The 60,948-nt window shown below is 54.0% G+C and overlaps 2 protein-coding genes and 1 long non-coding RNA gene across 3 annotated transcripts; 1 reads left to right on the forward strand and 2 right to left on the reverse strand.

Moving 5' to 3' along the window:
* Positions 1-13,198: 13,198 nt before the first annotated feature.
* LOC131274371 (uncharacterized) lies at positions 13,199-27,149 on the reverse strand. Its single transcript, XR_009181630.2, has 3 exons — positions 26,925-27,149; positions 14,055-14,097; positions 13,199-13,463 (listed from the first exon to the last, which is right to left on the reverse strand). It is a non-coding gene; the product is annotated as an uncharacterized lncRNA (long non-coding RNA).
* A 106-nt stretch (positions 27,150-27,255) lies between these two features.
* On the forward strand, positions 27,256-36,837 carry CALM3 (calmodulin 3). Its single transcript, XM_004455882.4, has 6 exons — positions 27,256-27,575; positions 31,760-31,790; positions 34,177-34,320; positions 34,460-34,566; positions 34,874-35,009; positions 35,145-36,837. Exons 1-6 carry the CDS (start codon positions 27,573-27,575, stop codon positions 35,171-35,173), a joined length of 450 nt encoding a protein of 149 aa, XP_004455939.1. The 5' UTR covers positions 27,256-27,572; the 3' UTR covers positions 35,174-36,837.
* A 3,206-nt stretch (positions 36,838-40,043) lies between these two features.
* Positions 40,044-46,363, reverse strand: PTGIR (prostaglandin I2 receptor). Its single transcript, XM_058280469.2, has 2 exons — positions 45,063-46,363; positions 40,044-43,742 (listed from the first exon to the last, which is right to left on the reverse strand). Exons 1-2 carry the CDS (start codon positions 45,819-45,821, stop codon positions 43,428-43,430), a joined length of 1,074 nt encoding a protein of 357 aa, XP_058136452.1. The 5' UTR covers positions 45,822-46,363; the 3' UTR covers positions 40,044-43,427.
* Between the last annotated feature and the right edge of the window lie 14,585 nt (positions 46,364-60,948).

The following is a 60,948-nucleotide window of genomic DNA, read 5'->3' on the forward strand; positions in this document are numbered from 1 at the left end:
CACCAGTTCCAAAGGTTAGTGGGAAACTGGGTTGGGTATAGTATTTCCCAGTCCGATGGGCAAAGGTTCTGGTTAGATTATGCGGAAAACTGAGCTAGGCAGAGAGGAGATGTCGATAAATGTTAGATGAATGAATAAATGAATGTGAATGGGCATTGGAGCTATAACCGTTTGTTGTTTGTTTTTGTTTTTATTTTTTGTAATAAAGCTATTTAGCTTTCTGGTGAATTCTAAGCAAAAAACTTGCCTGTAAGAGACCACCATAACCCAGCAATTTTGTGTTGCTTCCTTCTGGAACGTAACGCTTAACCACGGTTCCTACAAATCTTATTCCAAATGTTCATTGTGGGAAATTGTATTTAATTTTTATGCATTTTATAGGAAATAGAATTTCTTACTCAAGTTTGAAATAATTCCTTGACTAAAACATCACTAATCCGGTTATAACTAACTCACCCTGTACAGAAATTGGGGAGAACCTCCCGGAGTTAGGAAAAGATTCATGTGCTTTTTCTCCTTTCATAACAAGTTTATGTAAGTAAAAGTAAAACAAGGTCATAGCAGTGTTGCTTTTAAACAGTGCCGAGCCTGGCGCGGGATGAGCTCGACGTAAGTTGCAGCTACTGCTGCTCTTGATATTTGTATTAATGCTATAACCTAACTTCCTCCTCCAGGGAGCAGCTGGCACCCATGATTGCTGGAAATGAGAGAAGGACCATTCAAATCCAGTAAGATCTGGGGAGGTTTAGAGAGTTGTGGGGTTTTCTGGTTATTTGGGGCGCACTGGAAACCCCGGGCAGAGCTGGTCCACAGGTGAGCTCTCTTGGCCCACGGACAACACTTGAAAATCAAGAGGTGTCCAAACCCAGGTCTGTGTTTCCACTGAACTGCATCGTAGCTCCCCCTCAGAAAGGCTCAACCCCTGCTGTCGCCAGTCTTGGTCCAGCCCTCTTTACTCTGTCACATCGGCCGCCAGTCCTCTGTGGGCATTTAAGAGCACACCCAGCCCTGCTCTAGTGTCAGCTGGGAAGGAGCATGTACCAGCCAGGATATTTTGGCTACAAGTTATGGAAAATCAGATTGATCACAGGCATAAAGAATAAGAATCATTCTTTTTTTTTCCTCAAAGATTTATTTTTTTTAATTTATTTCTCTCCCTTCCCTCCCCCGCCCCCGTTGTCTGCTTTCTGTGTCCACCCACCGTGCGCTTCTCTGTGTCCACCCGCATTCCCGTCAGCGGCACGGGGACTCTGCGTCTCCCCTTGCCGCGTCATCCAGCCCTGTCAGCTCTCCGTGTGGGTGGCGCCACTCCTGGGCAAGCTGTGCCCCTTTTTGCACTGGGCGGCTCTCCTTATGGGGCGCATTCCTTGTGCGTGGTGCTCCCCTATGCAGGAGACACCCCTGCATGGCACGGCACTCCTTGCGCGCATCAGCACTGCACGTGGGCCAGCTCCACACGGGTCAGGAGGCCCTGGACCCAAACCCCGGACCTCCCATGTGGCAGGGCAGATGCCCATCCACTGAGCCAAATCCGCTTCCCAAGGATAATTCTTAGTTCATTAAAATTTCGGAGGAAAGAGGCTTCAGGTTTTACCATCAGGTCAAATATGTTATCAAGAACCACGGGGGGGAAGCAGATGTGGCTCAGGTGATAGGGCTTCCACCTACCATATGGGAGGACCCGGGTTCAATCTCTGGGGCCTCCTGGTGAAAAAGAAGAAGAAAAAGTGTGGGGAAGTGGATGTGCCTCAATTGACTGGGCTCCCGTCTACCATATGGGAGGCCCTGGGTTCAGTTCCTGGTGTCTCCTGGAAAAGACCAGCAAGACAGCAAACTAAAGCAAAGGGCAGGTGCAGCGAGCTGACTCAACAAGATGACACAACAAAGGAGACACAAAGAGGAAACAATGAGAGACACCACAAAAGCAGAGAGCTGAGGTGGCTCAAGCAACTGAGAACCTTCCTCCTATATCAGATGTATTAGTCAGCCAAAGGAATGCTGATGCAAAATACCAGAAATTGGTTGGTTTTTATAAAGGGTATTTATTTGGGGTAGGAGCTTACAGTTACCAGGCCATAAAGCATAAGTTACTTCCCTCACCAAAATCTATTTGGAGCAAGATGGCTGCCGACATCTGAGAGGGTTCAGGCTTCCTGGGTTCCTACGTTCCTGGGGCTTGCTTTTCTCTGGCTTCAAGGTTCCTTTCTTCCTGGGGCTGGCTTCTCTTTCCTCTGTGTGCTGACTTCTTGGGGTTCCAGCTTAAGTCTTCATCATCAAACTCCAACATCAAAACTCCTACATCAGAAAACCCTCAACTCTGCCCTTTGCTATGCCTTTTATCTGTGACTCCCACCCACCAAGGGACTTAACGCCCTAATTATAACTCAATCATGCCCAGGTACAGATCAGATTACAGACATAATCCAATATTTCTTTTTGGAATTCATCAATAATATCAAACTGCTACATCAGAGGTATCAGGATCAGTACCTGATGCCTCCTAAGAGAAGACAAGCAGATACAGACAGCACACAGCAAATGGACACAGAGAGTAGACAGAGAGGGCAAACAATAGGTTGGGGGGGGAATAAATAAATAAAATTAGAGTCTTAATTTTTAAAAACCCAGAATCTTTCTCTTCCTATACTTGTTGGCTTTTGCCAACTCATTGCCTCATAGTCACAAGATGGCTGCTGAGCTCCAGGCACCACCTTCTCATACAACAGGCAAGAAGCAGGGACATAAAGGGGTGGTGAAAGAGTCCTTTCCTCTCATGCCTCTCTTCTACCAAGGAGCAAATTATTTCCCAGAAGACCCCATCCCACCCCTCCACCTCCCACCCCCTGCAGCACACTCACTGGCTAGAATTGGATCACTGCCTGCCCATAGCTGCAAGAGAGTCTGGGAAAGAGAAGATCAGGCTTTTTCAGGTAACAAGTGGGAAAGCAATTAGTTGGAAGTAGTTGATTAACCCATCAACATTGTCAGCCACTGAAGTGAACTCACACCCACTCCCAAGGCTTCACCTTGGCAAAAACACACCCCACACATCGGCTGCCCCTCTCCCTCGCACCCTCCTCCAGAGAGGGCCCAATTGCTCCCCCCGCACAGCCTGGACTCCCTGGACCGGTCATCTCACAGGATGCTGCTCCCTACTCACAGACAGTAGCCGAGGGGTGAAGGTGGGCTGCACCCACTCCCCGACTCTGCCCCTTCCTTTTATGCCCCCCACACCACTCCCCTCAAGGGACAGGGGAAGCCAATGTGCCCTGCTGGGGGTGGGCAGAAATTGGGGGGAGGGGGCAACCATGTGCCAACACCCTGGGTGGAGCATGTTTTGAACTTTTATTAAGGAGAATAACAAACATACAAAGACGTAGAAAGCACAGTGCAATAAACCATCACCAGCAGCCAATCCACACCACCCACGCCACATCCCCTCTCCATACTATTTTGAAGCAAATACCAGATATCATTTTACCTGCAAACATTTCAGTCTGTATTTCTAAAAGGTAAGGACTCTTTTTTAAACATAACCAGAATACCAAATCAGACCAAAAATATTAACAATAGTTCCCTAAAATCCCTCAATATCCACTCAGTGCTCAACTTCTAATTGTCCCATTAATGTCATCAATTCATTGATGTATCTTTCAAATCTCTTCTAATTTACAGAGTCCCGTCCCCCAGTCTTTTCTTTTCCCTGCAAAATTGTTTTCATTAAGTAAATTTCTATTGAGTCCTTTTTTTGCCAGTGAAATTGAGCTCTGGAAGCCTGATTTTTACCAGAGATGCCAATTAATGAAATTTAAGAACCAGCCCTTTAAAATTAAAGTTTTCACCATTAATAAACGGAAAGCTAAAAAAGGATGAAGGAATTTTTTTTTTAATAAAAATTTGTGAACATTAAGCTAGAGAGAGAGAGAGAGGCTGCGACGTAAAACCCGCCCCAGCGCGGGCTGCGAGCGCGTGCGCAGTCGGGGGCGCTCCGGGGACGCCTCGCCCGCCGCGCAGCCAGGAGCCTGCAGCGAAGTGTCCGGTTTCCCTCCTCATCTCTTCTCTGTTCATTGAAGTCTGTCCTTGGAAAGATAATTTGAACAGGAGACTTGTGAGATTCTCTCAGAAACTGCTGCGAGAGCTTAAGAAACTAACCTGCGGAAGAACCCGCCTTTCTGAGGGGTTTGTCGCCTTCGAGCCCTCGTTGCCATGGTGATAAGGGACCCGGCGTCTCTGTATTTTAAAAACTCCTAGGTTTTCGCTGTCGAATCAGGAAAGGATCCTTTTTCTCCTTCCAAGAGCATGATGCAATAAAGGCTTACGACTCTTCTAGATTTATTTTCTAACAAGGAAATCGAGAGTGGCGTCTCGTCTAAAGGAACAAAGCGCTCGGTTCCCAGGCTGCGTGGAGGGCGGCGACCCCGCCCCCGGCGGGCGATTACACGTAACCAAGCCCGCCCTCTGCTGGTGAAGGAGAGAACAGCAGGGCGCTACCTGCCCCAGCGAAAGGGAGGGCCCTCTGCTCCCAGCCCCTCACGTGTGACTTCGTTTAATCTGCCGAATGACAAATGAGGTGTAGGGGAGTACAGATGCGGGTCCTCTCAGGAAAGGTCTGTGTTCCCTTCTCGTGAATCTGGGCTGGCCTTGAAAAACTAAAGATCAGCTTGGGTTGATTACGTTGTTATAGACCAGCGATATTGACCAGACTCAGACTTTTAATAAAGTTCCAATTGAGAGCTTTATTAGCCGCGCGGGGCCTGCCTCATCCCAGCAGAGGAGAGAGCAGCCCCGAGTCTCAGGGAGGGGTGGTTTTATAGCCTTTTAGGAAGGGGGCTGTTTGCGAGCAAGCAAGCAGGCACAGAAGCGGAACACTGCGGTTAGCTGAAGATAGCATATCTATTTTTTTCTTCTTTTTTTAAAAGCCCCTTCTTGTGAGCATCCCCGTGTTATTTATTGGCCCTTTTCTTGGGGACAGCCCTAAGTTATTTATTGGCACTCTCCTTGGGGACAGCCCTAAGTTACTTATTTATCTGAAGGCACTTGCAATTCCTATTTCCTAGTGTAGTTCTATTCCTATTTTCCCAGTGTGGCCTTACCCTTACAAAGTAAAACTGCCCTGCTCCTCGTCAGGTGAGATTAAAGGCAGAATTAGAGAGCCAGCCACGGGGTGAGTGAGAAACAATATTTTTCCCAAGTCACCCCCTTAGCTGTAAAGTAGCCTAGCAACCCCTTCTCTGAGTGACTACTTTATTCTGCACAATTCTGAACGATTAGAAACTTTGCTCTTTAGAACTCTATCTGCAAGAAAGAAATAGCTCGCTCTCGCCTGGAGGATTTAAGTCACCTTGACAAGAGAGGCAGCTTTGATGTTCACCCCAGTGCCAAGCTTCAGAGGTTTCTGGACACAAAGTTTCACATTTCACTTAAATTCATTGTTCCCGAGGAACCAGGATGCGGGCTTCTCTACACGGTCCGGAGCTGAAGAGGCCGCTTTAGATACAGCCCTGCTCTGTTTTGAACCTATCAAAACACCCCTTCACCTAAGCCCGTGATCCTCAAAATCTTATAACAGCCCCATCTTTTCCTTTCTTCGGCGAGGTGCCCCACAGTGCCTCTGGGCAGGAGCTCCCTTGTGGCAGTGAGCCAACACACCTGGTTTTGTGGGATTACAGTTTGCTCCTGGTGGCCACGGGCTGACTGGGACAGGACCTCTGTGGCTGATTTAACCATAGTATGACAGAAGAGACACTCTGCCAGGCCTAATCCTAGGTCCAAGAGATCTGAGCCACCGTGAACTACCCTAGAGAGCACCGTGCTGTGTGAGGAAGCCAGGTGTGTGGAGGGGCCTTGGAGATCGAGAAGCCACATGGACGTAGAGAACGAGCAAGGTGTATGGAGGCTCCAGACACGTGGGTGAGGAAGCCATCTTGAAATGGATCCTCCGATCCCGGCCACCTCAGCTCGTGCTTCCGGGAGTGGAGAGGAACACCCAGGCAAACCGTACCAAATTCCTGACCCACCAAATCATGAGCAAAATAAAATGGTTGTTTTAAGGCCCCGAGTTTTGGAATGGTTAATTGTGCAGCCAGAGATAAAACAAGAAGATAAATTATACTGCCTACTTTACAGAGGAAGAGACTGAGGTTCAGAGAGGCCCATTCAATTGCCTAACGAACAACTGGGAGGTACTGGAATTCATGTCTACCTGGCTCCAGAGCCTCTACTCTTGCCCACTATGTTATTTAGGGAGAGAGGCAGGTTCTAGAGAGGCGAGGGCCAGACCAAGGGCAAAAGGAGCTTTCTGGGCCTAGGAAACCCTTGTCCCCTTCTCTGATTGTGCTTTCTGTGGAGTGGAGTAGAATCTCCCACTCGTCTCTCCTGGCCCAGTTTGTGAGCGCTGAAGACCCAGCACCATCTTGGCCTCAGGGCTCTAAGAACCACTTGAAGACAAAAGGGAACCTGCGAGGAGAAGGTGTCACTCTTTGGAGGGTGATTAAGGATCTGGGGGCTGGACCTCCCTTGCTTTCAAGCGAGTTGCCAAAGATCATCAAATAAATCGAGGGGGCTTCTCGAGGCAGCATGCCCACCCCCCTGTTAAAGGTTCCAACCTATGTGCAAACCCCAGCTTTGCTCCTGACGCTTTGTCTTTGGACAGGTGCAAGTTCAGTTTCTTCATCTAAAAAATGGGATTTCAAAATAAGGCCTATTTCTCAGCTCATTCAATGCCTGGCACAGAGAAAAGTCCAAAAGGACAGTTGCCTTTGTTTTGTATACTGCTGTAGCTCCAGTGCCTGAAATGCAGCCTGAAAAGGGATCCTCAGTAAATAATTTCTGAATGAACGAATGATAAGCAATCTGTCGGTGTTAGCTAAGTTGATAGGGCACTCTCAGTTGTAAGCGGCTTAAATCCAAGTCAGACTACCTGCAGCAGCACAGGGGGTACCCTGCTATACCGGGGCAAAACAGTATGGTGGCTTAAAGGGGAAAAAGGTCAATTTTCTCTTTCTCATAGCAATTCCAGGGTGAATGGCCGAGGGCAGCAGTGTAGCTGCGTATCTTACAGTCATTCAAAGACCCACGCTCCTTTTGGGTTGTTTCTCAAAGTGAAGTCCTCGAGCCTGCAGCATCACCTGGAAACATCACTAGGAATGCAGATTCTCAGGCCCCCTGAATCAGGAGCTCCGGGTGGGAACCCAGCAAACTAGAGTGGAATGAGCCCTCCAGATGGTTCTGGTGCACACTGAGACCCACTGTCCTAGCACGCTGTCATCGTTTGTGAACCTGGTGCAAGGGAGAGGAGAGAAAGTCCAGAGAGGAGATTTCCTTGTAATCAGGGGTTTCCAGGGGTCCCCAAGACCACCCTCAGTTTCAGTGACTCTCTAGAAGGACTCACAGAACTCAGAAATGCCATTACCCTCACAGTTATCGTTTATTACAGCAAAAAGACACAGATAAAATCAGCAAAGGAAAAAGTCACATAGGACAGATTCCAGGAAAGACCAGCACCTAATTATCCCCGTAATGCCATGCGACAACACACACAGAGTATTGCCAACCAGGGCAGCTCACCTGAGCCTTGGTGTCCAGGAATTTTATCGGGGCATGGAGAGCCTCCATGGCTGACCTTAGTCACTTAGCCAAAGGCCACGCTGATCCAGCATGGCCCAGGACCCCCACCAGAAATGACACTGTTAGACTATGTCTTGTGGCCCAGGGTCCCAGGTAAACAGAGTCACTCGTCTCAGGCAGGATATTCCAAGGACTTGGAGGTTACCTCCCAGGGGCCAGTCAAGGGCCAAATCTTTCTCTGAAATGAGCAGGGTTTGGACAACACAAGCCTGCTGAGTTACTCCTTTGTTGCACAGCAGATAAAGTGCAAGTTGCACACACTGCTTCTGCTTGCACACCCTTGGGGAAGACCCAGTCATGTGGCCATAGCAGGCCTCAAGGGCAGCTGGTCAAGGTGGTCTACAGCTAGGAAGCCGTGTTCCTGGGGAGAGGGATTTGGGTGGACAGCCGTGGTCTTTACCACATCAGCTGACAATGTGGGAGGGCTCATGGAATAAAAGAAAATGTCTGGAGACCAGGACACTGCAACTCTTCACTCTGCTTCTCTCTCACTGCAGTCCAACCTCTTCACGCAGGGAATGTGCTGCCAGCTCTAACCTCACAGCCTCCCAGGCTAGCAACTCCCACAGAATGAGGGCATTTCCTTCTAGAGCCATAGCTCAATCCCATCGGAGGACTCTGATTGGCCCTGCTGTGATCACATGCCTCTCTCTCCACCCAATAATTGTTGCCAGGGAAATGGGTCGCTGGATTGGCCATTCCCCAGTCACATGTCCACCCATAGACAGGGTCCTATGATTGACAGCCACAGCATAACCACAAAAGATGGGGACAGTGTGATTCCTCAAATGAAGGGCTGCTTGGTAGACCCAAAAAATGTTTCTAGAGAAACAAGATACCTACTGTTACCATTTTCCTATTGTCACTAATGGGATTTGGGCGGTGAAGAGGGGCCCTCTTGGAGCAGGTGGCATGAGCTGCAAAGCTGCTGCATATGTGTTATCAACACGTCAAATCTGCTGAGCCCTGTGAGGCAGGTAGAGGAAAGGTGTGCCTCCAGATGGCTTACATGACCCAGCAGGAGCCAGGATTTGAACCCAACATACCTGCTTCTCAAATCTTGCACCCATTCAGCAGCCCATCCCTCCACCTCCCGTTTCTCATACACCTTCCTGTCACTGCTTCCCACAAACCATTCCACACCTTTCCCCAGGCCCCAGCACTATGCTTTTGATTGACTGTAGCTGCTGAATAAATATGGTTATATGCGAGTCGTACATAGGAAAATTCAAGCTGATTTTCTTGCTTTTCATTTATTCATTCAGTAGGGAGTAGCCTCTCTAAAAGGCTATATCAGCAATCTCCAAAGATAGGTTTTAGATCTCAGCTCCACCATGTACTCACTCTGGGTTCCTGGGCAATTTACTTACACACTCTTGGGCTCAGTTTCATCCTCTCTGAAATGGAGATAATCATAACAGTATGTTTGTCTCAGAGGGTTACTGTGAGAACTTAGAAACATTGTCTGGAATTCAGTAAGCCTGGTGTAGGTGTTAACTGTTGCTATCAAACACAGTACAGTGAGAATCTATTGTCCAGCTCGAGCTGAACCTAAGGTTTGCTGGCCAATACGGCAACCGCTCACGCAGGTACCTAGTCAGGACTGGAAATGTGGCTGGCTCGACTAGAGATGGGCTGCAAGTATCAAACTCACATCAGGTTTCAAAGACTTACCATGAAAAAAGGAATGTGAAATATCTTATTAAAATTTTTTATATTGATTAGATGTTGAATTGATAATATTTTGGATACTTGGGGCTAAATATATCATTAACATTAATTTCACTTTTTTACTTTTCTCCTTACCTTTTAATGTGTCTGCTAGAAAATTTTAAATTTCCAATGTAGCTTTCATTATGTCTCTGTGGGACAGAACGGAGCAAGGAGGATGGGTAAACACCCCTGCAGAAAAGGAAGACAGTTTAGGAGACACCAATGCGCAGAATGGTATGGAATGGGAAAGAGAGGCAACAGGTAAACTGGGAGAGGGAGGCAGAGTTGAAGGGGAGACCAAGACACGAGTCTGGTAGATTGATGGGGGCCCCACTTTCTAGCCCCCCGCCCCCATATCCATGCCCTTTTGTAGTGCCCCCCACACTGACTCTTGTCTTGGTCTTATGAATGGTTTTAGCCAATGGAATGTGGTGGACATCACACTGTGCTGACTCTGAGCTTAGCCTCAAGGAGACTTAGATGCTTCCACTCTCTCCTGGACCCCTGCCACCATATGAACAATCTCAAGGCAACCTCCTGGAGCCTGAGAGGCCATGTGGACCCAAGCTGAGATGTCCCAGCTGGGGCCATCCTAAGACAGTCCACCCCCAGAGCCACTGGCTAGTTGGCTGCAGATGCCTGAGTGAGCCCACCCAAACTCAGCTCAGCCCAGATCAGAAGGACTAATTAACTGATGCACAGGCTCAGGAGCAAGATCAATGTTTGCCATTTTAAGTCTCTGTTTTCTGGTGGCTTATTGCACAGCAAGAGTTAAACGATGCCGGAAGACTCTCTGACACAGAGTGGCAAGTGGACAGGGACAGTTGTATGCATTAAGGTCTTCATCCCTTCCTGAAATAAAAGGACTCCAGGACCCAGTAGTCCCCGTCGACACCTCTCCAGTGCCTTGTCAAATGAGTCCCTCAAGGCCTGTTACCCATACCCCTGTAGCCACTTGTTGACAAGCGGCCAGAGCTGCCTGTGGATAGGAAGCAGAGGGCATGAAAGGGGGATATTCTTAGGAGACGGCGTCAAGGGCAAGAAGGGTGTACCTAACTTCCTTCCCAGCAGCGCTTTGGCAGGCCTCAGCCTCAGCCTTCTCTGGGTCTTTGTAGATGACAAAAGACTCTTCACCATGCAGCACTGCTGGATGGATCCGTGAAAGACCTGGTGAGGCCCACAGCAGCTCACATCGGATCACTGGTACCAAGGACCACCAGACTCACAATCTCTAGAATCTGCCCACCAGCACCAAACCTAGCAGTGGGAAGCCTTGGTGAGGTCCACCTCCTGTCTGGACAATCACGCATCCCTTCTCCTTCCCTGGCTCAAACTCACACTCATTACCCTGCTCTGCAAAGCTTTAAATGATCTAGTCCCTGCATACCAATCCAAACTGGTGGCAGAAACTGCTTTCGGTTCATTAAAATCCATTCTCCCTCCCTCCCTTTAGCAACAGGACTTTCATGGTGGCCCAGGAGATATGACATCCACCAGCCTCTCTTGTAGCGAGGTGTGGTTGGGTCAGAGTTCAGGCGCTCATGTACTCAAGTGGCATGTGCAACTTCTGGTCATCTCCTTATAAACGAAGACTCTGGCACTTGATTTCTTCTTTCTTCGTTTCTCCTGGCTGAAAGCAATTACAAAGGAACAAGCCCAAAGATAGATGCCATTTGTTGAAAATATCAAAGCCAATTCACCAGTCCGAAGGACCTCATGGTGCAAAGGTGTACTGGCCCCCAAAGAGCTACCTGCCTTTGGACTGAGACTGAAAAATAGTTTTATCTTAGTTGAGCCACGGTACTTTGTTAGACAAAGTGCTTCATTCTGGGTATTATCTAGTGGCCTGACTTCCAGTTCAATGATCCCATCTACTTCTGTGTCTAATCTTCTGTTAAATCCAACTACAGAATTCTTAATTTCAGTTATGATACTTTTCAGTTCCTGAATTGTCTTTTCTCTGGTGAAATTCCCTATCCTTTCATCTAATGTCTCCATTTTTTCCCTCTAGTTTCTTAAGCATATTAAGTGTAGCTATTTAAGGTCCTCGTCTGGTAATATAGATATTTGGATTACCCATGCATCTGTTTATATTATCTGGGGTTTTCTTTCTTGTTTTTCTATCATTTGGCCTTCCTCTGGCATGCCTGGTTATTGAATACTAGACATGGTGTATAAAAAGTTTTATAGGGAAGTGGATGTGGCTCAAGGATTGAGCTCCTGCATACCACATGAGAGGTCCCAGGTTTGGTTCCCAGTGTCTCCTGGAGAAGATGAGCAAGACAGCAAGCTGGCATAATGGGCTGGCATGGAAAGCTGACACAATAAGGAGACACAAAAAGGAAACATAATGAGAGACACAACAAAACAGGGAATGGAGGTGGCTCAAGTGGTTGAGCTCTCCTCTCCCACACGGGAGGTCCTGGGTTTGATCCCTGGTGCCTCCTAAAAACAACAACAACAAGCAAGCAAAAGAAAAAACCAACTGAGCTGATGTCGCTCAGTGGTTGAGCGCCAGCTCCCCACAGACAAAGCCAGGACCCCGGTACCTCAAAAAGAAGGGGAAAAAAGGCACGTTACCTTCAAAGTAGCAACGTGAAGACTGGCACCCGATTTCTCAATGAATCACATCTTTTAAAGCGCTGAAAGAACATAACTGCCAACTTAGAAATACATGCTCAGAGAAAATGAGACAGCCTTCTGTGGTGTCAACTCAGGCGTCATAGCCAAGATTTAGACCCTCCAAGGCTCCCTCCTTCCCAGGTCCAAGGCACCCCAGGAGGAAGGATCCGCACCCCACCAGTGGCCTCTGCTTTTCCAGTAGAGGATGTCCAGGGAGTTGGTCCCACATGACTAGTCTCAAATCTGAGGACAGAAGTGATGTGACAGGGAGACTGGGGTGGAAGAGCCCCTACCCAACGAAGCCCGGAGAAGCACGGCGGTGACTTCTCTGCTAGCTCTTGAGCACCTTCTCTGCCTCAGGCCCCAGAGCTACCTCAAGAGCCAGATGAAGTCCAGACTCTCCTGAGGCTTCATTCTACTGAGTTAAGTGGACACTAAATAAGTAAGTAGGAAACAGTCATTTCCTAGAGCAAAAAGTGCTGGAAGAAAATCAGATGAAGCGATGTGGTAGCAAGCAACCGCAGGGGAAAGACAGCTCTGGGTGGAACGGGCAGGGAAGTCTCTCTGAGCTGGTTGCAGAGATGATGCACAGGAGACGGTCATGTTGGAAGGGAACGTTCCAGAGAAGGAGAAGAGGAAGTGCAGAGGTCTTGAGAAAGAGAAGAAATATTTTATTTTGCCAAATATTTTCTTTTCCCACACGTCTTTGTTGTGTCTTTAACAAACTTATCCCGAAACCTAAAAGCTCTTATTCGTTTATTCCTTCATTTATCCTGCAAATCTTTTTTAACTCCAAGCACAAGTGGGCCCCTTTCTGGGCTGGGCTGGGTCCAAGCACACAGAAGCGACAATGCTGACCTGGACCCTGCCCTTGCAGACGTCACAGGGCAGTGTTGGGGGAGAAGGCTACTAAACGAGTGTATCGGTTATCAATAGCTGCATAACAAATCATCCCAAAACTGAGCTGCTTTAAACCGCCACCATTTATTATCTCTCAGTTGCCCGTGGGGCTGGTATCCAGACGGGGCTTAGCTGGGTGCCTCTGGCCCTGAGCCCCCCATAGGCTGGGGCTGCAGTCATCCCGAGGCAGAAGGCTCCACTTCCAAACTCCCTGGCGGCTGTTGCCAGGCCTCAGGTCCTTGCTGCCTGGGGGCGGGAGACGTGGGATTCTTGCCTGGGCTCCGCCACCCCTCCCCACCCCGGGCCACCCCACCCCACCCCCGGCGGCTCACCGCGTGGCTGCCGGCGTTCCGCAGAGCAAGCAGGCAAAGGGCGCGAGAGGGCGAGGCGGCAGCCAGTCTGTTTGTACTCGAGTCTTAGAAGGGACATCCCATCCCTTTTGCCATAGTCCACTTGGTAGAAGCCTGTCACAGGTCTAGCCTGCACTCGAGGGCACAGATTACACGAGGCACGCGTAGCAGGAGGCCGGCGACGGGCCCGGGGAGAGGTGGCCTCCCACGAGGACATCCGTCAGGAGGGTGACAACGTGACCGCAGCGCCATCTGGTGGGCGTGGGGCAAGCAACAGAGGACTGCGTGTGAGAAGGTGGGAAGCTTCACTTTGCTTTGTTTTTGTAGAACACTCTCTTTTTCTTTTCTTTTTTTTTTATTTAGTTGTGTTTTTTTTAAAGATACATAGATCACAAAAAATATTACATTTCAAATTAAATGAAAAAAACAACTCAGGGGAGCCAACACGGCTCAGTGGTTGAGCACCAGCTTCCCACATAGGAGGACCCAGGTTTTCCTGGCCCGGGTATCTCAAAAAAAAAAAAAGGATGAAGAGGAAGGTTTTGTGTGTTTTTCCTAATTTAATGAAAATAGAAATAATCGTATTTTTAAAATATTATCATTATTTTAAAAAGAGGTGATAGAGGGATTGAGTAGTGACTGCTAAGGGGTATGGGGTATGGAGTTTTTCTTTTTGGAGTAATAGTTCTAAAATTTTTGTGATTATGAATCCACACTGATTATACTAAAAGCCATTGATTAAACACTTAGGATAAATTGTATGGTATATGAATATAGCTCAATAAAACTGCTTGTAAGAAAAATAAATACAGGGGAGTGGATGTGGCTTAAGTGGTTGCGTACCTGCTTCCCATATGGGAGGTCCCAGGTTGATTCCCGGTGCCTCCTAAAAGAAAAAAAAGAAAACAAACAGACAACGAGCAGATAACAAGCAAGAAAACAACAACGAGCAGGCATCTGGGAGGGGGGGTGGGAAGGTGAAAGAGATGCCTTCTTTCCCCTGCAGCTATGGGCAGAGAGATACTGTTTTGCAGCATAAAACCCATATAAAGAATCAGTTGCAATAAAGTAACAAACAGAACATTCACAAGAACACCATCCTGTTTTCCAGTACAATCAGGAGGCTTGAGTTCCTGTCACCACCATCCTGGTCTGTTCATTTAAGTCTGTCCTTGAAAGGATAATTTGAACAAAAGAATCTTACAAGATTCTCCTAGAAATTGTTGCAATAGCTTGAGAAAAATAATCTCCCAAAGAAGCCTGCAATTCTGATTGGTTGTCCACCTTGGTCATTTGTTGCCATGGTGATAACAATAAGGAAAAGGTGTTTCTGATTGGTTGTCTTCCTTGATCATGTGTTGCCATGGTGATAAGGATGCTCTATTTTTAAAAGGACTGAAATGCCTGTAGTTTTTCCTCTTTCTAAACCAGAAGAGGTTCATTGGCACTTTTCTCCCGCAAGCAGGATGGAAATAAAAGCCTGTGGCTCTGCTAGACTTCTTATTTTGAAAGCTCCAGAGCCGCATAAATGGCGGTGGCTGTGGGGACCTGGCGCGGTGAGCTGCGATCTTCCCTTCACAGCGCCCGCTGGTGGCGAGACGGGAGAACCGCAGGGCTGGCCCTGCGCGGAGACACGCCCCCCGCGGCCCGGAGGCCCCACCTCGGCCCCCACCCAGCCGGGTTTGCCTGGAAGGCGGGGCTGCGACGGCTCCCCGGAGAGTCTGTGGAGGCGGGGGCGGGGGCGCCGGGTGGGGGCCCCCTCCCTCTCTCAGCACACACTTATGGATACCTACTCCGTGCCGGCAGCTCTGCTATGCGCTCTACACTCTCCATCCTCCCTGCAGCCTCTTAGGAAGGAATTAAAGCCCCTCCTGTGTATGAGGAAGCCAAAAACAGAGTAGCTAAGTCTCTTGACCAGGGTCACACAGCCAGAAGTGAAGGAGCCACGAGTTACTCAAGCCCAGGTTTTCCCACCTTCGGCAGAAAACTTAAGAGGAAAGGAAGCACCGTGGGACCCGGAAGGTTCCCAGTCTACCCTCGGAGGAATTAGCCAGGATAAATTGGGTTTGTCAACAAGAGGCTTTCAACACCCAGCTATTTAATATTCATAATAAATTACGGCTAATGTTGCTGAGCACTTAGTATGTGCTAGGTTCTGGGCTAAACACTTCAGGTGCATAATCCCACTAAATCCTCCTGACAAATTTAGGAAGGAGAACTATGATTATGTCCATTTCACAGAGGAGGAGACTGAGGTTCAGAGAGGTCCATTCAATTGCCTGAAGTCTCACAACTGGGAAGTCCTGGACCCAGGGTTATGAACTCATGTCTGCCTGGCTCCAAAGCCTCTGCTCCTCTCCCATAACCCATTTAGGAAGAGGGACTGGCTTTGGACACGAGTGTGGACCTGACTGAGGGCCGAAAGTGCCTTCTGGGCCCAAGTAACAGCCCTGCCATTCTCTTGACGAGTTGCTTCTTTTTAGTTTCATTTGTCTATTGCAGAATGCCAGATCACTCCAAAACCTGGTGGCTTAAAAGCAACAAATTACTGCGGTTTCTCTCTGCTCCACATGATGTCGACTGGCTAGCACGAGGTTCTGCGTTCAAGGTGGCTCCCTTGCCTGCCAGCTGTCTGCCGGGAGCTCAGCGGGGGATGAGGGCTGCGGGTCTCCATTCCTCTCCACAGGAGCCTTGCCTCTTGGCTGCTTGAGCTTCCTCGCAGCATGGCAGCTAGATTCCAAGAGCCAGCGTCTCAAGAGAACAATACAGGAATGCATGGCATTTTTATGATCTAGCCTTGGGAGTCACAAAGCATCATATCCACTGTACTCAGCTCAGGTTCAAGGGCAGGGAACATAGACTCCACCCCTTGATGTGGGAGTGGCAAGCTTCTAAAAGAGCATATGGTGGGATATATAGTGGCTAACTTTGGACAATAAAATCTGCCACACTCGCTAGGGATGGTCCATACTCAGGAGACTTGAATCTCTGGACTGCCCATGTGCCAGCTGGGCCCTGAGCCTCAGCAGAGTGGCGACTCCTACTCTCTGGTTTGTTGGTCTTACCCAGGTCGGCTAACAGGGAGGTGAAGATGGTCAACCACCACACCAGGGAACCAAGAGTGCCTACCACTGGAAGCAGAGGAATTGCATCCATCATCCATGTGGAATCTAAGCCCCCTCTTGATCTAGAGGTGGAGGGGACATCACCATCCCAGGGTCCACAGGATGGAGAAATAAAATATGGACTAGAGTGCACTTCCTGGTATTCTACTATAAAACTATTGTGACAAGTAATAGAAGAAATTTTAGTATCGAGGTAGAGAAAGTGGCCACAGTAGTTGCTGAGGGCAGGGAGAGAGAAGAAGAGATGTGATGTGGGGGCATTTTTGGGATTCTGAGTTGTCCTTAATGATACTGCAGGGTCAGATGCTGGACCTCATATATCCTGCCATAACCCACTGAATGTACTGGGGGAAAGTGTGAACTACAGGGTAAACTGTTATCTGTGTAGTGCAGCAGTGCCCCAAAATGTGTTCACCGAGTGCGATGAGTGTGCCGCAATGATGAGGGAGGTTGTGCGTGTGGGAGGAGTGGGGTGGGTAGGGTGGGGGGTATACAGGAACCTCTTATATTTTTTAGTGTAACATTTTTGTGTGTGATGTATATATCTTAAAAAAAATACAATTTACAAAAATAATGTGGTGGGGGGTGGGGAGCGGGTTATATGGGAACCTCTTATGTTTCTTGTTTTCTTATGTTTTTTAATGTAATATTCCTTGTGATCTATTAACTTTAATAACAAAAAAAATTTTTTTTAATCTGCCACACTATACGATTGAAGTTAAGTTGGTCTCAAAGCAAATGAGACTGTTCTAGATCTAGTATGTTTAATTTAAGCCCCATGATAACGACAAAGAAAATACCAGAGAGTATATAAACCCATAGAGCCGTAGAGCACAGGTGTCCAGGGGCGGGGACAGGGATGGGGGGCGAATGCACAGCAGGTGGAGGGTTCTGCTTGGGGAGATGGATAGGATTGGGGAGTGGAAGGTGGTGAGGTACTGCAGCACAGCGGATATGATTAATCCCACAGAAGGGTATGCTTGGGAGTAGATGAGGTGGGAGGATTCAAGTTGTATATATGTTCCCACAATTAAAAAAAAAAAAAAGAATGACAATGACAATACATGATCCTGGACTGAATCTAATAGAGGAGGAGGAAAGGGCCAAAAAGGGTGCTATTGAGACATTTGAAAAGGGCTGTAAGCTTTATATCAATACTAAATTTCTTGAAGTGGACAGCTGTGTGTAAGCTGGTTACACAAGGGAATATTCTTGCTCTTAGGAAACAGACATGGAAGTATTAAGTGTTCAAGGAGCTTGGAGTATCAACCTACTCTCAAATATTCAGAAAATAGATTAGCTAGATGAGAGGTAGATGGGTAGAAAAAAGAAAGAGGGAGGGGAGGAGAGAGAAAGAAGAAGGAAGGAAGAAGGAAGGAAAGGAGAGAGGGAGGGAAGGAGGGAGGGAGGAAGGAAGGAAGGAAGAAAGGGAAGGAGGGAGGGAGGAAGGAAGGAAGGAAGGAGGTAAATGTAAGCAGCAAAATGTTAAAAGTTTGTGGATATGTGTATCTGGGTGGGGTTTGTGTTGGAGTTCTCTCTATGGTATTATTTTTGCAACTATCTTGTATGTTTCAATTATTTCAATATAAAAAGTTTAAAAAAATGTTTTTTGCTCTAAAGGGCAAGATGGGAACAAGTGGCAAATGTTGAATAAGGCCTATAGATTACATAATTGTGTGAATGTTAAATTTCCTGATTTTGATACTTGTACTGTGATTTTGTAGGTGAATGTCTTTGTTTTAAGGTTAAAATGGTATGATGTCTGCAATTTATTCTCAAATGATTCAGAAAAAAATAATCTCTGTATACATATATGTGGATAATAATGCCATTTTTAAATCAATTCTCAGCTGCTTATTTTAACATACCTAAACTCAGACTTCTTTGATCACTGCCAGCCAGGAGGCAGTCAACCTGGAGTTGTCATTCGACCATCTGTGTGTATCAAAACATGGGAATGGGAAACGGACTTTGGCCCAGTGGTTAGGGCGTCCGTCTACCACATGGGAGGTCCACGGTTCAAACCCCGGGCCTCCTTGACCCGTGTGGAGCTGGCCCATGCGCAGAGCTGATGCGCACAAGGAGTGCTCTGCCACACAGGGGTGTCCCCCGCGTAGGGGTGTCCCCCGCGTAGGGGAGCCCCACGCGCAAGGAGTGCACCCATAAGGAGAGCCGCCCAGCGCGAAGGAGGGAGCAGCCTGCCGAGGAATGGCGCCGCCCACACTTTCGTGCCGCTGACGACAACAGAAGCAGACAAAGAAACAAGACACAGCAAAAAGACACAGAAAACAGACAACCGGGGAGGGAAGGGGAATTAAATAAATAAAAATAAATCTTTAAAAAAAAAAAAAACATGGGAATGGGCAACAACAGCAGGGAAGAAAATCCTGGGAACAAAAGCAGAGCATTCTTTTAAGAAATACTCCATCACTAACACCCTTGACGGCACAAAGACTGTTTTCTTGAACAGTAGCAGCCCTAAGCCAAACAGCCAATCAGGGTCTACTTCTAATCCTAGAGCACCAGCTCATACGCCACCAGAACCAAATTCAAGAAGGTGCCTGGATTCAAGATCACTTTGAAAGAGTTCTATCTTTAATACACACCAGGCATTTTTAAAATGTGGGAAATTGGGTATCATACACATTATCAAAAAAAACTTTAAAACACCTGGAAATAAACCTACCTGAAGTTAGTAGGACTTATATGAGGAAATTTTAAATGAGGAAGCATTGACTCTTCTCAAATTAATCCTTAAAGTTAATCTAGAATCAAAATAAAATATCTATAGTATCTGTAGCTCTAGCCAACTCAATCTTAAAGTACATGTAAAAAAATAAAAATAAAAAAATAAAAAATAAAAAAGTACATGTAAAAATGTAAATGGAAAATAAGACATTAAAGAGTCACTGCTCAAAGAAGAAATCACAAGCGAAATTAGAAAATGCTGAGAGTGAGTGAAAATGAAAACACAACATATCAAAACTTATGAGATACAGCTAAAGTAGTGCTTAGAGGGAAATTTATAGCTGTAAATGCTTATACTGAAATAGAAAAAAAGTCTCAAATACATAACTAAACCTCCTACTCTGAGAAACGAGTAATAGGAGAGCAAACTAAACCCAAAGGAAGCAGAAGGAAGGAAACAATAAGATTAGAGTAGAAATAAAAGAATTAGAGAATATAAAGACAATTTAATTTTAAAAAATTAAAAATCAAAACCAGGAAGTGGATGTGGCTCAGCAGATAGAGCATCTGCCTACCATATAGGAGGTCCAAGGGTTCATGATCCCAGGGCCTCCTGGCTCGTGTGGTGAGCTGGCCCACGTGCAGTGCTGCTGCGCACAGGAGTGTCAACCCATGCAGGGATGTCCCTGCGTAAGGGTGACCCCTGTGCAAGGAGTGGCCCCCGCGCAAAAAAGAGCTGCTCTGCATGAAATTGCAGCCCGCCCAGGAGTGGCACCACACACACAGAGAGCTGACACAGTAAGATGATGCAACAAAAAGAGACAGAGATCCCCAGTGCCGTCTGATGAGAATACAAGCAGACACAGAAGAACACACAGTGAATGGACAGAGGGCAGACAACTGGGGGGTGGGGGGAATAAATAAATCTTTTTTAAAAATCAACAAAACCAAAAGTTGATTCTTTGAAAAGATCAACAACATTGACAAAACTTTAGTTAGAATGCCCAAGGGAAAAAGAAAAAAAAAAGAAACAGTCAAATTACTAAAATCGCTACTAACCTTTCAGAAATAAAAAGAATGATAAGAGGGAGCAGATGTAGCTCAGTGGTTGAGCATGTGCTTCCCATATACAAGGTCCTGGGTTCATTCCCCAGTACCTCCTAAAAAAAAAATGATAAGGGACTAATACAGACAATTTGGGACAATTTGTATGCTAACAAACTAGTTAGCTTAGGTAAAATGGACAGATTCTTAGAAAGACACTAACTACCAAAACTGACCCAAGAAGAAATCAAAATCTGTAATAGACCAGTAAGTAAAGAGGTTGAATTAGTCAGTTTAAAGATTCTCACAAAGAAAAGTCCAGGACTAGATCGCTTCACTGCTAAATTCTAACAAATGTTTAAAGAAGAATTACTACCAATCCTTCACTAACTCTTCCAAAACATAGAAGAGGAAGGAACACTTCCCAACTCTTTCTATGAGGCCAGTATTACACTGATAACAAAACCAAAGACATCACAAGAAAACTACAAACTAATATCCTTTATGAATATAGATGAAAAAAATCCTCAAAAACTACTTGCAAACTGAATCCAGCAGCATATAAAAAGGATTATGTACCATGACCAAGTGGAAATATATTAGGAATGCAAGGTTGGTTCAACATACAAAAATCCATCAAGGTAATATACCATACAAATAAAGGATAAAAACCTCATGATCATCTTAATAGACACAGAGAAAGCATTTGACAAAATCTAATACTTTTATGATTAAAACACTCAATGCACTAGGAATAAAAGGGAAATTCCTCACCATGATGAAAGCCAATTATGAAAAACCCACAACTAACTTCATACTTAATCATGAAAGCCTGAAATTTTCCCCCTAAGATTAGGAACAAGACAAGGATGCTCACTCTTGCCGCTTCGGTGAACTTCGTACTGGAGGTTCTAGCCCATACCCAGGCCTAATGAAGGCCACTGTAGCACCGCCAGGCCACTGGCAAAGGGCCACAGTGTCACACATACTCCATTCCTGGACACCAAATCTTGAGACAAGAAAGAACTCAGCCTTCAAGCAGGACCGCACCCGTGCTTTGGACTACCCTAAATCTCTTCCAATGCACCCCAACCCTGTTTTCCTGTCCTAGAATCCACACTGCTTCCCATATGGGAGGTCCCAGGTTCAGTTCCTGGTGTTTCCTAAAAATAAAAAAAGCAAGCAAATAAATGAAAAAAAACAACTCAGGGGAGTTGTTGTGGCTCAGAGGTTGAGCGCCGCCTCCCACATCCGAGGTCATGGGTTCATTAAGGGTTCATGGAAGGAAGGAAGGAAGGAGGGAGGGAGGGAGGGAAGGAAGGAAGGATCCCTGAGGGTCATCTGCCAAAAAAGGAACTGCCACAATAGACATTGTGTGAGTAAGATATACAAGCTTTTATGTTGTTAAGCCACTGAGATTTGGAAGCAATGAGCACACTCAGAGCCCAGATCTTGGTTCCTAACATCATTCTCCAAAAAAAGGAACCCTGGGCTCCTTGGAGAAATGACTGATTCTGGGGCTGGGGCAGGGAATGTACAAGATGGTCCTGGAGTACCTTGTACTGCCAGAAAGTAAGGAAGTGCTAAAACACACACACATGATAAAGGTATGCTGACGTGAAACAGGAGCCACTGAAAGTACTTCCAATGATCCATGCTGGAACAATCTGAGCAACAAAATAAATAATGTGGTATTGGGTTATAACCCAAGGTATAAAATAAATATCCATGATTCCATATGGATATAAATAAAATGACTGAAAAAAAAATGAGCAAATGGGAGAGATTAGACAGATCTCCAATGCAGAAGAATTCCAAATGATTTATGTAGATAGTCCACTCTCAAGGAAATTGTACATAATTCTCCACTCCTTAAATGTGGGCTGTGAAGAGTGATTTCCTTCCCAAAAAAAGGTAACTTTACAGTGGAGAAGCCCAACAAGCACTGCATCTGCCAGGTGAAGATCAAGGTTAATGTCAGTAATGATAAGTCATGTTGATAGTACATATACCCAGGATACAATGGGATGAGAATGGCACTTCACATTTGTGATCTTCTTCCCTCAAATTCATAAGTCCAGTCTAATCATGAGAAAAAATAAGAAAAACACCAATTGAAGGACATTCTATAAAACACCTGACCAGTACACCTCAAAACTGTTAAGGTCATCAAAACAAAGAAAATCTGATACATTATCACAGGCCAGAGGAGACTAAGGAGACATGACAATTAAATGTAGTGTGCTTTTCCTTGATGGGATCCTGGAACAGAAAAGGGACATTAGATAAAAACTAAGGAAATCTGAGTAAGTATGGACGTTAATTAATAATAACATATCAATATTGGTTCTTTAGTTATGATAAATGTACCATATTCATGTAAGTATTAAGAATAGATGGGGGGACGTGGACGTGGCTCAACTGATAGAGCGTCCGCCTACCATATGGAGGGTCCAGAGTTCGATCCCCAGGGCCTCCTGACCTGTGTGGTAAGCCGGGCCACGCGCAGTGCTGCCACGTGCAAGGAGTGCACCCCACAAGGAGAGCCGCCCCGTGTAAAAAAAGCACAGCCTGCCCAGGAGTGGCACCGCACACACAGAGAGCTGACACAGCAACAGCAAGATGACAAAACAAAATAGAGACATTTCCCAGTGCTGCCAGATAATGCAAACGGACGCAGAAGAACACACAGTGAATGGACAAGAGAGCAGACAGGAAGAGGGTAGAGAAATAAATAAAATAAATCTTTAAAAAAAAAGAATAGAGGAAATTAGGTGTGGAGTAAGCAGGAACTCTCTGTAGTATCTTTACAACTTTTCTGTAAGTCTATAACTGATCTAAAGTAAAAAGTTTATTTAAAAAACTAGAGAAGACAGAATGAAATACTAAAAAGTACACAATTAACTTAAAAGAAGATAAGTAAAGAGGAACAAAGAGCAGATTGATCAAATAGAAAGCCAAGATCAAGAGGGCAGACTTCAGTCAAACCGTATGATCCATCGCCGTATTAGTCAGCCAAAGAGGCGCTGATGCAAAATACCAGAAATCGGTTGGTTTTTATAATGGGGATTTATTTGGGGTAGAAGCTTACAGTTACCAGGACATAAAGTGTAAGTTATTTCCCTCACCAAAGTTTTGTGTTTTTTTTTAGATTGATTGATTGATTTCTCCCCCCTCCCTCCATTGCCTGCTCTCTGGGTCCATTCGCTGTGTGTTCTTCTGTGTCTGCTTTTATTCTCATTAGGCGGCTCCAGGAACGGATCCTGGGACCTTCCGGAGTGGGAGAGAAAGCAATCACTCTCCTGCACCACCCCAGCTCCCCTTAAATTTTAATTTATTTTATTTATTTATTTCTCCCCACTCCCTCATTGTTTGCACTTGCTATGTGTCCGTCTTCCTTGTTTCTTTAGGAGGCACTGGAAGCCAAACCTGGGACCTCTGATGTTAGAGGGAGATGCCTAATCACTTGAGCCACCTTCCTTCCCTCCTCACCAAAGTTTTTGCCACATTTTGGAGCAAGATTGCTGCCAATGTCTTCCAGAGTTCAGGCTTCCTGGGTTCCTCTCTTCTCAGGGTTCAGGTCTCTCCAGGCTCACCTTCTTTTTTTTTTTCCAGAAGGTCAGCTGTAGACTATGAGGCTCTCTAGGCTTTGCCTCTCTCCACAAGGCCAGCTGTAGACTATCAGGCACCCCGCTCTGTCTCTCTCCACAGGGCTCCTGCCGTGTCTAAGGAGCCATCTCTATTCCTCTGTGCTCTTCTCCTGTGTGTTCACTTCCTGGGCTCCAGCTCAGAACTCCAAGTCCCTTCTCTCTGGTGCCATTTCTGTGAGCCACTGACAAGAATACAAGCGGACACAGAAGAACACACAGCGAATGGACACAGAGAGCAGACAACTGGGGGGGGGGCAGGGCAAGGAAGGGGAGAGAAATAAATAAAAAATAAATCTTGGGAAGCGGACTTGGCCCAGTGGTTAGGGCGTCCGTCTACCACATGGGAGGTCCGCGGTTCAAACCCCGGGCCTCCTTGACCCATGTACAGCTGGCCAATGCGCAGTGCTCATGCACGCAGGGAGTGCCCTGCCATGCAGGGGTGTCCCTCGCGTAGGGGAGCCCCACGTGCAAGAAGTGCACCCCGTAAGGAGAGCCACCCAGCACGAAAGAAAGTGCAGCCTGCCCAGGAATGGCGCCGCACACACTGAGAGCTGACACAACAAGATGACACAACAAAAAGAGACACAGATTCCCGGTGCTGCTAAGAATAGAAGCAGTCACAGAAGAACACACAGTGAATGGACACAGAGAGCAGAAAACGGGGGGGGCAGGGGCCGGGGAATAAATAAAAAAAAAATCTTAAAAAAAATCTAAAAATAAAAATAAAAAAATAAAACAATGGGAAAAACCAAAATATTTGAAAGTTAAACAGATTTATAAATAACCTAGGAATCAAAGAAAATATCACAAGGGAAATTAGAAAATGTTTTCGATTCAATAAAATTTAAAAGGCAACACACCAAAATTTATGGAATGCTGCCAGAGCAGGATTTAGAAATGTATAGCTTTAAATGCTCAGACAAAAAGCTACTATGGACTGGAGATATAGTGTAGTTTTTAGAGCATGGAACCTGAAAGCAACCTCTCTGGGTTCAAGTCTTGTTTCTGGCATTTCCTAGCTTGGGCAAATAACTTAATCTCTCTGTGCCTCTGTTTCCACATCTTTATTTCTTTTTTTTAACATTTATTTATTTATTTCTCTTCCCTCCCCTCTCCCCCCACCCAGTTGTCTGTTCTCTGTGTCTATTTGCTGCGTCTTGTTTCTTTGTCCACTTCTGTTGTTGTCAGCGGCACAGGAATCTGTGTCTCTTTTTGTTGCATCATCTTGTGTCAGCTCTCCATGTGTGTGGCTCCATTCCTGGGCAGGCTGCACTTTCTTTCACGCTGGGCGGCTCTCCTTATGGGGCGCACTCCTTGCGTGTGGGGCTCCCCTACACGGGGACACCCCTGCATGGCAGGGCACTCCTTGCGCGCATCAGCACTGCGCATGGGCCAGCTACACACGGGTCAAGGAGGCCCGGGGTTTGAACCGCGGACCTCCCAAGTGGTAGACGGACGCCCTAACCACTGGGCCAAGTCCGTTTCCCCTGTTTCCACATCTTTAGAGTGGAGGCAATAATAGTACCTGCCTCATGGGATTAACATGAGAATTAAATTTGTTCATATGTCTAAAGCAGTGCTGACAGTAGAAATATGCAAGCCATTGTGTAATATTAAATTTTCTAGTAGGTAAAAAGAAACAGATGAAAGGAATTTTAATAACATATTTTACTTAACCCAATAATATCCAAAATATATTTACAGCATGAGCACAAGTCTCATTTCAAGTGATCAATGGCTACATGTAGCTAGTGGCTACCATATTGGACAGCACAGCTCTAAAGTACTAGAACCTGTCTGACACATTGTAAATGCTTTATGTGTTTGTTAAATAAATATTGAGAAAGATAAAAAATCATTTCTGCAAGTCAAAATTGAAAACCCTGGAGATGTCCCCTGTGCATGTACCCATGGAGGGTTCTATTAAGGCAGTATTTTTCACACTATGAGTTGAAATCCATTAGATCTACTAAATGGAATCAGTTTAGTAGGTCACAACCAGCTTCTTTACTGAAATGTGAACTAGAATAGAAAATATCAGAGTGCATTGCACATGGCAAGGGTAAGTTCTGTTTCTTAAATTTTTGTTTCTGTGGAGGGGTGGGGGGGTGATGTAAAAAGTTGTTCTTATTGTGAAACTCAGTCAAAAATGTTTGAAAGCCACTCATCAAGGATGTATTTACAAATGGAATGGCTAAGTCTTAGCAAACGTTTATGTTCAATTTGCCTATAGATATTGTCAAATGGTTCTCCATGACTGAGATCATGATACTTGTTCACCAAATCCCATTTATTTCCTGTTCCTTCTTCCAGGAATGTAGTTCGTGTAATCAAAATTCTGGCAAGATGGGGTGCAGGTGGACTCAAGAATACTGAAACTGGGGAACTGAATGCCAACACGACTCTCTCCATCTCCTCTTTGTTTCTCTCCCTGTCAGTTTCCTATTCCCCTCCTCTAGACACCTTCTTCCACAAGGTGGGAAGGAGGGCATAGAGGAAAGGCCACAGACAGCTCTAAGGCTTTCCCTTCACTCAAGAGGAAGAGGCTTCTCCTCCCAACTCTGGAGTCAAAAACGCGGGGAAGGATTCTCATTGGCTCAGCCTACATTCTGTTCTGGGTCGGACATAATCATTGGCCAGTTTGACTCACTAGCTCATCCCTCAGCCAAACAAGGAGCCCAACAGAAGAGAATGGCAACTCCTATTCCAACAGGGAAAGGGGGCGTTATCTGAGCTCCATTTTACAAACAGATTCATCTCAACCTCCCATCAATCCTTTTTCCTCCTATGGTTACAACCCTGAAGCAAGAAATGACAAGAGAATGATTGGGAAGCATGTTTTTCCCAGCCGAGCCAAGCCCAGATCCCTGCATACAGCAAACGCCCAATTCCTGCTAACTGAATGAATGCCTAAATCAATGTTCTGTTCCCAGAGGCTGTCCTGGGACGGTCCCAATATCACAGACCCTAAGCCGATCAGGAGTGGATCTTGGCTAGGGGTCTGGCACACCCAGAAAGAGCGTCTTACGGCACAGACACCAACCCTTGGGAGGGGAACCTGTAGGCAACGCGCTGAACCTTGGAGACCCCGCCGCCCCGGAGGGCACAGTTGGGGCGGGGCTCCCAAACGCCAGCATTTTGGATCGAACCATCTTCCATCTCTCAGAGGGGAGAACCGAGCGAATTCTTCAGTATCTTTAACCAACCCTTTTAACGCTCCTTGGCCGTGAACACGATGTCTTTGCTTCTCTAGCAGCCTCTTTGCCTCGTATCGCCTCACAGCTCCACGCATCCACACATTTCAGGCTTCCCCATCACCACCACGTAGTGGCTCGCCCCAGTTTGACGCATTGCAGGGAAGGCCGAACCAATCGGCGCCGCGTTCTCATTTCCGCCATGGCCCGGCTCCAATAGCGGCGCGGCTCACACAGGGACGCGTCACGCGCCGCCGAGCGGTGCTCCTCCGCCGGGGAGGAAAGTGGAGTGGGCCCAGGGGGCGGGGCGCGCGGCGGAGGAAAGTAGTCCCGCGGCGGAGGAAAGTAGTCCCGCGGCGGGAGCGCGCGCGCGCGTTCGGCAGTACCCTCGAACCCGTGCGGGGCTGGTCCGCGGGCAGAGGGACGCGGAAGGATCCGAGGGAGTCGCAGTGCGACGACGCGCGGGCCGGGCGGGGCGGGGCCAGGCGAGGCGGGGCGCGCGCGGCGGCCGTTGAGGGACCGTTGGGGCGGGCGGCGGCGGCGCGCGCTGCGGGCAGTGAGTGTGGAGGCGCGGACGCGCGGCGGAGCTCGAGCTGCTGCAGCTGCTACCGCCGCCGGAGGAGCCTTGATCCCCGCGCACCGGACGCCCCGGGCCTCGCCATGGTGAGTGAGGCTGAGGGCCGCCGGGCTTGGGGGCGCTGGAGTGGGCCCGGCGCGGGCAGGACCCCGCGAGGGCGGCTGGACCCCCACCACCCACCGAAAGGGGCGTTGGAGCCCTGAATGGACTCTCCGCGCCCCTGTGGGGGGCATTTGAACCCAGAGCGGGAGTTGGGGCTGCCGAAAGCGACTTTTAGCACAAAAGGGGGGCGTTTAGACCCCCGTGTGGGCCCTTGAGCCCAAGATGGAGCATCTGGACCTTCACAGGGGCCGTTTGGACCCCAGAAAGGGCTTTTGGAGCCGGGATGGGGCATTTGGTCTCTGGAGTGTGGTGTTGATGCGCCCCGGGGTGGGGGCGAGATGGGAAATACTGGCTCGGGAGGGAGTTATTTGGGTCCTGAGAGGATGCAAGGAAGGGGGAGCTGAGGGAGGCCGGGCTGCTGGGGCGCTCCCGCCTGGGTGGCCGTGGGCAGCGGGGCCTGGGTGGAAAGCAGTGGCCTCCGGGCTCCCGGGAGACGGGGACAGACAGAGCCGGGGATGGGGGTCGTGTCTCCAGATGAGGTCCTTGAAGGTAGAGAGAGGGGGTTCCCCGAAGCCCAGCCCTGCCGAGCAGGGAGGAAGGGGAGAAGGAGCCGGGGGTGGGTGGCAGCTGCGGTTAGATGCTCTTGAAGCCTGCGGGACCTAGGAAGGATCCAGCGCTGGAGGTGGTTAAAAGGGGATGGCGAGGCCGGTGCTCTCTAGTAGTCAGGGCTCAGGGGGTCCTGGGGTTGATTTGGGGGGTAGTTGGGTGAAGGTGCTGGGGTTACTAGTGGGTTAAGGCTGTTGAACTAGGGGGGGAGGTGTTTGGGTTTTTTGGCTGGGGGGAAGGGTGGGGACGAGTGTTCTCGTTGGCCCCGTGATGAGGTGGGTTTCCAAGGTGAGGGGTGGGGGAGGCTGCTGCTTGGGTGGTGGGAGATGAGATTGAATGGGGCTCTGGCGAGCATTGGAGGAGGAGGAAGAGAAAAATGAGTGGCAGCCAAAGTGGGCCTGGTTCGGAGGTGGATGTGGATAGCTCCCTGGAAGTCTCCAGAGAAAGGCGGGGACAAAGACTGTTCAGTCCGGGTGGGGAGTGGGCTGCAGAGGCGGAGGGCGTGGCTCTGCAGTCCCCCCTTGCCCACGGCTGCCCCCAGAAGAACGGGGCTGGGCTGCAGACACCAGGGCCGGGGGAGCGGTGGGCGGAGTCGTCCAGGCCCCTGTTGCGCACTGAAGCTGCATGCAATGAGGGTGGAGGATCAAAGTTTGGGGTGCATCAAAGGAGCCGGGGTTTTTTTTTAAGACAAAAAGCGTCACCCTCGCTGCCCCTTGCAGGTCAAGAGAGCTGCCTTTTCCGAACAGGATTGCAGGGTATCTCCTCATCTCCAGCTCCCCGCACTGTTCTGCATCTCCTCACTTGTGCCAAATGACAGTGCAGTGCAGTGCATGCGTGACATCGGATGCCAGTTCCCCGTGCCCTCGGGGTGGGGGCTGCAGAGCTTGACCGATGAGAACCTCCTGAGGGACCCCTTCATTGGCCTCAGGGCCCCCCGTGCCATTCAGGGCCCTCACTGAGTGCTTCTGTTAAGTCATGCGGCTAGGGTTTGAGAGAAATCAGAAGCCGAGTTCGCTCCTACTCCCTGCCAGCCCCAACACCCACAGCTCCCTGAGGCTTAGCCTCCCAGCTGTGCCCAGCCAGCCTCCCTGGCGAGGCCAGGGAGGCCAGGCAGCCGCTGCCGTGGATCAGGTCTCATACTTGCTGACACAGACCCGACAGCGCCTCTGGCCGCCACCCCGTCTCCCCCAGCTGAGCCTTGCTGCAGGGGCCCTGGAGTGCTAGCAGGTGCCAGGAGGCCCCCACCTCCGAAGTAGGACCCGTGTTTTGACCCTGACCAGTTTCCCTTTCCTTTTGTAATCAGCAAGGTATGGGTGAGGCAAGTCACTGGTAACTGGCCTTGGACTTTGGCCTGAGCTCTGTGGCTCCTCCTTGGCCCGGGTGAGGGGCCCTGGCCTTGGTTTCTGATCTCATCTAACACTGCTCTCTGGCATTGGCTGGAGCAAGGCAGGGAAATAAAACACTCTTCCCTCCCCCACCCCCACATTTTTTTCCCTTCAGCCCCTTGCTGGAGTCTGAGGTGAGGGATAAGGAAGCAGGAGACCAGCTGGGTTATTTTAGAGACCATTTTTGGTGAAAGCTTAAAATTTTCAGGTCTGGAAGGGGAAGAAACCCTGAGAAGGGGTCCCCACTGATGACTGCACATCAGGCAATCAGGTTTCTGGGCAGTAGCCAGGCTTTGAGATCTAGATCCCAGAGCTGGGACCTTTTCTCTGCTAAGCAGAGGAGAGGGTCTCCTAAAGGGGAGGGTGAGTGGCAGGCCTGACAGGCAGAGCCACGCCTTTTTGCAGCAACCCGGCAACAGAACGTGGCAGTGCCTCATCTGCATCTTCAGCTCCTCTGGAAAATGGCAAGCACCCTCCTTCAGTGCCTCTCTTGGGCATTCTGCAACCTGTCAAAGCCTCCTGCCCCCGTCTCCCAGCCCACTGTGGCGCTGCCTAAAGGTTGGGGAAAGCCGCCTGGTGTGGTACAGAATGGTGTGGTAGGGGTGCAGGGTCCCTGATGGGGCCAGCTCTTTCCAGTCTAGGCCTGGGGAAGAGAAGAGAAAGCAGATGGAATGACAGCCCTCCTCCCCGGGCTGCTCCTCTCGGCTCTGTTCTCCGTCCTCCCCCTCCCCTGGCATGGCCCCGGCCTTGGTAACCAGAAGCCCAGCCTCTCTCTCTTCTCACTTTCCCCAAGCGGCTTCCTCTGGTGGCAGGACCTAGGGATCGGCCCAGGCTTCTTTGCCCCTAGGAGCCATGGGCAGCAGGTGAGCAAGGCTGCCAGATTGGCCTTTCCAAAGCCAGCCACCCTGGGTCTTTTCTGAGGACAGTGCAGAGGAGTCTCCATTTGGCCTCCCAACCCTCCATTTAGGCTGTGGACTTTCAATAGAAAGTGCATGTGTGGTACTTTCCTCCTTTCCCCTCTTAACTGTCTCCCTTCTGTCATCATAACTGATTCCCCTTCCCATTCTGCCTATTTGGGGATTGACCTCAAGTTCCTCTTTCCTAGGGGGATAAGGGGGAGACATTTTAGACCAGTGGTTCCTAATATTTGGTACAGAAAGAGGGGGGAGGTTGCTAGCCTCCGGTGGACACTCTGGAATCTCTATATAGAATAATGCAAATGCAGTAGTTTGCATTGGTTTCTGGGGCTCAGACTCAAGAAAAGAACCCTGCTGTGGAGCTGGGACCCCCTTTCCCCTACCCTGTGAACGGAAGTAGTGGAAGGGGAACAGAAGTGTGCACTCAGGGTGGTCCAGGAGGGTGGCACCTTCTTGGTAGCATTCACAAAAACCAAGAGAAGTCCTTTTAGCTGCCCTCGATCTGGTACCTCCCCCATAAAGATCACTATACGTGGTGGTTCCCAGCACACCAGTACAGGAGAAGCCAGTCTCTGCCTCTCCTCTCCCCACCCCCAACCTGGCCTGCAGCAAGGGCTGCCTGCCGCAGACCAGCCAGGGCCCCAGAATGTCCAGAGCTGGAAGGGTTAAAAAGCAGAGCGCTGCTGGGGAAGCCAACTTCAGTCCTGTAGCCTTTGGCTCCCTGACTGCTGCCTGCTGCTGTCCTCTCCCCAGCATTTGTCCCTCTTGCCCAAAAGAAACAGAAGAGAGTGGTGTCCTGCCCTACCCTCTGCGCAAGGGGGTGGAGGGGCTGGGGTGAGCGACTGCCTCTGGCCTGGCAGGGTCTGCCAGGGTACCTTTGAAAACTTAGGGCAGCCAAGAGCCACCAGTTGGGAGAATTTTTGCCAGAGTGGGTGTACCCTGCCTAGACCAGCACCTCCAAATAGATGGCACAGAACCATCTGTGGCAAGATGGCAAGATAGCCCCTGACCTCTTCCCTCTGCCCTCCCCAAGGACTTGCCTGTTTCGCTTTGGAGCTTTCTGGAGCTGCTTGATTAGGCCTCTAGGGCAACTGCTCCCTTCACTCAGCCTCTGGAGCTCCCAGCAGCAACGATAAGGCTGAGCTCCAACCTGTGCCCTGCACCACCACTCCAGCCGGGGCAGCTGCTGTGGGGCTGGAGAAGCTGCATCAGTGCTGGCGGGCCGGCCTGTGACTAACTTTCTCCTTCCTGCTTTTGCAGGCTGATCAGCTGACTGAGGAGCAGATCGCAGGTGAGCTTGCCTCCCCTTCCCCCGCGGCCTGCCTCGGGAAGGCTTCTGCATCCCTGTCCAACCTTACCCTCATGCTCCCCCAGGAGTAACACCTGAGAGAGAAAACCCGGGTGGCCCCTGGATCACCTAACACTAGGCCTTGCCCTCAGAACATTGGTAGGTATTTGTAAGAGCACACCAGTGCCCCAATGACACCAAACCCCAAGGTCCCGAGGCAGACCTGCCCATGGTGGCAAAGGCTGCGTTCCTCCTGGCTGTGGGTCATTGTGGTCCTTGAGGGCAGGGGCTGCCAGTGAGCCCAGCTGTCTGTCCACCCCTCCAGCCAGACGGGCCTGGAAGATGAGCTCCCCACCTCCCTGTGGAGCTGCAGAGCTCCTGTCCCACTTTAGGGGCCGCCCAGGAGATGTCTAGTCACTCCCACTTCTGCCTCTCCCTGCACTTGGCCTTTCCCTTTGCACGTGCTTGCACTTGCTTTTTCTTCTGCCAGAAACACTTCTCCCCTAGCTCTCTGCAGAGGCAGCTCCATCTCATCCTTCAGGTCTCAGCTGAAATGTTACCTCAGAGAGGCCTTCCCTGGCCCCCGTTCTCAAATAACAACCTTCCTTTACTCTTCAGCAAACTGCTTGTTTCCTTCAGAGCACTTAACGCTATCTGAAACCATTTTATTATGGCTTCACGTGTTTCTCCTGCCACTAGATAGGAGTTCCTTGAGTTTGGGACTTTGTTTTATGGTCTCTGCTATATCCTCAGTGTCTACAACATTGTTAGCTAAATAAATGAATAAAGGAACAATTGTTTATCTCCCCCTAAGCAAGAAGAAACCCTTGGATCCCCATCAAATTCATTTTTATAGACCCCCAAAGCCCTGGGAAGGTCACAGCTGCAGGAATTCTTGAATGAGGGAGGGAGGGAGTGTGTTTCCATGTCCCCCTCTCCCAGACCATGAGCCCCCTGAGGGCAGAGCTCCACTCTTGATTTATCTCCACAGCAATGAGCCAGCATTAGGAGATAAGAAGAAAGATTAGGGAATGGGCCCCTTTTTCCCACCAGCTTCCCTACCCCCTGACAGCTTTGCTGTCAGATTAAACGGGTTACATGGAAAATGCTGTCGGCCTGGATTCTGAAGTAGATGGAAGAAGGAGTGGACTCACCCTCCCTCCTTTCTCTCCTCTCCCCACCAGCCCCATCCAGCCAAACACAGATAGCATTGCACCTTCTGCTTCTAAACTTTGGCCCCGGGTGGCTCTGGAGACACACTGAGGAAAACCTTGTTGTTTAGTGATCATGAGCTCAGGGTACTCTTGTGGCCCACTCTCTACCCCCCAAGAGTAACAGGGCCTCAACAGGGGAGGTGCCAGCATCCCCAAAGAGACCCCTTCTGTTTCCCCAGGGCCAGGAGGCCGGTGGTCCCAGCTGCCCAGCTGTATTTATCACTCCCACCCCACCTGCCACCCTTTCCCTCATCTAATACAAACACACACACCCAGTTTTCATCCTGTCACCATTTAACAACTGTCCACCACCTCACCCCAGCCCACACCCTCTGGGAATAGGCTGCCAGGCATCTGTTCTCTGAGGGCTTGGGGGTAGGGGAGCACCAGGTGCCAAAATGGGCCCAGTGGGAGGGCAGGAGCCACGTGCTTCTCTCCCTGATCAGCAAACAGCATCTCCCTGCTCCTGATGCAGCCCCAGCTGTGGCCTTCCCACTCGTGCACTAGCTCCTCAGCCTCCTGGGTTAGCAGCCAGCCCCCTTCTCCCATCCTCCATCCTACCCCACGCACCGTCCATCAGCCATGCTCTGCTGCCGATCACCCCCACACTTCACCACGCACAGCCGCTCAGCTCCTCCTCTGGAAGCCGGGAGCATCCGTGGCAGGGATCTGGGCTGGCAGTCCCAGGCAGAGGGATTCAGTGCTGTGTTTCTTCCTCAGGCAGACCAAAGGCAATTCCACAGCCTCCTCTACCCTCCCCCTGCCCTCCTCTTCCCAGCCAGTTGACCTCGGCTGGCACACTTCCAATGGAGAGCTCTCATCTACCTAATGACATTGGACCATTTTGTCCTTTGTGAGGAGAAAGGGCCAAAGCCAGGGGCCAAAAAGAAATGTAGCATTCTTTGATGATGGCTGTCAATCCATTGCCCTCTTTTTCACTGAGCTACGTTGGTCAAACTTTACCTGGGAGAGTAGTTGTCCAATAAACACTGACTGAAGGAAGGAAGGATTCTGCCTGAGCAGTGAGGGGAGAGGGTTGGCCAGAGCTGAGCTTGCCCTGGTGTCTTCAGGTGGAGCTGACTGCTTGGGCCTTCCTCCAGGGCGGAGTCCAGCCCCCGTGGTACGGATCTCCCTCTCGTAGTCTTGACCCTAGTTTGTTTCCCTTCTTCCCCCAGAGTTCAAAGAGGCCTTCTCCCTCTTTGACAAGGATGGAGACGGCACTATCACCACCAAGGAGTTGGGGACAGTGATGAGATCCCTGGGACAGAACCCCACTGAAGCAGAGCTGCAGGACATGATCAATGAGGTGGACGCAGACGGTGAGCCCCCTCGGAGTGGGGGGTGGCAGCCCCTCTGCCGGTTACCGCCAGTGGCCACAGGAGCCTCCATCAGTGCCATAGATGAGCCCAAATCTCCCCAGCCCAGGCCACGAGCATCCCCCTCCCTCCCCCCATCCAGGGAATGGGACCATTGACTTCCCGGAGTTCTTGACCATGATGGCCAGAAAGATGAAGGATACAGACAGCGAGGAGGAGATCCGAGAGGCCTTCCGCGTCTTTGACAAGGTAAGCAGCCCTGGGCCGGGGCGGCCTCTGCACCTGAGGCCAGCCCTCAGGCGGAGAGCCAGAGCCAATTGGGCCCCAGAAAACTCAGCACAGTTGGAACCACTGAGGCACCACCCCCAGAAAGCCGGGGTCCCGGGGCCATCCCCTCTGCCTACTTGCTCTGCAACCTTGGGAGCCCTCCTTGGGGCTGGAGTTTCCTCACCTGCCAAAGGAGGGTGACCTCTGTCCCTGTCCCGCTGCCTCTTTTTCCTCTGGGGGAACGTGCTGAGTGGATGCCTTGAGCTCAGAGCCTTGACCCCCACCCCAGGATGGGAACGGCTACATCAGCGCTGCAGAGCTGCGTCATGTAATGACGAACCTGGGTGAGAAGCTGACCGACGAGGAGGTGGACGAGATGATCAGAGAGGCCGACATCGATGGAGATGGCCAGGTCAATTATGAAGGTGAGTCTGCCACCGGGGCCAGCGTGAGAGTCGCACCTTTGGGAACAAGCCCCAGGTCCCTCATGTCAGGGAGGGCCACTCGTGGCTCAGCCTTGCTCTCTGCCTGATGGCTTCCTCTCTCTGTTTCCTCCACAGAATTTGTACAGATGATGACTGCAAAGTGAAGGCCCCGGGCAGCTGGCGATGCCCGTTCTCTTGATCTCTCTCTCCTCGCGCGCGCACTCTCAACACTCCCCCTGCGTACCCTGGTTCTAGCAAACACCAATTGATTGACTGAGAATCTGATAAAGTAACAAAAGATTTGTCCCAAGCTGCATGATTGCTCTTTCTCCTTCCTCCTTGAGTCTCCTTCCACACCCCCTCATCTCTTCCTTTTGCCTCCCCCTCCCCTCACATCTTCCCAGGCCTGATGCTTTCTCAACTCCACCCCCCACTCCCTTCCCCTTTGGGAGCCTCTGCCCTCCTCCAGCCCGGATGGCTCTCCTCGGTTTTGGTTTGCTTCCTTTTGTTTGTCATCTTATTTTGGGAGCTGGGGTGGCTGCCAGCCCTGTCCTGGAACCTGCTAGGGCAGGGAAGAGGCCCTCACCCAGGCAGGAGAGCATGCCCTTTGCTGTTGCACGCAGCCAGCCCTGTGATTCCGTGTGCAGGTCCCAGCAGCCTTTTGGGGCAGAGGTGCAAAGAGAGGCATCTGGGAAGTCTGTGGGGGAATGAGCAGTTGAGGCAGTGCCAGGAGAGGGTTGAGGGGCAGGGGAGTGGGGAGTGGGGACGCTGGCATTCTTTCACCACTGGGAAGGGGCCGATGCCTAGGAAGGACAGACAGGCAGAATGGACGACACTCAGATCCCATTGGCTGTTATTCTGAAACCATCTCTGATTGGCTTTCTAAGGTCGGGCTTGGGAGAGAGGGACTGCTCAGTTTGCCACGCTGCAAATTGTCTGTGCCCGTGTTCCTAAAGCGATCTCAAGCTCTTCTGTAAATACCTGGTGCTAACATCCATGGCGCTCCCTGCCCGCCCCGCCCCGCCCCCCTTGAGTTCCCTCCATTGGAATGGATGTGGGGATGGTCAGTTTGCGGTGTGCTGGTTAGCCTTTCTTACTGTTTTCTTTTCCCCCTCTGCCTCTTAAAACTTTTTAATTTTGTCTAAAACCATGCCGGGCTAGCTGAAGGTGGGGCAGGGCAGGTGGGCCCCCACGCTATCAAGAGAGCATGCCTGCAATAAAGCACTCCTGTCGGCTGACCCCCTGCCTGGAGGACCACCTGGCAGGGCAGCCTCTACTTCCCGGGCAGCCAGCGCCGCCTGCTTTCCCGCCACCACCTGGCGCGGCTTCCTCACGTCCGTGCTGTCTCTCGTGCCCCCTCTGCCCTGCCCCCGCCTGACCCCACACGCCCCCGCGGAGAGCATGATCCGTGACCTTGCTTCTGACTTTTGCCTTTGGGACAAGTAAGTCAATGCGGGCAGTTCAGTCGTCTGGATTTTCACGTTTTTTTCCTTTTACTGTTCATTTCATCTGGTCGCCCCCCCCCCCCCTACTGCCCAGGTCGATCCAGTGGCTTTTCCTAGGACCTGCCCAGTTGTGAGAATCTTCTCATCTACCCTCTGGCACCCAGTTTCCAAGGGAAGAGAGGGATGGGGCGTAGCAGGAGACCCAGCCAAGAGCTGAGGTTAAGGGCAGGTCGGCGTGAGGCTGTGGACATTTTTGGAGTGTTTTGGTTTTTTGGGTCTTTTTTTGTTTGTTTGTTTTTAAAACCGGGCAATATTGTGTTCAGTTCAAGCTGTGAAGAAAAATATATATCAATGTTTTCCAATAAAATACAGTGACTACCTGACTTGGCTCTCCCCCTCCCGTCTTGGTTTCTCTGCCCGCTCCCGCAGCTCTTGGATTCCTCTGCCTGCCGTGGTAGAGCCTTTCTTTCCTCCGTGCTCACTGTAAATACCTAAAGTCTTGTCCTGTCCCATCCAGCAGAGGTTAGCGCCTCTCAATTGTGGTTCTGATCCCGGCTTGATTGCCAGGCCGCTAGGGCAGGAGACTGCCCTGCTTCCCGTCTACTGAGTGCCAGAGAAAGCAGCCCCTGCCTTGAGGAGAGGAGGTGTTATCAGTCACCAAATAATACAAAATGAGCACTGGGAGGGCTGGGGGGGAGGCCCAGCACGCCATGAGGCCCATGGAGAAGGATTCAACCCCGCCGGGGGTGTGGATATGCGAGCTGAGACCTGAAAGAGGAGTCGTGACCTTGACCTGGAGAGGAAGGAAGGGTGTTCCAACCAAGGGGCCAGCATGTGTGACAGCCCTGAGGCAGGAAGAGTGGGCACACAGGAACTGAAAGAAAGCCAGTGAGATAGGCCAGGCAGGGTTCCTGGGCTCAGTGAGGTGAACTGAGGGCAAGGGCCAGAGCCTGTCGGCCCCAGAGGCCAGTGGGTGATTCTCCACAGGGTACACTGGGGCTTGCAGATGATTCCCAGACGGGATGGGACTTAGGGTATGTTTGGAGATTTGAAACAAGCTCCAAACAATCACAGACCACAGAAAGCTCATGCGCTTCATTGTGGTGAGTGGGGATGAGAGGGCGCTGTAGTGGAGGAATGTCTCAGCAGAACCCTCAGAGCTTTTCCCTAAACGCACGGCCTTGCCCAGCTCCACCCAGCGTATATCTGATCGGCGCCCCTTCAGGGACCCGGGGAGCGAAGGTAAGAAACATTAACTTCCAAGCCGCTCTCGCTCAATCCTGGGGGCTGGGTAGGAGTCCGACGGAGATGGAATTCAGTGGAATAAAATCTTCCCCTCGTCTTTGCCTGGTTTCGGGAGGATGAGAAGCCTCGGGCGTCCTGGTGAGGCAGGGCGCCGTGGGGGGGGCCCACGGTCAGGCCTGCTTTGTGGCAGGGAGAAGACGGGACGCCGGCTGCTCTCCCTGGCTTGTGCCATTGTCAGCCCGGCACTGGAGGGTGGTGCAGCTGGGAGCAGCGAACTGCCTTGCAGTTCTGGGGCCCCTTGATCCGCCGTTCCCCTGCCCCTGGCTGTGGTCTGGCATTGGGCAGGACAGTAAAGCACGATGGACAAGAGGCCTTGGTACTCCAGCTCCTCCCCTCGTGGCCTTGGGCAGATGACGTAAGTTTTCTGGAGCTCCTAGTCCCCATCTGTGAAGTGGGGGCAACGCATCTCCCTCCTGGGGCCGAGGTGAGGGTATGATGCATTGGTAAGAGCGAAGCCTGAGGGACAGTGAGTGCTCAGGAAGCACGGGCCGCTGTGTGTGGGGTGCTTCCTTCCCAGCAGGCTCTGTTCCATGCACTCTGGCCGTGAGTTCATTGAATCCTCAAAGCAGCCGTTTGGGCTGGATGCTCGTGCTCCCCATTTTGCAGACTAGGAAACTAAGGCCCAGAGAAGTCAAGTCACTCTGAAAGCTGGAAGTGGCAGACATGGAGTTCATGCCAGGTCTGATCCCAAGGAGTCTGTGCTATTAACTGCTGGGCCTTAGAGGAAATGTCGTTAAAAAAAGATTTGCTTTCAGGCCAGCCGAAGCCAGCTGGGTGGCCAGGCCGGGGGGTCCCGTGGCGGAGCCTGAGCCTGGAGCCACCTCCTTAGCAGCCAGGACGCCTGTGGGAAATGCAGTCCTGCAGCGGGAAAGCTGGGCCTCGGAGGTCCCGGGCGGGCCCCGCCTGCCCTCGCTGGGCCTCGAGGTCCAGCTCGACCACTTCCTACCTGATCACCTCGGAGTAACAACTGTACTTCTCTGGGCCTCAGTTTGCTCATCCACGAAATGGGGGAACATAAAAACCTAAATGGAAGATCTTCAAAATCTCCACCCCAGCGAGTGTGCCAAGCACGTCAGGACACCTCCTTTCATTCTTCCCAGGGCCAGATGCACTTGTAGGGACACCCAGCACCTGTCCGTGGAGCGCTTGCACCACCCCCAGTGGACGGGCTGGAGATAGAGCACTAGCCTCACCTGACGGCTAGGAGCCGGGGGCTCAGGGAGGGCAACCTCCCCATCAGGCCGCGCTGCGTGGGAGTGTGCGCTGAGCTGGGTCTCGAACCCCCATCTCGATCCCCAAAGCCCCCACTTCTAACCGCCGCCTCCCGTTGCCTGCATTGCTCTCGTGCCTGTCATTATTTTTCCCCGCAGGTCCTGTGTTTGAAAAGACTCCCAGACAGCCTGCATTATTAAATAATCATGACTTCCCTTCCCCATTCTTTATTAATCAAAGACAGAGCTCCTAATGGCAGGGCCGGGCACCGAGGGGCGCGGCTCCAGCCCGAAGCAAAGACGTGGCTGGAGTTTCTGAGCCTGCGGTGTGATCCCCACAGAGTGGAAGTCACCTCCTGGCCTGAAGAGACGATCAGATAGGAGGACACGCGAGGAGGTGTCCAGGTCCCCCCTCCCGGCTAGAGGCTGCCTAGTGAGGTGGCCCTTGACCGGCTTCTAAATGTCACTCCCAATGTGACCAGTAGAGGGGGCAATGGGTTCAGAAGCCCTGGGAGAGCCTCGCTCCTGGGACCAGCCCCGGTGTGTGTGTGTGTGTGTGTGTGTGTGTGTGTGTGTGTGTGTGTTTCCGCCTGCCCTTGAGGGGACAGACCTGTCCCCAACATGTGCCCTTCTGACCCTCCTCCCAGAGGGTGGCATGCACCTCATATCCTTCCTCACACATCCTTGTCTTGTGCCTTCCTGGCACATGTCACAGCACTTGCTGTCATACCTACATGACTTTTTTTTTAAGATTTTATTTATTTCTCTCCCCTCCTCCCCCCCCACTCTCCCCCCCAGTTGTCTGTTCTCTGTGTCTATTTGCTGCATGTTCTTTTTTGTCTGCTTCTGTTGTTGTCAGCAGCACGGGAATCTGTGTTTCTTTTTGTTGCCGTCATCTTGTAGTGTCAGCTCTCCGTGTGCACGGCACCATTCCTGGGCGGGCTGCACTTTCTTTCGCGCTGGGCGGCTCTCCTTACGGGGCGCACTCCTTGCGCGTGGGGCTCCCCTACGCGGGTACACCCCTGTGTAGCAGGGCACTCCTTGCGCGCATCAGCACTGCATGAGGGCCAGCTCCACACGGGTCAAGGAGGCCCGGGGCTTGAACCGCGGACCTCCCATGTGGTAGGCGGACGCCCTAACCACTGGGCCAAGTCCACTTCCCCCTACGTGACTCTTGTTGCCCCCTTGGACCGTGGGCCAGGCAGGGCGAGGGCTGTGTGGGTCTCCACTGTGTCCCCAGCGCCGCCCGGCACAGGGCCGGGCACAGAGCAGGCTCGAGGGAGTGGGTCTTGGTCTCCCAGGGCTGCCTCGAGGAGGCTCCCCAGACCGGGTGGCTCAAAGCCACAGGGACTTCGCCTCTCAGTCCTGGAGGCCGAAAGTCCGAAATCTGCAGGCGCCAGCAGGGCCTGCAGTGTTCCAGCGGTGGCACCGGCGACCCACGGCGCAAGTCGTCCCTCTGTCACGTGGCCATCTCTCCTCTGCTACTGCCTGTCCAATTCCCTCTACCGAGCCCTCCGGTCATACTGGATTAGGGCCCCCTCCAGCTCGGCCCCGTCTTTCACCCCATCTTCAAAGACCCTATTTCCCGGTGGGATCATCTGCGCAGGCCTGGGGGCTAGGGCTTGAACACGTCATTTTGGGAGAGCACCTCAATCCCTAACAGAATGTAGGGAATGAACAAATGAACAAATGAATGAGTAACGAAGGGGGATATTAGACACTACAGCCAGAGCTGTAAACAAGACAGAACCACTCATTTCGCTCACTTTCAAACTTCAGGTCCCTCCTTCCTCCAGGAAGCCCTCCCTGATTCCCCAATCCAGTCCTGCCACTCTGTCCTCACTGCCTGGGGGTAGGTCTGTCTTCCTCCACTGGCGGTGAACCCGGGCGGGCCAGGCGAGGGCTGTCCCAATCACAGCCATGTCCCCAGCTTCAAAGGGACAAGACCTGGCAGAAAAGAACCTGCTGAACGGAGCAGTAAACAAATGCCTTTGCTACGTCAGTCTTCAGGGAGCGCCCAGCGGAGCCAAAGTGCCGAGGGCGCACGGAGGAAAGAGTGATTAAGTCTTTCGGGAGGAAATGTTCAAGCAGGAACTTGAAGGGCAAGTGTGCTTTGATGGAGGGAGAAGGGGGGAAAAAATGGTGCCAGGAAGGGCGGGATCGATAAGCAAAGATAAGGAGGCCCGAAAAGCCCCGGCTCCTTGGGGAACCTCAGTTGTGTGACGTGGCTGAAACAGAGTGGGTGGGGGCTGGCGCGGGGGTGTCATCCACCCATTTCGTGAAGGGCTTTGGCCTTTGCCCTACAAGCAGTGGGGCGCCCTGGGAGGTAGGCAAGGGGGGCGGTGGGGCACCAGCTAGGGGAGGGGTTCCCACGTCAGCCCGAGGGACCAGCCGGGTTGCGGGGGGCGTTTGGATGCGCCTCCAAGGCGCAGTGCGGGGCTCGGAGCTACAGGGTGGGACGGGCTGAGAAGCCAGGCCGGCGGTCAGAGCCTCCACGCTGCACCCCCTCCTCACCTGCATCTTCATCTGCAATGACAAAAGCACCCACCTCGGGGGAGGGTTCCGGGCACTCTAATGCCCCTATGAGGCCAAGGGAAAGAGTGGAGCCCCCCCCTCGGGGTGCCAGAGAGAGGAGGCAGGCACGTCCCCAGGCCACCATCCCATCCTCAAGGCGCCTGGCGGTCGGTTCCTGCTGCGTCCGGGTTTGGTGAGCGCAGCCGGCACTTCTTGACCTGTTTGGTTTACAAATTGACTTTTTCTTACAGATTCAATGAATGTAAGATTACACTGTCAAGACTGCTGTAACAGTTTCTAAACTCTTTCCCTCAATTTTGTCTTTTTAGTATTTCAGGGTTGGTTTGTTTTTTTACTGTGGTAAAATACCTATAACATAAAGTTTATCATTTGAACCATTTTCAAGTGTAACATTCTTTCAGGGCCCCAAAAGGAAGCCGATCCCCATGAAGGAGCTATCCTGGCCTGTTTTTACCCGTCTCAGACACCCCCGTTCTTTAATGTGATTTGAAATCAGGAAGAGAAAAAAAAAGTCAAAACAGTGGAGCAAAGTGCTGCTTTGTTTCCAAACCACCCTTGACCAGATAACAAAGCTCCAGTGACAACATTTACCGCAGATTCACTCCTGGGCTAAATTGCTTTTCAGGGGGAAACACTAAATCCACAAAACCACCGCTATGAGCTAACACTAGAGAGTGATCACTTCCTACCGGAGAGCAAACCCAGGTACAGAGAGCAAAAGGGAGCTGGGCTCCTGAGACCGAGAGAGGCCTGGCTCCTACACCCCTTCTTTCACCTTGCTGTGTGACCTGAGGCAATTGATTGCCCTCTCTGGGCCTTGATTCCAGACTCTGTGGAAAGGGTTTAATAATAGCAGCGCCTGCCGTGTTGTGCCAGCCGAGTAGGAGCCAGGCCTGGGGCGGAGGAGGCGCTTGCTCAGCTGGAGCTTGCCCGTCTTGCTGGAAGGCTCACATCTCACCTACTGGCCCCTGCTCTGGTGAGGATTTATTGTTCTAACCCTCGAGCAAGTCAGAAAGAGGAACTGGGACTGGCAGTTTGGGGGGCACTTTCCCGTTCACCCTCCCTCCACCCTGGTGCCAACTCACTTCCTGTCACAGCGGCCCCCTCTCCCCACCCTGGCCTCTCGGAGGGCAGGAAACTGCAATCCAAGGAGCGGGAATGGGGGAAGGGGAGGGAAAACACCCCAGCAGGGGCCTCTCTGTCCCCAACCCTTGACTGCGTCCACGCCTGATGGATATTTGTGGAATGAATGAATGGGTGAATGAATGAAAGTTGTGCGAGGAGCAGAAGCTCCGCTCCGTGTGCTACGTAAGGAGGCGGTTATTTATTCAGGACCCTGGGGGCAGACACAGGACTTAGGTTGGGGGCCCCCCAGCACCCCGGCGCCCTCCAGCCTCCCCATCTCCCTGCTCCCGGCCCCCGCAGTCCGCGTCTTCCGGCCCAGCAAGTTTCCCAGGCCCTTCGCGCCCCGGGGGGCCGTGTCCACGCCACCCACAGGGCGGCAGGCTCCCCTTCCTCTCGCCTCCCCTTGGGGTGCCAGGTCTCGTGACCCCAAAGCCAGCGCTTCTGAGGCCGCCGGGGAACAAGGAGCGAGGGGAGGGGCTGGCTCTTGGAGTGGCCTGGGATTTGGGGGGACCGGCAAGGGGCGATCGGAACGGTGTCAGAGCGGAGCTGGAACCTAGCCCCGCAGACCTGTGTGCACAGCAGTCTCTGCTTCTAAACGTCGAGAAGGGGCGATGGAGGGGGGCAGGGCCGGGGCCCCCAGGCCGCGGCTGGTCTTGAGAGGCCCCTCCTCCTGGGCTCCTGGGTGACCTCGGCCTCTTTCCCGCTCTCCTCCTGAGGGGCAGCCCCGGAGGCGGAGGGCTAAGCAGCTGATGGCCCCCCGGGATTTGGGGGGGTCCCCCGTTTCGCGGCGGGAGAGGTCAGCAGAGGGAGCAGGCGGCCGCCCCCGTCTTGGACGCCGGCCCCGCGGCGCTGGCGGGAGGAGGGGACGCCGCCCGCCCCCCGGCCCGGGCGGGCAAGGGCACCCAGCTCCCCTCCGTGCCCGCGGGGGCCTTCGCGGCGGGCGCCCCGGGGCCCAGGCCGCAGAGCCAGCGCCACAGGCGCCGGAAGAGGGCCCTGCGGCAGAGGATGAAGACCCAGGGGTCCAGGATGGGGTTGAAGGCGTTGAAGCGGAAGGCCAGCAGGTCCCCCATCTCGCTGCTGTCGGGGGCGACGGCCTGGGTGAAGCCGCGGACCTGCGGGCGGGCCGGGGCGTCAGGGGCGCGCCCACCCCCGCTGGAGCCCGCTGGCAGCGGGGGGCGCGGGCGCCCGTCGGAAGGGGAAGGAAATCAGGGAGGATGGAAGCGAAGGGAGGCAGCCGGGGCGCAGGGGGAGAGAAAGCCCCAGGAAACAGGAGGCCGCGGGCTCGGGGGTCCGCCCTTCCCCGCCGGGGCCGCCCTCGGGGCCCGCGGGTGTTTCAGCCTCGAGCCCCGGGACCCTCCGAGACGGCTGGCCGAGCCGCAGCCAGCCCACGGGCCGTGCGTCCCTGCACAGCGTGCACTCGTGCGCAGCCCCCCAAAGGTCTGAGGACCCCCCCCAGTCGACCCAGCCCTTTGCACCTCACAGAAGGAGAGACTGAGGCCCAGAATAGAGGGGGACCACCCGCAGGTCACAGGGGTTGACGGAGGGGTCAACGCAGCTCCCGGAGGAGCAGGGCTGGGGGGAGTCAAGCCACAGGTGAGATGGGGCCGGGGTGGGGAGCTGCAGGCTGGACATCGGGGGGGGGGGAATCAAACCGCAGATGAGACGGGGCCGGGGCGGGGGGCCACAGGCTGGACATCATGGGGGGAGTCAAACCGCAGATGAGACGGGGCCGGGGGGGGGGGGCAGCTGCAGGCTGGACATCGGAGGGGGGAGTCAAACCGCGGGTGAGACGGAGCCGGGGGGGCGGGAGCTGCAGGCTGGACATCAGGGGGGAGTCAAACCGCGGGTGAGACGGGGCCGGGGGGGGGAGCTGCAGGCTGGACATCATGGGGGGAGTCAAACCGCGGGTGAGACAGGGCGGGGGGGGGAGCTGCAGGCTGGACATCGGAGGGGGGAGTCAAACCGCGGGTGAGACAGGGCCGGGGTGGGGGGGGTGCTGCGGGCTGGACCTCAGGTCCTGGAACCTGAGGACCCGGGGCCAAAACCTGGCTGTGCGTGACTGCGGGCAAGGGGCGGTGGGCCGGGGACTTTGTCTCCTGCTAAACACCAGGAGAATCGGGAGGAGGCATTCGGGGGCATCTGAGGGCGTCCTTGGACGGGGAGGGCAGGCACAGGGCAAGCGCTGCACGAACGACGGCCCTGTTAGCGCTTCGGGGGCGAGGGGGGCTGGGGGGGCTGCTGGCTTAGGGGGCCTGGGCCAGGGACGTGGGAGGACATGGAAGGGGTCGGCCGGAGAGGCCAACGGGGAGAGGCCCCCCCCGGGAAAGGCGGAGGGTCGCCCTCTGACCTCTCGGAGCCTCAGTCTCCCCGGCCGTCCCGCGGGGCCACCCCACGCCGCCCCGCCCGTTCCCGGGGGTGGGGGGGACACTCACCGTGAGTGGCAGGGAGCACACGGCCATGACGCCCGTCATGAGGGCCAGCAGGACCAGGTGGTCAACCTCGTGCTCGTGCGCCCGCGGCCCGGGCCCCGGCGGGCCCCGCTGGCGCCGCTGCTGGCGGTACATGCGGCAGAGGCTGAGGGTGACGGAGCCGTTGCAGAGCACGATGGCGGCCACCAGCAGGGCCACGAGGCTGGCGTAGGCCAGCGAGAAGGCGCAGCCGCCGGGCTCGGCCGAGCGCAGGCGGATGAAGCACCAGCTGCCCGGGCAGTACTGCTGGTGGCCGCCCAGGCCGAGCGAGCAGAAGAGCGCGCAGAAGGCGTAGATGGCGGGCAGCGCCAGGCGGGCGCGGCGCGGCGCGTCCAGCTGGGCGTACAGGTAGGGGTGGCTCAGGGCCAGGCAGCGCTCCACGGCCATGGCCGCGAGGATGAGCGTGGAGGCCAGGCCGAAGAAGGTCATGGCGAAGGCGAAGGCGCCGCACAGCGCCGGGCCGCCGCGCGCCAGGCCCAGCAGCGAGCTGTTGCGGGCGTAGGCCACGAACACGGCGGGGCTCAGGAAGCACGTGCCCAGCAGGTCGGTGCCCGCCAGCCCGGTGACCAGCACGGCGAAGGCCGAGGGCCGCGCGCCCCGCCGCGCCCCCAGGATGCCCAGCGCCAGCCCGTTGCCCGCCACGCCCGCCACGAACATCAGGGTGCTCATGGCCGGGCCCACCGAGCCCCGCACGTACGTCAGGTTCCGGCACGAGTCGGCCATCGCGGGTCCCCTCCGTCTGCCGCTGGGGACGCGGCGGGGGGGGGGGGGCGGTCCCCAGGGTGTGCGGGTGGCGAGGGCAGCCGCGAGCCCCCCGTCCGCGAGCCCCCGTCCGCCCGCCCCTCAGCTCGTCCCCGCCGTCCTCATGGCACCGGGGGGCCTCGGTCTGGCTGGGGTCCCTCCGTCTCCGGGCCTCCTGCTCCCGATCCTCCTCGTGCGTGTCTGTCTGTCTGTCTGGGTCGGCGTCCCTTCCCGCTGCCCTCCCCAGCCGCTCTCTCCCTCTGATCTCCCACTTTCTTCCCTCTGCCCCGCTCTCTCTCTCCCCTCACTCCTGTTTCATGCCTTCTGTACCTCTGGCTCCGTCTTTCTCCGAGCGTCCCTATTTCTTTCCTCCTCCGTCTGTCTGTCCCTGCCCCTCCTGCCCCGCGCGCCTGCCTCCCGGCGCACCTCTCCGCCGCAGCCCTGCGTCTGGCCGGCCCCAGTCGGCTTTGCCTCCCTCCCTCCTCCTCCTCCTCTTGCCTGCTCACCCCTGCTTTTTCATTTCCTCCCGCTGCCCCGCCCTCCCTCCAGGCTCTCTCCAGAAGGCCCCTTGGGCTCAACCCCCCCCCCCCCCCGCCTCCCCCCTCAGTGCGTGGCCCCCCCTGGCCGCCCCCCCACGGCCTCCGCGTTCCCGCGGTCCCCGCTCCTGGGCCACCTGCCGCCTCCACACACGAGCCTCCGCCCTGCACCCTCCCTGCCTCCCTCGCAGGCCCCAGTGGGCGCCACAGCGAGGTCGTGGTCGCCATGCCGGCCTGCATGGCGCAGATAACCGGTCCTCGAGGGGGTGGCCGCGGCCCAGGCCTCCGGGGGCGGCCTAACGGGGCTATTCTGGGCTCTGGGGTTAGGACGTTGCCCAGGGATTGAGAAATGACCAGGAAATTCCTCCCTGATGCAGTGTTTCCAGGCACAACTAAGATTTCGGCTCCCTGGACACAGCTCCCTCGTTCCAGAGGGCTGAGGAAGGAGGCGGCCAGGCTGCAGGGGCAACGGCAAGTCCCTCGAGCCTGCCTGGGCGCCAGGGTCCCACGCTCAGGCCGCGTCCTGAGCAGGAAGCAGTGGCGGGAGCGTGGCCAGCCACGGGGCCAGAGGCCTTCCAGAGCCTGCGGTCCGAGGGGCCCCCTGCACCCACGCCCTCCTCATCCCAGCACCCCCAGGCCCCAGGCTCAGGTTCTGATGACCTGGACGTCCAGGGCTTATATTTTGGCCGCAGGTGGCCACCCAGGGCTCTGCCATCGCCGTCACAGCGGACTCTCCCGCCTGTCCCCAAACACACCCCCCTGTGTCCCCCTCTTCCCCAGGGCAAGAGTCCCTCGGCCTCTGCTGTGGGGAGGCTCTTCGGGTGCAAAGGAGGCAGACATGGGGTCGCACCCATTTCACTTGCGTTCCTGCCCCAGTTCGGTCACCTGCTGTGCGAGGGTCTCAGGCCAGGTCGGGAAACAGCGTGCCTCATTTTCCCCATCTGGACGAGGGGGTCACGTGCCCCATCGCGGGGAGCTCTTTGTCACAGGGGGAGAGTCTACGCAGACGTTTTTTGCGCATCCAAGCTCGGCAGCGATGCTCCTACACCCGGAGCTGCAGCCCTTCCTCGACACACACGCCAGGGCCGAGCCCCTCTCCCCTTCCCTCGGCGTCGCCAGGCCCAGTCGCTTCCGGGGGCACGGATGCCCCTGGCGGTGCTTGCGTGTGCGGCGCCGTGGCCCCCCCACCCCCTGCTCGCCCGTCCGCAGGCAGACGGGGGACTCAGGAAGTTCTGTCGCATTAACGAAGGATGACACCGGCCGCGCTGGGCCCTGCGTCTGCGTCAGAGGAGATGGGAGGAGGGAAGGTTCTGGTTCCCGCGACCCAACCCCCCACCCAGCCTCCCACTGGCTTCCTGTCCCCACCGGGCACCAAGGATGTCCACTCAGCCGCCGTGCCCAGCGGGACGGCAGACCAGCCGCACGCCCCCAGCCTCAGTTTCCCTGCCTGTGCTGCGAGGGGCCGTGGGCATCAGGTCTGTGCTCCTGCAGCAGGAGCCAGTGGGGGAGGCGCAGACGGGAACTCGGTCCTGGCTGAGGGGTCCCCAGGGTCCCTACCGCCTTCCAGGCGCTCGCAGTGGCCTGCCCGGCAGTGGACCCGGCCGGGACCCCGGGGCCAAGCCCACCTGTCAGGGGCCAGCAGGAGCCCGGAGTCCAGGGCTCGGCCCTCTCACGCAGGTGCCTCGGGTGAGGGGTCACCCAGGCTGGGCCCCGGGAGGGGCGGCTTCCGGAGGGGGTGCTGTGGGAAGGCGCTGCGCCGAGAGGGTGAGTCAGCAGCCCTCCTCCTCCACCCACTGCGGGGAACAGGGCCGGGGCCTCCGTGCAGGGACCCTGGGGGTCACAGGGAGACGCGGGAGGACCGCCCAGAGGAACTGCGGGCTGACCCGGGGACACACAGCAGTCGGGGGTGGAGGGAGGAGGCAGGCAGGGCCCAGGGCGGAATGCGCCGAGGGCCGTGGCTGTGAGTCTGTGGGGTGGTCGGGCCCTGTGCGACCCGAGCGGGTGGTCCCATAGGCGTGGCAATGTGTGTGTGTGCTGTCGCGCGCTCTGTGTGTGCGTCGGTGCTGTACGTGAAAACAGCTCTTCGTGCACCCGGCCGTGTGCACTGGGGGTTCACGTGGCTCGATGCGTGTGGCCGTGGCCGGTGGGGGCTGCGACTGCGCGTGACTCTGTGCACGTCTTGGGGGCGTGCATGCGTGTGGCGGCGGGCGGGCACCGCTGCGGGCCTGTGGGAGCTCACCAGCGTGGCCGGTTTCTGTGTGGCACATACTGTGGACACGTGGCATCCTGGGAGTGGGCGTGACTGCGTCTAAATGTGTGGTTTGATTGCGCATCATCCGTGGATGTGGCCACAGCGGCTTCTGTGGGTCATGCAGACCCATCTGTGCCTCGACGGGTGCGGCCTTCGGAGGACAGCGTGTCTCTAAGGGTAGCACGGGGTCTAGTTGTGGGTCTGTCTGTTGCTTGCGTTTCTTGACGGCCGTGTCTGCCTGGGTGCACCTGTGAGTTTGTGGAGAGGGTGCCTCGTGCAGGGGGACGAGAACGGCTGTGGCAAGCTCCTACCCACCAGCCACCCGGGGAGGTGACCGGGAAGGCTAGTTCCCGCTCCTCGGCCTTGCGGGGGTGTGGTGTCAAGAGGGGCACCCACCCTGCCTGCTTCCGGGAGGCCGTCCACAGCTGCTGGTGCCACGCGTGGCCAGCCACCAGCCCCTACCGGGCCTCCCGCTGCGGGAAGGGTCGCAGAGGGACCCCGGGCACAGCGGAGGTCTCCACCTGAGGGGCAGGGGCTTCCCAGCGGGCTCGGCCCACGCGCCGTGCGCCAGGCGCTGGGCGGGGAAGGCCGCTGCCCGCGGTCATGGGGAGAGCAGGTGCCCGACAGGCCAGCGGGGCCTGCCCCGGGCCCCCCACCCCGCCGGCCTCTGCCCCCGGCCCCCCGCCCGGGCCTGCCTGCCGATGGGCCCCAGAGCTGACTCCCTGGGTCCCGGGCTCCCCGCCCTGTCCCCGAGACGAGGCTGCCCCCAGCTGCCCGCGCCAGCCAGGCCTGGCGCGCCCCTCGCCGCCGCGGGAGGCTGCCGGGCCCGCCCCGACCTGAGCCAGCCTGGCAAGCTCCAGCACCTTCGGCCGTGGCCGCTTCACCCTGGCCGCCGCCCTCCGCCCCCGTGGCCCCCCTGCCCAGCTGCCTCTCACCCCTGCCCCGGGGGGCGCCCTCAGCCCCACCCCTGCCCTGCTCCTCGCTGGCGAGACCCTCGCTCCCTGTCCTTCAGGCCCCCCCGGAGCCGCCCCGGCCCCTCCTGCACAGCGTCCTTCTCCTGCTCCCGGGGAAGGCAGCAGGGGCAGCTCCGGGAATCTGCTGACCCAGGGGGGAGGGGATTGCTCTCTGCCTTTGGCCTTGATCTGACCCCAGCCTGCGCCTGGCCGCAGAGCTGACCTCACAGACAGAGGGTGACAGGAAAGAGTGAGTGGCCAGGCCCGGGTGGCCGTGGAGCCATGCGTGCTAACCAGATTAGCTGAGGCTGAGCACGTGGGGACCTGCCCAGGTCCCTCTGGCCTCTCTCTCCCGGCCTCAGCCGAGACCGGCGTCTGGGGCCAGGCTCGCCCTGCCGGGCCCCCTCCCCGCTCCTGCACGCGGTCCCCTCCTCCGGCTTCCTTCTGGGGCCCTCCCCGCCCAGCCTCCTTGCCCTGACCCAGGTCGCCTTCAGCCAGCCCCTGGCTTGCCCCAGCTTGCGTTCCCCAAGAGCAGCCGGCAGGAAGGGTCTCCGGGGCTCGGCTGAAGGTGCCAGGGCTGGGATCTTCTCAGCCCTCCCAGGCCAGGCTCCAGAACCCTTAGCGCCGAGCTCAGCCTCCCAGCCAGACACCGAGAGACTCGGGAGCTCTAACTCAGCCAAGGTCCGGGAGTCAAGACTCCTGCGCATTTAGGTTCTCAGACTCAAGGATGCTGGGCCCGTGACGTTCCGGAATGCTTCTGGCCCCTTCTCTCCCAGCATCCCTCCCGCCTCCCGGCCCAGCCCTGCCTTGGCTGGCTCTCTGTCCCCAGTCTCCCCCGGGGCTCCCACAGACATGATGCAACCAGGCTGGAGCCGGCTAAGAGGTGGAAGGCAGGAGCGCGATGTAATTACAGCAGCTGCAGCCTCAGCCCGACAGGAAACTCGGAGTCGGGGCCCAGGGGACCGGAATCCGAAGTGAATAATGGGGCACACGCCAACAAGAGTCACGCACAGCCCCTCCGAGCGGAGAGGTCCGGGGAGCCGTCTCCAGCCAGATTCAGGGGTCCAGCCTCTGTCAGCCCCGAGCTGGGGAGCAGGGGTGTCAGTCTCATGGGAAAAGAAGGGATGGGGGTGGGGCTGTGCAGGGGGGAGGGGGTTACACCCTCAGCAGCCTTGGGACCAACTTGTAAATTAATTAGCGAAATCTGGCTCAACCCAGTCTGCATCTCCCCATTTTCTTTTTTTTTTTAATGATTTATTTATTTATTTATTTCTCTCCTCTTCTACCCCCCCACCCTGGTTGTCTGTTCTCTGTGTCCATTTGCTGCGTCTCCTTTGTCCGCTTCTGTTGTTGTCAGCAGCACTGGGAATCTGTGTCTCTTTTTGCTGCATCATCTTGTGTCAGCTCTCCGTGTGGGCGGCGCCATTCCTGGGCAGGCTGCACTTTCTTTCGCGCTGGGCGGCTCTCCTTACGGGGCGCACTCCTTGCGCGTGGGGCTCCCCTACACCGGGGACTCCCCTGCGTGGCACGGCACTCCTTGCGCACATCACTACTGTGCATGAGCCAGCTCCACACACATTTCCCCATTTTCAACAGAGACCCGGGTTCGAGAACATTTCACCTTTGGCTTCATTCCACTAAGAAGCCTCTGGCACAAGCTCCATGATAAATGACAGCTGGCCTGCAGTCTCTTTACCAGGGAGACAATAGGGCATGGTGGGGACTTTGGCAAGCTGGAAAGCCCAAGTCTTGCAGGTCTGAACTTCCAACTCCAGAGAAGCCCAGAAATATGGATTTGGATGAGAAATATCGCTGTTTTTCAATTTGGTGGCCAAATCAAGAACATTTTTAAACATCACCCAGAGGGAAGTGAACTTGGTCCAATGGATAGGGCGTCCGCCTACCACATGGGAGGTCCGCCGTTCAAACCCTGGGCCTCCTTTACCCGTGTGGAGCTGGCCCACGTGCAGTGCTGATGTGCATAAGGAGTGCCGGGCCACGCAGGGGTGTCCCCCGCATAGGGAAGCCCCATGCGCAAGGAGTGTGCCCCATAAGGAGAGCCGCCCAGTGCAAAAAAAAGTGCAGCCTGCCCAGGAATAGCACTGCACACACAGAGAGCTGACGCAGCAAGATGACGCAACAAAAAGAAACACAGGTTCCCGTGCCGCTGACAACAACAGAAGCGGACAAAGAAGAACATGCAGCAAATGGACACCGAGAGCAGACAACTGGGGGGGGGGGGTAGAAATAAATTAAAAAAATAAATCTTAAAACATCATGCAGGCCAAAAGTAAGGAGCAAATCTACGAAGACTGGTCCAAAGAAAAATATACCATGGGAAAATACAGAGATTTCAGGAATTCTACACCAAGATACTAATAACACCTTTATTCTCTCTGCTAGGCATACTCACACAACATAGCAAAAATTTAAGTACTGTATCTTGGGGACTGAAGGAGAGCATTCTTTGCCCTCTGCAGTGCGTGTGTGTGTTTTATATCAAACTGACCTCGGGATACTGATAATCACTTTTTTTCCTTAAAGATCCATGTTGATTTACCTCCCCCCTCCCCACCACTGTTTTTGTGCTTGCTGTCTGCTCCCTCTGTGTCTGTTTGTCTTCTTTTTAGGAGGCACCGGAACCGAACCCAGGACCTCCTTGTGGGAAGGAGGCGCACTTGAGCCAGTCCTGATAATCACTTTTATGTGTAATCTCTTACTTGAAGTGCACCTTCTTAGGAACAACTCGATATATATCCATTAACCAGCTGTACCCCCTCACTGATTATGGTGGTTTTGTAGCTTATGAGAAGCCATGTGATATCAAGTGATTTATTAAGGGGAAAATTCTCTGAGCATCTTCTTGATTAATTTGGAAATGCAGACATGTGGACTTCTTCATAGAAGGGGGACAACGGAATAGCAGGGAGTAAGAAGCAAGCTTATCTGTAGTAAGAGCCCTAACTTTTATGCTGACCTCTTGAGTAACCTTGGCCAGGTACTTCAAGCTGTCCTATGTGAGAGTTCTCATCTCTAAAAAGGATAGATAGGGGAAGTGGACTTGGCCCAGTGGTTAGGGCGTCCGTCTACCACACGGGAGGTCCGCGGTTCAAACCCCGGGCCTCCTTGACCCGTGTGGAGCTGGCCCATGCGCAGTGCTGATGCGCGCAAGGAGTGCCCTGCCACGCAGGGGTGTCCCCCGTGTAGGGGAGCCCCACGTGCAAGGAGTGCGCCCCATAAGGAGAGCCGCCCAGCGTGAAAGAAAGTGCAGCCTGCCCAGGAATGGCGCCACCCACACGGAGAGCTGACACAACAAGATGACGCAACAAAAAGAGACACAGATTCCCATGCCGCTGACAACAACAGAAGCAGACAAAGAAGAACACGCAGCAAATGGGCACAGAGGACAGACAACTGGGGCTGGGGGTGGGGGAATAAAATAAAATAAATATTTTTAAAAAAGGGTTTTTTTTTTTTAAAAAAAAGGATATATATGGTAACTGTACTACACAAAGAGTGAACCCTAAGTAGAAACCAGGGACTATAGTTCATAGTACAATTATTAAAATGTGCTTTCATCAATTGTAACAAATATTCACCACCAGTGCAAGACATTGATAACAGGCTGGTAAGGGGAGTGGGTGTAGCTCAGTGGCTGAGCACCTCCTCCCCATATACAAGATCCGGGGTCCAGTTCCCAGGACCTCCTACAAATATATAACAGTAAAAAAAATAATAGGCTGGTGTGGTATATGGGAATCCTGTATTACACGCATCATTGTTCTATAAGCACACAATTTCCCTAACAAAGATTAAGAAAAAGGATATAAAGCCTCTACTTTGCCTTCACCTCAGAGATGACTCAAATTTCAAATAAAGTAATATCCACCAATGTGTTTATTCATTTGCTAACACATTCATTCTTTTATACTCTACATTTAATGAGTATCTGCTAAACTCTCAGGCTACTAAAATTAATAAGATGCTCCTGACCTCAAAGTGGGGAACACAAAACAAAAAACAGAGTGATATAGTCACAGTTTGGATAACACTGAAGAACGTCCAAAACGTTACTGAGAGAGAAAAGTCGCTCCTCTCTTTCTCAGGAAATGACAGCGCCATCATTCAGTCCCACAAGCCAAAAACCTAACAGTCCTCTGCCTCTCTGCTCGTAAGCATCCACCTCCCTCCCACCCCCAGCAGAAATCCCTAGTGATTCTTCCTCCTTAATATTCCTGAACTCTCTCTCCAGCCCTGCCTCTACTGCGCCTATCCCTCACCTCGATTACTGCAAAGCCTCTTCACCGGCCCAGCTGCTTGCAGTCTATCCCCACTGGAATGTGCAGCCTGGTTCATCTTTATAGCAACAAATTTGGTGTTTCTTCTGCTAAAATTCCTCAAAGAGCTTTCTTTTGTATTTAGAATATAGTCTCGGTTCCTTAATAAGGATTAAAATCCTCTTCATGGTACATTTTCTTTTTTTTTTTTTTTTTTTAGATTTATTTATTTATTTATTTCTCTCCCCTTCCTCCCATCCCCGCCCCAGTTGTCTGTTCTCTGTGTCTCTTTGCAGCATCGTCTTCTTTTTTTTTTTATTCTTACAAACATAGTTTGCTTTATTTTTCATATTAAGGATGGAAAGCCTTATTATTTTTCAAGAATTTTAAAACTGTTAACAGAGTTATATAAATATAAGACATGGAAAAGGGTCACCCCTGTCTTCAATTAAGTGAACTAAATGCTAGAATGAATAAGCTGTGTGCTCCCATTTCAGAGTTATAAAATATGGTAACTTATACTAGGACTTTAGGACCTGAACATTTTATCTCAAATATATAAATGCCATTAGTTCAAACAGAAAAAGAGAAAAGGGATTTTCTAAAAACTATTCAAACAATTGGAACCTTGAAGGGCTAAGGCCTACGCTAGTGTGTATAGCTGTGGGTGCGATAAAGAGTTGACGAAGCGTCAAGAGGTGAAAAGGAAATATTACAGCGGGACCAGTGCATGCATTTGCTGGTGGAAATCTAGAGGGTTACGTGTTTTTTTCCCTGTAAACCGTTCTGCGTCTTTTAAGGTAAAGGCTGGAATGATGATGTCCTCAGACATCTCTGTAGAATTTGTTCTAAGAGCAGAGAGGAGCCTTTGGTCTCCTTTCCTTGGCCCTGCTGGCTTTCATGCAGGAAAAGGTAGTGCAGAGGCTAAGTTAGGATGAGTGAGGACTGAATATCCGTTTTCTGTCTCCACATCATCTGTGCTGTCCATTACAAGAAATACACTTGACCTGCACGGGGCTCTGAGAGCAAGTACAAAGCTCCACGTCTCCATCCTGTAATCCTCAACCCCTCCTGAACCTGGGAAATAAACAACCTGTGTAATAAAGCAAGGACATGTCTCTGAAGGTGTTCAGGTTTGTTTCCTTGCTTAACCTCCTGGAATTTTAGCACTTGGATGCATCGTCTTCTTTGTCCGCTTCTGTTGTTGTCAGCGGCACAGGAATCTGTGTTTCTTTTTGTTGTGTCATCTTACTGTGTCAGCTCTCTGTGTGGGCAGCGCCATTCTTAGGCAGGCTGCACTTTCTTCGCGCTGGGCGGCTCTCCTTATGGGGCGCACTCTTTGCACATGGGGCTCCCCTACAGAGGGGACACCCCTGCGTGGCACGGCACTCCTTGCGCGCATCAGCACTGCGCCTGGGCCAGCTCCACACGGGTAAAGGAGGCCTGGGGTTTGAACCGTGGACCTCCCATGTGGTAGACGGACGCCCTAACCACTGGGCCAAGTCCCCTTCCCTTCATGGTATGTTTTCTATCTGCTCTGAGAGCACCCGATATTTCCGCATGTATTTTAATTGTTGTACCCCCACCGAATAGTATGCAAACTCCCTAAGAGGTCATGTCTATATTTTAAATTGTTATATTTCTACCAACTGGCATTGTCTTTGATATATGGTAGGTACTCAATAAATTGTGGTTGCATGCAAAAAAAAAAAAAAAAAAGTAGGGAGCAAAAAGTATATGTAAATGCAGACGCTGTATGCCCTGCAGGCTAACAGTGTGAATAGAAATCAGGAGTCTGGGCTGTGAGTCACCTCTGTGGCCTCAGAACAAAGGACATAATTGTCAAATGAATAAGCGTACACATTAATTTGTTTCCCCTTCTCTCTTCTCTAGGTCCCCAATTTGTCATGATTGCTGTTTCTTGGTTTGTTTGTTTTAGAACAATTTAGCAAAATTCCAGTTGATTGTTGGACTACATTGTTTCACAATACATCAGACAAGCCAAAATAAAAAATAATAATAAACAGCAACTTCGTAGACAAAGAGAAGAAAGTTTTATCTTTGGCCTGTTTAACCATCTCAGACAAACCAGCTACTTATAGTACAGCTAAGCACATACAAACAAAAAAGTTACTGGAATGCTAGGAATAAGATTGTATTTTGTTATTGTTTTTGTATTTTTGACAAGTTTTGTGCTTTTTTCCCTCCTTTGAAATTATTGTGAACATGGTCACGCCACAATTACTGTGAGCAGCAGGACAGAGAACCCTCGAAGGCCGGTTTGGACATCCAAGATCAGGAAAATGACTGACCCCTAACAATATGTATGAAAACGTAAAATGGGGAAACGGACTTTGGCCCAGTGGTTAGGGCGTCCGTCTACCATATGGGAGGTCCGCGGTTCAAACCCCAGGCCTCCTGACCCGTGTGGAGCTGGCCCATGCACAGTGCTGATGCCCGCAAGGAGTGCCGTGCCACGCAAGGGTGTCCCCCGCGTGGGGGAGCCCCACGCGCAAGGAGTGCGCCCGTGAGGAAAGCCGCCCAGCGTGAAAAGAAAGAGCAGCCTGCCCAGGAATGGCGCGGCCCACACTTCCCGTGCTGCTGACGACAACAGAAGCGGACAAAGAAACAAGACGCAGCAAATAGACACCAAGAACAGACAACCAGGGGAGGGGGGGAATTAAATAAATAAATAAATCTTAAAAAAAAAAAAAGGGGGGGGGGAATCGATGCGTTTCAGAAAATAATTATAAAAAAAAAAGAAAACGTAAAATGTAGAAAAGACAAATTTTCCTTTTTAAAGTACTTTGAAGAAAAAAATTTTTTTAATAAAGTACTTTGAAGAAAAAAAGCAGGACCTTGGAAGTGTTGGCTTTTTTTCCCTCCCGGGTTGCAAAGTCCCGCTGTGGTTTTGGTCGGGTGGTGGGAGCACGCGTGCCCTGCAGAAGCGCTGCGCGCGCGTCTGGGCGTGCGGGGCTCCCTCCTGCCGGGTGACCGCGTTTAGATCCCGAGAGAAGAGGGGGGTGAGTAGGTCACCGCAGCCTTTTTTTTTTTTAAGTTTAACTTTTCCTTTTTTGCTGTCCAGTCGTCCCCGCCAGCTTTCTCCTTCTTGGTGTCCACATCATCACCTTCAGCTGCCCGTTTGCCCGCGGCTGCCTGAGCCTCCTCACCGCCATCTCCAGCTTCTTCCTCAGCATCTCCTTCCTCCTCTTCTCCCTTTGTCAGCCTCCGTTCCCTGTTTCCCTCTTAGCCTTCCCACCAGCGTCTGTCTCTTCCGCTCTCCGCCTCCTGCACAACTTCCTTCTACTCTCCGAAGTCCTTAGTGGGGATTTAGGAGCTGGTATCTGGGGCGCGCGGATGACCCGAGGCAACGGATTAAAAAGAAAGCCAGCGGAGCGGGTACAGCTGATTGAGCGCCTGCTTCGCCTGCACGAGGTCCCGGGTTCAATCCCCATTCCCTCCCTTAAAAAAAAAAAAAAAAAAGCCAGCGTCCGGGGACTGGCAAGAGAGCTGCAGGTGCCGGCGGCGGCGCGCGGCGGAGGTGGCTGCGGGGACCAGGACCCCGTAACAATGCAAAGATGCTTCTCCGGGCAGCCAGTCCGGTCCCCATTTTTATTATCACCGTGTCCCAGCTCAGATGCCTCCTCTTCCAGGAAGCCCTCCGGGATCTGCAAGCTGAGTCGGGTGCCCACAGTCCGCTGAGCCCCACCCCATGCCAGCCCTCCCCGCTCCGGGTCATCACTGTCTGGGGAAGGTCTGCCTCCCCCACTGGACTGTGAGCCCCAGGGGGGCAGGGGCGGGACAGGGGCTGTCTCCATCTCCATATCCCCAGCATCACCCCCAACGCCGCCAGGCACAGGGCAGGGACTCGGGGCGTGTTTGGAGGGGTGAACGGATTAATGAATGAAGAACTAAACTAGGGCAGGAAAAGCTCCATCCTCCAGGGTAAAAGCAGGCCTGGGTGGGGGTAGCCTGACGTGAAGAAAGGGCTGGGGTCTTTCAGGGGGTCGAAAGTGTGCGCGGGCACTCTGTCGTCAGGCCGGGAGGGAGCAGGGAGGCGAGGGGCCGGCCGAGGGGCGCAGGGGCCCACGCGGCCACGGCCCTCACCCCGCGCCGCGCAGCTGTGTGACTGGGAGCCAGGGGTCTCCTGGGCTCAGACCCCCTGTAAAACGGGCATCCTCCAAGCGGCCGGGCGGGCTCCAGGGCCGTGGGGCGTCGGGCCAGAGCACGCGGCGCCCGTCTCCTGTGCGGCTCCGCACCCTCACCCCCCACCCCCCCTACAGACACCCAGCGGTGAGACGCGGCACGCGCCCCCCCCTCGGCCACCCCGAGCTCTGCGCGCGCCTCATTCTCCCCGAAAGCACAGGCACCACGCCGGAGTCACCACGTTTATTGCAATCCTACTGGGGGGGCGGGAAGAAGCTGTCGGGAGGGCTCAGAGCAGGACGCAAAAGAGGCGCTTGTCGCGGAAGGGGTTCTCGGCGGCGGGTACCGGCGTCACCAGCGGGTCGTCCTTGGCGTGCGCCTCGCAGAAGGCCAGGAGCTCGGCCGCCGCCTGCGACACCTGCAGGCGCGCGCGGGAGGGTGTGGGCGCCGCCGGGTCCCCCCCTCGCCCGGCCCCGCCCCTCGCCCGGCTCCCTCCGTCTGGCCCCGCCCCTCGCCCGGCTCCCTCCGTCTGGCTCCGCCCCTCGCCCGGCCCCGCCCCTCGCCAGGCTCCCGCCGTCTGGCCCCGCCCCTCGCCCGGCCCCGCCCCTCGCCCGGTTCCCTCCGTCTGGCCCCGCCCCCTCGCCCGGTTCCCTCCGTCTGGCCCCGCCCCTCGCCCGGCTCCCTCCGTCTGGCCCCGCCCCTCGCCCGGCTCCCTCCGTCTGGCCCCGCCCCTCGCCCGGCTCCCTCCGTCCGGCCCCGCCCCTCGCCCGGCTCCCTCCGTCCGGCCCCGCCCCTCGCCCGGCTCCCTCCGTCCGGTCCCGCCCCTCGTCCGGCCCCGCCCCTCGTCCGGCTCCCTCCGTCTGGCCCCGCCCCTCGCCCGGCCCCGCCCCTCGCCCGGCTCCCTCCGTCTGGCCCCGCCCCTCGCCCGGCTCCCTCCGTCTGGCCCCGCCCCTCGCCCGGCTCCCTCCGTCCGGCCCCGCCCCTCGCCCGGCTCCCTCCGTCTGGCTCCGCCCCTCGTCCGGCCCCGCCCCTCGTCCGGCTCCCTCCGTCTGGCTCCGCCCCTCGCCCGGCCCCGCCCCTCGCCCGGCTCCCTCCGTCTGGCCCCGCCTCGGCCCCACCCCCCGCCCGCCTCTCTCCTTCTGGCCGCACCCCAGGACCCCGCCCCTGCCCGGCCCCGCGCCGGGTCCCCAAGGGGCTGCTCCCGCCCTGGCCCCGGGCTCCGCCCCCGACACCGCCCTGTCCAGCCCCCAGCCCCAGGGCTCCTGCCTCCCACCCGCTCCGACCCCGCACCTTCATGCGGTCGAGGTTCACCTCCAGCTTCAGCTGCTCCACCGTCTTGCGGGCCTCGGCGATCTTGGCCATGTTGTTGGACATGGCTGCGGCGGGGGCAGGCCTTCAAGGCGGGGGTCGGGGCTAAGGGGGCCGTGGTGGGCCCCAGCAACCCAGTGACAGGGCGTAGGGGAAGGCCCCGAAAGGGGTTCCCAGTGGGACGTGGAGGAAGGGACAGAGGGACAGGGAAACGGAAAAGAGAAAGGATAAAGATGGGGAGGGGGCAAGTGGCAGGTTGAGGGAGGGACAGATGGACAGTGGAGGGACAGGAGGAGGGAATCGGGGTGCCCAGGGATAAGTGGGGGTGGAATGGAGAGAGCCTAGGGCAATATAGGAGGGACACACAGACGCAGGCTGAGAGGCAGGTGGAAGGAAGGACAGAAGGACAGGGCCACAGGTGTTGGAGCAGGATCCAGGGACCCAGGTGTCCCCCCACCCGGGGATAGAGCGTGAGCTAGGAGGGGGCCCTCCCCAGGCCAATTAGCGCTGGCTCCAGGGAGAACCGGGAATTAAGATCGCGGCGGGAGGGGCGCAGAGGGGGCCTCATTAGGGCCTTGGCAGCAGCTGCCCCCTCCGCCCCCCTCAGGGAGCCCCCCCACCCCAGCCGCGGCTGCCTCAAAGGCTCCTCTGCTCATTAGCAGCCGGGGGAGAGGGCCCCATCCAGCCCTGCAGAGGAGAGGAACAGAGAGGGACAAACGGACAGGCAGAGGGAGGGACAGGGTGACAGAGAGACTGAGGCTCCGGGGGAAATAAAGAGACAGAGGGGGACAGAGATGGACAGATTGGGGGAGGGAGAGAGGGATGGGGAGGGGGAGCGGAGGATGGAGAGAGGGACAGATGGAGGGAGAGAGAGAGGCCAGAGTGATACCGGGGAGGGGGGACACGACAGAGAAGGGGAGATGGAGGGGCAGAGCGGGGAAGGGGCAGGGGGACGGGGCGGGAGAGGGGGGGCTGGGAGAGATGGAGTGGGAAGGGGGAGAGAGGGGCCAACGGAGGGAAACGCAGCGTGGAGGTCTAAAGTCATTCATTCATTCACTCGCTCACCCATTCAGTGCCGGGCGGACAGACGGTGGCGCGGAGGGGCAGAGGGAGTAGCTGGTGGAGCCGGGACCGACGGGAGCCTCCTACCTGTTGCCGATCAGGGCCGGGATGGCGGGCAGGTGGCGGCGGCCAGGAGGGAGCCGCTGGGTGCCCCCTCCAGCCCCTCCCCGCCGTCCCCGGGTGCAGCCCCTAAGGACCGCCTCCTCCCGCCGCCCTGGGCCTGTCTCTCTGGGTCCTTTCCAGGTCTGCCTGTCCTATCTGTCTTTGTTTCTGTGTCTCTCTCTTCTCTCTCCTTGTGCCTTGTCTCTGCTGGTCCCTCGGGTCTCTCTCCTCAGTCTCTGCCTCTGTCTCTCTCTCTCTCTCTCACACACACACACTCCTCACAGGAAAAGACAAAGTCTCCCGGCGGTGTGCCTCACACCCTGCATTTATTCCACTGTCACACAGATCTCTTCTGTGTCCCACACAGCCTCACCCCATCACACACAGTCACCCTCATCACCCTCAGTGTCGCCCCACCAGCAGCACACAGACTCAAGCTCACGCTTCCTTGAAGAGTTGCACATCTTGCTATGG

Source organism: Dasypus novemcinctus, chromosome 18 (assembly GCF_030445035.2).
Source record: "Dasypus novemcinctus isolate mDasNov1 chromosome 18, mDasNov1.1.hap2, whole genome shotgun sequence".
Taxonomy (NCBI): domain Eukaryota; kingdom Metazoa; phylum Chordata; class Mammalia; order Cingulata; family Dasypodidae; genus Dasypus; species Dasypus novemcinctus.

Excerpts from the sequence above, each read along its gene's own strand:
- PTGIR (XM_058280469.2), bottom strand. The coding sequence starts at position 45,821 with ATGGCCGACTCGTGCCGGAACCTGACGTACGTGCGGGGCTCGGTGGGC. Across the intron at positions 43,743-45,062 it reads TGTGCTCCCTGCCACTCACG|GTCCGCGGCTTCACCCAGGC; the intron begins GTGAGTGTCCCC and ends GCCCGCCCGCAG.
- CALM3 (XM_004455882.4), top strand. Across the intron at positions 34,567-34,873 it reads CCTTCCGCGTCTTTGACAAG|GATGGGAACGGCTACATCAG; the intron begins GTAAGCAGCCCT and ends CCCCCACCCCAG. Across the intron at positions 35,010-35,144 it reads TGGCCAGGTCAATTATGAAG|AATTTGTACAGATGATGACT; the intron begins GTGAGTCTGCCA and ends TTTCCTCCACAG.